Source organism: Triticum urartu, chromosome 3A (assembly GCF_056163025.1).
Source record: "Triticum urartu cultivar PI428250 chromosome 3A, HENAU_Tu73, whole genome shotgun sequence".
NCBI classification, from domain to species: Eukaryota; Viridiplantae; Streptophyta; class Magnoliopsida; order Poales; family Poaceae; genus Triticum; species Triticum urartu.
This window is the reverse complement of record NC_141875.1, coordinates 218,480,533-218,552,621: the sequence shown is the minus strand read 5'-3', so window position 1 is coordinate 218,552,621 and position 72,089 is coordinate 218,480,533. Positions and strand designations below refer to the sequence as shown.

The following is a 72,089-nucleotide window of genomic DNA, read 5'->3' as shown; positions in this document are numbered from 1 at the left end:
AGCAACCTCCATTACAAAGGAAGTTGTGTTACGCGATCCAACCCGGCGCGCGCCGCTCAGTCGCTGACGTCACAAAGGCTTCGGCTGATACCACAACGTCGAGTGCCCATAACTGTTCCCACGTAGTTGGTTAGTGCGTATAGGCCAGTAGCCAGACTCAGATCAAATACCCAGATCTCGTTAAGCGTGTTATTTTGAAGTAACCGTGAACGCCGACCAGGACCAGGCCCACCTCTCTCCTAGGTGGTCTCTGCCTGCCCTATCGCTCCGCCTCAAAGTAACAGTCGGGGACCATCGGGAACCTAGGCCCATCACTACCTGGGTGGAACCACCTGCCCCTCCAACCCCCAACATTGGAATCACTTGCGGGTACTCAACGAGCCGACCCGACTTTAGTCACCACCTGTATCATGTATAAGATATATAATATATACCCGTGATCAACACCCGACGTGATCACGGCCCGATAGTAAAGCATGGCAGACTGACAAGAATGTAGGGCCACTGATGATAAACTAGCATCCTATACTAAGCATTTAGGATTACAGGTAAGGTATCAATAGTTGTAGCAACAATGACAGGCTATGCATCAGAATAGGATTAACAGAAAGCAGTAACATGCTACACTACTCTAATGCAAGTAGTAGAGAGAGATTAGGCGATATCTGGTGATCAAGGGGGGCTTGCCTGGTTGCTCTGGCAAAAGAGAGGGGTCATCAACATCGTAGTCGTACTGGGTAGCAGCGGCGTCGATCTCGGTGTCTAGCGAGAGAAGAGGGGGAAGAAACAATAAATATTAATCAAACAGATGCATAGCGATGCATGACATGACAAGTAGCGGTGCTAGGGGTGCCCTAACGCGGTATGAGGTGGTACCGGTGAAGGGGGGAAACATCCGGGAAAATATCCCCGGTGTTTCGTGTTTTCGGACAGATGAACCAAAGGGGGAAAGTTGCATGTTCGCTATGCTAGAGATGTGTGGCAGACGAACGGGTTGCGTATCCAGAATCGTCTCGTCGTTCTGAGCAACTTTCATGTACAAAGTTTTTTCATCAGAGTTATGGTTAATTTTCTATGATTTTCCAAAGTTTTAAGTATTTTCTGAAATTTCTGGATTTATTATATTTAGTTTAATCCGAATTGACCAAGTCAATTTGACTAGTCAAAAGGGCATGTCTGGCCCACATGTCATAGACTATTTTCCTAAACAAATAAATAAACCTAACTTATCTAAATGAGGACCCACATGTCATCTACTACTAAAGTAACTTAGCACTAATTAAATACCGGTACTAGCTAAACAGCAAAAGTAATCCTAAAACTAATCTATCTAATTAAATTAGACCTAAACTAATTTGGGGCAGCCCCACACACACACATTGTACACACATCACACACACCTACAGAACACACACAGCGCACACACTCACGCACACACATCACACACCACACTTGCACGGGCGCTCGGCCATGGCAAACACGAACACACACAGCACGCACACACCACACACGGCCATGTACTTGGACAACCGTAGTAGTGAGCGACCGCAGCAGAGCAGCTAGGAGCGGCCGTGAGCAGCGGCTAGACAAGCAGCAGCGCAGAGTAGCAGGAGAGCAAGAGCAGCAAGTAGCGGCATGAGCAGAAGAGCAGCAGCAACAACAAGCGGATGCAGCAGCAGCAGCAGCGCACGGGAGCAGGCGAGCGGGTGCCGCGGGGCAGCAGCAGCGCGAACGGGCGCGGCAAGGGAGTGCCCCCGGGCGGGCCTGTTTGTAGGTGGCGGGTATGGGTGAGATGGTAGGCGAGGCAAGAATGGCGGCGAGAGCAGTGGGGGGGAAGATATTTTTTGGTTGGAGGGAACCAGCTTTGCCCCGGGTTTGCACGGCGTGATCATTGCGGCATGGGGTAATGGGCACGGCGCGCGGTGGGAGGGGTCGGCCAGGTGGCGAGGTGGGAGGGGATGGCTCCGGGTCGCTGCGGGAAGTGGCCGACCAGGTGGATTCGGTCGAGCTGGGATTGGTGGAGAGGGTAGGGCCAGGGTGGGACCGAGCGGATGGTGGAGTGGTGTGCGCGGGATCCACGGGTGCGAGATCCGAGGTGGGGTCAGGCCATTGGGTGGGTTGGGGAGCAGCCGTGGGAGGCGCGTGGTCAGGCGGCGATCCCGAGGTAGGTGCGACTGGATAGTATGAGGTAGGTAGGATTTGCATGGGATTTTCTGTGGCACGTGAAGGGGGTGTGGCCAGTGTGTAGGGAAACTGGTTTTCGTCGAAGACTACATGTCTGGACGTGATGACCCGACGAGTTCCCAAGTCAAGGCAACGGTAGCCCTTGTGTTCACGAGGGAGAACGAGAGGACGCAGCGGCGCGATCGGGCGGCTAGTTTGTTGGGGGAGGTGGCGTAGAGGTTAGGGTAGCATAGACATCCGAACGTGCGGAGGTGGTCGTAGGTGGGGGCGACGCTGTGGAGCATGAAGTAGGGCGTGTTGTGGGCAATGGCGCGAGAAGGACGAAGGTTTAAGAGGTGCGTGGCGATGTTCAGGCTCTCCACCCAAAATTCGAGTGGCATCTGTGCTTGGAGGAGGAGAGTGCGCATGATATCGTTGGTGCTGCGGATGGCGCGCTCGGCCTTGCCGTTCTGTGGCGAAGTATGAGGGCAAGAGAGGCGCAAGGTGATGCCGTTGGCAGAGAGAAAAGAGCGTAGGCGGTGTTGAGGAATTCTCCTCCGTTATCACACTGGATGCACTGTAAATAGAGATGAAATTGGGTGAGGGCGTAGGCATAAAAGCGTATGAGAATATCGGCAGCGTCGGATTTGTGACGCAAAGGGAAAGTCCAGGAGTAATGACTGAAGTCATCCATTATTATTAAATAGTAAGCATATCCAGAATAGCTAGAGACAGGTGATGTCCACAAATCACAATGTACAAGCTGAAAAGGAGAAGTGGTAAAGGAACTAGAGGAGGGGAAGGGAAGCCTGGGCTGTCGGCCGAACTGGCACGCCTCACAAATGGCAAAGGGGGGTAGGGGTTTATTACATGAAGAAAGAAAATGAGATAATTTGGCTAGATAAGCACAACTAGGGTGCCCTAAACGCCTGTGCCACAAGTTGCCGATGTCGATGGAGAGAGCCGTGGGTGATTCACTGAAGAAAGGATAAAGCCCAGTGGAACTATTTGACCTCATGAGAGGGGTCCTGCTCGCCAGATCCTTCACAAGAAAGCCATGTGGGTCAAACTCAACTGAGACAGAATTGTCACTAGTAAATTGTCGTACAGAAAGCAAGTTTTTGACAACAGAAGGAGCGAAGAGAACATGATTAAGGGAGAAAGGGCGAGGTGGGATAGAGGCGGTGCCCGTGGCAAGGACGAGCATGTAGGAGCCGTCACCAACTAAGATAGAGGGATACTTTGCAGAAAAACAAGACGTGTTCAAGTTACCCACATTGTTGGTGATGTGGCTGGATGCGCCGGTGTCCAGGTACCACTCGCCGCCGCCGCCTGGAGCCTGGATGGACATGTTGGACATGGCGGCGTTGAGCATGTGGCCGGTGTCCCATGAAGTAGGCGGAGGTGTGTAGGCGTGCGGGGCGCCGTAGGTTGGTGGTGCGGCGCCGTACATTGGTGGCGAGTTGACGTTGTAGATCATGGGGTAGGCGTGGTGTGGAACCCCGGGCCGTGGACCGAGCACGTCGGCGGCGTTCGGTGGAACCCACGGTGCGCGGCCGGTAGGTGGGAAAAGGGTGCCCCACGAGGCGAAATAGCCCATCCAGGGCTGCTGGGATGGAGATGCCGGAGCCGCCGCCACCGCCGCTGGAGCCGCCGCCGTGGGTGGCGAGGAGGGCGGTGGCCCCCTCCGCCCGGGCGCGCGCATCCAAGCTGATTTCTTCTAACATCAAGCTGGAGCGGGCCTGGACGAAGGTGGGGAAGGGCACCTACATCGGTAACAGGGACGCCATGACACCGAACCGAGGAGCGAGGCCACGGATGAGCTGGAGAGTGAGGGTCTTGCCGGTGACGTGCTCGTCAAGGTCGTCGAGGGAGTCCGCGAGCGCCTTGAGGCGCCTGCAGTACTCGGTAATCTTCATACCACCTTGAACGGTGGCGCGAAACTCGGCGCCGACGTGGATGGCCCGGCCCGCGAGGTTATCGCGGAAGAAGGCATCGAGGAGAAACCAGGCATGATAGGCAGTGGAATCTTGGGCAGAAATGACATTGTAAAGTTCATCCGTGATCATACCGTAGATCATGAGGAGGATCTGGAGATCGTCGTGGCACCACTGCTTAGTCTGAGTGTGCGGGTCGAGGTTGACGAGGACGTGGCTCTCCACGCCGGACTTGCGGAGAATGAAGGACATGATGTGCCTCCACTTGGAGTAGTTGCCACAGACGACGTCCAGCTTGAAGTCGATGTGGGCATCGACGTTGACGGCATGGATCGAAGGTGGCGGCGCCGTGGAGGACGACGCAGCATCGGAGGTCACCGCCCTGAGCAGTGCAACGGTGAGGTGCAGCGGAGCGGTGGCCGGAGGATCGCTCTAGACGGGGAGTGGTGCGGAAGCAGTGGGGAGCAGAGCGGTAGCACTGGGGAGGGGTGGGCTGCCAGAATTGACGCCGGCGTCGGTCTGCTCGCCAGCATCGGAACCCTCGTCAGAGGCATGGGAACCGGCCATGGGGTACAGGGAGGAAAGATGGCTCTGGTGCCAAGAAGAAGGATGAGAATCTCTGTGTATCCATTACAAAGGAAGGCATAGCCTTATATACACGGGAGAGCACGCACATGTGTTGGGTTGGTTACAACAAAAGAGAGCTAGTCTCCCGGAGGGACATGCGCTAGCTACGCGGGGAGCGGGGAGAGGCCACGATCACCGCGTGGTGAGCGGGTGGCACGGTGCGGGCCGAGTTAGAGTTAGCCGTTTTCCAACACCAGGAAGCGCGTGAGCGCGACCACAACGGTGAGCGCGAGTTCTGGCGCGGCGATGTACAGGTTCTACGGCGACGAATTCGACGAGAAAAGGAGGGGAATCGGTGGAGGTGCTCACCCCGGAGTTAATGGCGAGCTCGAGGAGGCCAGGGCGGACCGGAGGGGCGGCACGACGACGAGAGGCATGCGGTGGCCGACGGGGAAGAAGGCTCGATCCCGACGATTGACGGCGCCCCGGCTCGAACTGGTGGCTTCATCCAACGAAGACGAGCGTGGCGGAGCTTTTAGACGTCTCCGTGTGGCTCGGGAGACATGGCGGCCGCGGGATCGACGAGCGCGCATCGACGTTGAGCTCGGGGTGGTAGGAGGGAGTGAGAGTATGGGGGGTAGGGTTTCGCCAAGGGGGTCGAGGGGTGGTCACCTTGTACGCGCCCAGGGGGTGGCGGATGGTTTCCACGCCGACAGCCATGGCCAGGGCACCTCGGATGGCTGCCACGCCCCTGTTAAGTGAACAGGGGTAGGGGAAGACCTCCACATTGGCTTGGGCTGCACCGTTTTGCTTAATGGGCCGAAGTGCCCATTAGTTTAGGTCCCTCCTTTTGTTTGTTTAACTATTTCTTTACAGTTTTACAAATAGTTGGACCACCAAATGAATTTTGTTGTAGATGAAATTTGTCACATAAATACTAGGCATTATTTTGAGCATACCCACAAAGTTGGGAGGCAACTCGAGTTAAATAAGTAATTGTTTATTCTGAGAAGGTCATTTTATTTGCTGCTAGTTAATTTACTTGGAATTTATTTGTGAGTCAAATGGAGTTAGTTTAGACATGAAAACTGATCAGAGGGAATCATTGAATAATTTGAACATTTTTGTTTTGTTGTTGGAATAAATATTATTTTTACTTTATATTAAAATTTGAATTTGAATTCGGTTTGGATCAAAGTGAGGTTAAGAAAATTAATTGCGATGACATGGCACCATTAGTGTGTGTTTATTGTAGCTTGACTACCGAGGTGTTACAAGTGGGAACCTACTATTAAAATAAATATTAAAGATCATGAATGCTTTGCTTTATGTGATTTGGGTGCTAGTGTTTCCACGATTCCAAAAACTTTGTGTGATGTGCTAGGTTTCCGTGAATTTGATGATTGTTCTTTAAATTTGCATCTTGCAGATTCTACTATTAAGAAACCTATGGAAAAGATTAATGATGTTCTTATTGTTGCAAATAGGAATTATGTGCCCGTAGATTTCATTGTTCTTGATATAGATTGCAATCCTACATGTCCTATTATTCTTGGTAGACCTTTCCTTAGAACGATTGGTGCAATTATTGATACGAAAGAAGGGAATATTAGATTCCAATTTTCGTCAAGGAAGGGCATGGAACACTTTCCTAGAAAGAAAATTAAATTACCTTATGAATCTATTATGAGAGCCACTTATGGATTTCATACCAAAGATGACAATATCCACATCTATTCTTGTTTTTATGCCTAGCTAGGGGCTTAAACGATAGCGCTTGTTGGGAGGCAACCCAAATTTATTTTTGTTTCTTGCCTTTTGGTTATGTTTAGTAATAAATAATTCATCTAGCTTCTGATTATATGTGGTTTTATACTTTTAATTAGTGCTTGTGCCAAGTAGAACCTTTGGGAAGACTTGGGGGAGGTTTATGTGATCTTGCTGTAAAACAAACAGAAACTTTAGCGCTCACAAGATTTGCTGCCATTTTTTACTGAAGAGTGAAATTAGGTTGTTTCTTTTTGCAGATGATTAATAGACAAATTCCTCACGTCTACCAATTTATTTCAGAATTTTTGGGGTTACAGAAGTATTCTAAACCTACATATTACTAAAGACTGTTCTGTTTTTGACAGATTCTGTTTTTCGTGTGTTGTTTGCTTATTTTGATAAATCTATGGCTAGTATCGGGGGGTATGAACCATAGAGAAGTTGTAATACAGTAGTTTTAACACCAATATAAATAAATAATGAGTTAATTACAGTACCTTGAAGTGGTGGTTTGTTTCATTATACTAACGGAGCTCATGAGATTTTCTGTTGAGTTTTGTGTTGTGAAGTTTTCAAGTTTTGGGTAAAGATTTGATGGATTTTAGAATAAGGAGTGGCAAGAGCCTAAGCTTGGGGATGCCCAAGGAACCCCAAGGTAAAATTCAAGGACAACCAAAAGCCTAAGCTTGGGGATGCCCCGGAAGGCATCCCCTCTTTCGTCTTCGTCTATCGGTAACTTTACTTGAGGCTATATTTTTATTCACCACATGATATGTGTTTTGCTTGAAGCGTCTTGTATGATTTGATTCTTTGCTTTTTAGTTTACCATAATCATCCTTGCTGTACACACCTTTTGGGAGAGACACACATGAATCGGAATTTATTAGAATACTCTATGTGCTTCACTTATATCTTTTGAGCTAGAAAATTTTTCTCTAGTGCTTCACTTATATCTTTTTAGAGCACGGTGGTGGTTTTATTGTATAGAAATTATTGACCTCTCACGCTTAACTTATATTATTTTGAGAGTCTTATAAAACAGCATGGTAATTTGCTTTGGCTATAAAATTAGTCTTAATATGATAGGCATCCAAGATGGGTATAATAAAAACTATCATAAAAAGTGCATTGAATATTATGAGAAGTTTGATACTTGATGATTGTTTCGAGATATAGAGATGGTGATATTAGAGTTATGCTAGTTGAGTAGTTGTGAATTTGAGAAATACTTGTGTTAAAGTTTGTGATTCACGTAGCATGCACGTATGATGAACCATTATGTGATGAAGTCAGAGCATGATTTATTTATTGATTCTCTTCCTTATGAGTGGCGGTCGGGGACGAGCGATGGTATTTTCCTACCAATCTATCCCCCTAGGAGCATGCGCGTAGTACTTTGTTTCGATAACTAATATATTTTTGCAATAAGTATGGGCGTGCGGGGCGCCGTAGGTTGGTGGTGCGGCGCCGTACATTGGTGGCGAGTTGACGTTGTAGATCATGGGGTAGGCGTGGTGTGGAACCCCGGGCCGTGGACCGAGCACGTCGGCGGCGTTCGGTGGAACCCACGGTGCGCGGCCGGTAGGTGGGAAAAGGGTGCCCCACGAGGCGAAATAGCCCATCCAGGGCTGCTGGGATGGAGATGCCGGAGCCGCCGCCACCGCCGCTGGAGCCGCCGCCGTGGGTGGCGAGGAGGGCGGTGGCCCCCTCCGCCCGGGCGCGCGCATCCAAGCTGATTTCTTCTAACATCAAGCTGGAGCGGGCCTGGACGAAGGTGGGGAAGGGCACCTACATCGGTAACAGGGACGCCATGACACCGAACCGAGGAGCGAGGCCACGGATGAGCTGGAGAGTGAGGGTCTTGCCGGTGACGTGCTCGTCAAGGTCGTCGAGGGAGTCCGCGAGCGCCTTGAGGCGCCTGCAGTACTCGGTAATCTTCATACCACCTTGAACGGTGGCGCGAAACTCGGCGCCGACGTGGATGGCCCGGCCCGCGAGGTTATCGCGGAAGAAGGCATCGAGGAGAAACCAGGCATGATAGGCAGTGGAATCTTGGGCAGAAATGACATTGTAAAGTTCATCCGTGATCGTACCGTAGATCATGAGGAGGATCTGGAGATCGTCGTGGCACCACTGCTTAGTCTGAGTGTGCGGGTCGAGGTTGACGAGGACGTGGCTCTCCACGCCGGACTTGCGGAGAATGAAGGACATGATGTGCCTCCACTTGGAGTAGTTGCCACAGACGACGTCCAGCTTGAAGTCGATGTGGGCATCGACGTTGACGGCATGGATCGAAGGTGGCGGCGCCATGGAGGACGACGCAGCATCGGAGGTCACCGCCCTGAGCAGTGCAACGGTGAGGTGCAGCGGAGCGGTGGCCGGAGGATCGCTCTAGACGGGGAGTGGTGCGGAAGCAGTGGGGAGCAGAGCGGTAGCACTGGGGAGGGGTGGGCTGCCAGAATTGACGCCGGTGTCGGTCTGCTCGCCAGCATCGGAACCCTCGTCAGAGGCATGGGAACCGGCCATGGGGTACAGGGAGGAAAGATGGCTCTGGTGCCAAGAAGAAGGATGAGAATCTCTGTGTATCCATTACAAAGGAAGGCATAGCCTTATATACACGGGAGAGCACGCACATGTGTTGGGTTGGTTACAACAAAAGAGAGCTAGTCTCCCGGAGGGACATGCGCTAGCTACGCGGGGAGCGGGGAGAGGCCACGATCACCGCGTGGTGAGCGGGTGGCACGGTGCGGGCCGAGTTAGAGTTAGCCGTTTTCCAACACCAGGAAGCGCGTGAGCGCGACCACAACGGTGAGCGCGAGTTCTGGCGCGGCGATGTACAGGTTCTACGGCGACGAATTCGACGAGAAAAGGAGGGGAATCGGTGGAGGTGCTCACCCCGGAGTTAATGGCGAGCTCGAGGAGGCCAGGGCGGACCGGAGGGGCGGCACGACGACGAGAGGCATGCGGTGGCCGACGGGGAAGAAGGCTCGATCCCGACGATTGACGGCGCCCCGGCTCGAACTGGTGGCTTCATCCAACGAAGACGAGCGTGGCGGAGCTTTTAGACGTCTCCGTGTGGCTCGGGAGACATGGCGGCCGCGGGATCGACGAGCGCGCATCGACGTTGAGCTCGGGGTGGTAGGAGGGAGTGAGAGTATGGGGGGTAGGGTTTCGCCAAGGGGGTCGAGGGGTGGTCACCTTGTACGCGCCCAGGGGGTGGCGGATGGTTTCCACGCCGACAGCCATGGCCAGGGCACCTCGGATGGCTGCCACGCCCCTGTTAAGTGAACAGGGGTAGGGGAAGACCTCCACATTGGCTTGGGCTGCACCGTTTTGCTTAATGGGCCGAAGTGCCCATTAGTTTAGGTCCCTCCTTTTGTTTGTTTAACTATTTCTTTACAGTTTTACAAATAGTTGGACCACCAAATGAATTTTGTTGTAGATGAAATTTGTCACATAAATACTAGGCATTATTTTGAGCATACCCACAAAGTTGGGAGGCAACTCGAGTTAAATAAGTAATTGTTTATTCTGAGAAGGTCATTTTATTTGCTGCTAGTTAATTTACTTGGAATTTATTTGTGAGTCAAATGGAGTTAGTTTAGACATGAAAACTGATCAGAGGGAATCATTGAATAATTTGAACATTTTTGTTTTGTTGTTGGAATAAATATTATTTTTACTTTATATTAAAATTTGAATTTGAATTCGGTTTGGATCAAAGTGAGGTTAAGAAAATTAATTGCGATGACATGGCACCATTAGTGTGTGTTTATTGTAGCTTGACTACCGAGGTGTTACAAGTGGGAACCTACTATTAAAATAAATATTAAAGATCATGAATGCTTTGCTTTATGTGATTTGGGTGCTAGTGTTTCCACGATTCCAAAAACTTTGTGTGATGTGCTAGGTTTCCGTGAATTTGATGATTGTTCTTTAAATTTGCATCTTGCGGATTCTACTATTAAGAAACCTATGGAAAAGATTAATGATGTTCTTATTGTTGCAAATAGGAATTATGTGCCCGTAGATTTCATTGTTCTTGATATAGATTGCAATCCTACATGTCCTATTATTCTTGGTAGACCTTTCCTTAGAACGATTGGTGCAATTATTGATACGAAAGAAGGGAATATTAGATTCCAATTTTCGTCAAGGAAGGGCATGGAACACTTTCCTAGAAAGAAAATTAAATTACCTTATGAATCTATTATGAGAGCCACTTATGGATTTCATACCAAAGATGACAATATCCACATCTATTCTTGTTTTTATGCCTAGCTAGGGGCTTAAACGATAGCGCTTGTTGGGAGGCAACCCAAATTTATTTTTGTTTCTTGCCTTTTGGTTATGTTTAGTAATAAATAATTCATCTAGCTTCTGATTATATGTGGTTTTATACTTTTAATTAGTGCTTGTGCCAAGTAGAACCTTTGGGAAGACTTGGGGGAGGTTTATGTGATCTTGCTGTAAAACAAACAGAAACTTTAGCGCTCACAAGATTTGCTGCCATTTTTTACTGAAGAGTGCAATTAGGTTGTTTCTTTTTGCAGATGATTAATAGACAAATTCCTCACGTCTACCAATTTATTTCAGAATTTTTGGGGTTACAGAAGTATTCTAAACCTACATATTACTAAAGACTGTTCTGTTTTTGACAGATTCTGTTTTTCGTGTGTTGTTTGCTTATTTTGATAAATCTATGGCTAGTATCGTGGGGTATGAACCATAGAGAAGTTGTAATACAGTAGTTTTAACACCAATATAAATAAATAATGAGTTAATTACAGTACCTTGAAGTGGTGGTTTGTTTCATTATACTAACGGAGCTCATGAGATTTTCTGTTGAGTTTTGTGTTGTGAAGTTTTCAAGTTTTGGGTAAAGATTTGATGGATTTTAGAATAAGGAGTGGCAAGAGCCTAAGCTTGGGGATGCCCCAAGGAACCCCAAGGTAAAATTCAAGGACAACCAAAAGCCTAAGCTTGGGGATGCCCCGGAAGGCATCCCCTCTTTCGTCTTCGTCTATCGGTAACTTTACTTGAGGCTATATTTTTATTCACCACATGATATGTGTTTTGCTTGAAGCGTCTTGTATGATTTGATTCTTTGCTTTTTAGTTTACCATAATCATCCTTGCTGTACACACCTTTTGGGAGAGACACACATGAATCGGAATTTATTAGAATACTCTATGTGCTTCACTTATATCTTTTGAGCTAGAAAATTTTTCTCTAGTGCTTCACTTATATCTTTTTAGAGCACGGTGGTGGTTTTATTGTATAGAAATTATTGACCTCTCACGCTTAACTTATATTATTTTGAGAGTCTTATAAAACAGCATGGTAATTTGCTTTGGCTATAAAATTAGTCTTAATATGATAGGCATCCAAGATGGGTATAATAAAAACTATCATAAAAAGTGCATTGAATATTATGAGAAGTTTGATACTTGATGATTGTTTCGAGATATAGAGATGGTGATATTAGAATTATGCTAGTTGAGTAGTTGTGAATTTGAGAAATACTTGTGTTAAAGTTTGTGATTCACGTAGCATGCACGTATGATGAACCGTTATGTGATGAAGTCAGAGCATGATTTATTTATTGATTCTCTTCCTTATGAGTGGCGGTCGGGGACGAGCGATGGTATTTTCCTACCAATCTATCCCCCTAGGAGCATGCGCGTAGTACTTTGTTTCGATAACTAATATATTTTTGCAATAAGTATGTGAGTTCTTTATGACTAATGTTGAGTCCATGGATTATACGCACTCTCACCCTTCCACCATTGCTAGCCTCTCTAGTACCGCGCAACTTTCGCCAGTACCATAAACACACAAATTACCTTCCTCAAAACATCCACCATACCTACCTATTATGGCATTTCCATAGCCATCTGAGATATATTGCCGTGCAACTTACCACCATTTTGTTTGTTATGACACGCTTCATCATTGTCATATTGCTTTGCATGATCATGTAGTTGACATCGTATTTGTGGCAAAGCCACCGTTCATAATTTTTCATACATGTCACTCATGAGTCATTGCACATCCCGGTACACCGCCAGAGGTATTCACATAGAGTCATATTTTGTTCTAAGTATCGAGTTGTAATTTTTCGAGTTGTAAGTAAATAAAAGTGTGATGATCATCATTATTAGAGCATTGTCCCAAGTGAGGAAAGGATGATGGATACTATGATTCCCCCACAAGTCGGGATGAGACTCCGGATGAAAATAAATAAAAAAGGGGCCATAAAAAAAGAAAAGACCCAAAAAATGAGAGAAAAAGAGAGAAGGGACAATGTTACTATTCTTTTACCACACTTGTGCTTCAAAGTAGCACCATGATATTCATGATAGAGAGTCTCTTATGTTGTCACTTTCATGTACTAGTGGTAATTTTACATTATAGAACTTGGCTTGTATATTCCAATGATGGGCTTCCTCAAAGTGCCCTAGGTCTTCGTGAGCAAGCAAGTTGGATGCACACCCACTTAGTTTCTTTTTGAGCTTTCATACACTTATAGCTCTAGTGCATCCGTTGCATGGCAATCCCTACTCACTCACATTGATATCTATTGATGGGCATCTCCATAGCCCGTTGATACGCCTAGTTGATGTGAGACTATCTTCTCCTTTTTGTCTTCTCCATAACCACCATTCTATTCCATCTATAATGCTATGTCCATGACTCACGCTCATATACTGCGTGAAGATTGAAAAAGTTTGAGAACACCAAAAGTATGAAACAATTGCTTGGCTTGTCATCGGGGGTGTGTATGATTTAAATATTTTGTGTGGTGAAGATAGAGCATAGCCAGACTATATGATTTTGTAGGGATAACTTTCTTTGGCCATGTTATTTTGAGAAGACATGATTGCTTTGTTAGTATGCTTGAAGTATTATTATTTTTATGTCAATATTAAACTTTTGTCTTGAATCTTTTGGATCTGAACATTCATGCCACAATAAATAAAATTACATTGAGAACTATGCTAGGTAGCATTCCACATCAAAAATTCTGTTTTTATCATTTACCTACTCGAGGGCGAGCATGAATTATGCCTGGGGACGGTTGATACGTCTCCGGCGTATCTATAATTTTTTATTGTTCCATGCTATTATATTATCTGTTTTGGATGTTTAATGGGCTTTAATTTGCCTTTTTATATTATTTTTGGGACTAACCTACTAACCAAAGGCCCGGTGCAAATTGTTGTTTTTTTTGCCTATTTCAGTGTTTCGCAGAAAAGGAATATCAAACGGAATCCAAATGGAATGAAACCTTTGGGAGAGTTATTTTTGGAACTAATGTGATCCACGAGACTTGGATTCTATGTCAAGAAAGAAGTGAGGAGGCCACGAGGCAGGGAGGCGCGCCCCCACCCTCATGGGCCCCTCGCAGCTCCACCGACGTACTTCTTCCTCCTATATATACCCATATACCCCAAAAACATCCAGGAGCACCACGAAACCCTAGTTCCACTGTCGCAACCTTCTGTACCTGTGAGATACCATCTAGGGGCCTTTTCCGGCGCTCTGCCGGAGGGGGAATCGATCCCGGAGGGCTTCTATATCAACACCATAGCCTCTTCGATGATGTGTGAGTAGTTTACCGCAGACCTTTGGGTCCATAGTTATTAGCTAGATGGCTTCTTCTCTCTCTTTGGATCTCAATACAAAGTTCTCCTCGCGATTCTCTTGGAGATCTATTCTATGTAATTCTTTTTGCGGTGTGTTTGTCGAGATCCAATGAATTGTGGGGTTATGATCAAGATTATCTATGAACAGTATTTGATTCTTCTTTGAAATCTTTTATGCATGATTTAAATATCTTTGCAAGTCTCTTCGAATTATCAGTTTGGTTTGGCCTACTAGATTGATCATTTTGCAATGGGATAAATGCTTAGCTTTGGGTTCAATCTTGCGGTGTCCTTTCCAAGTGACAACAGGGGCAGCAAGGCACGTATTGTATTGTTGCCATCGAGGATAAAAAGATGGGGTTTATATCATATATCTTGAGTTTATCCCTCTACATCAAGTCATCTTGCTTAATGCGTTGCTCTGTTTTTATGAACTTAATACTCTAGATGCATGCTGGATAGTGGTCGATGTGTGGAGTAATAGTAGTAGATGCAGAATCGTTTCGGTCTACTTGTCACGGACTTGATGCCTATATACATGATCATGCCTAGATATTCTCATAACTATGCGCTTTTCTATCAATTGCTCGACAGTAATTTGTTCACCCACCGTATAATTTGCTATCTTGAGAGAAGCCACTAGTGAAACCTATGGCCCCCGGGTCTATATTCCATCATATTATTTTCCTATCAACTTGCTATTTCTATTATCGTTTATTTTGCAATCTTTATTTTCCAATCTATATAACAAAAATACCAAAAATATTTATCTTATTATCTCTATCAGATCTCACTCTCGTAAGTGACCGTGAAGGCATTGACAACCCCTTTATCGCGTTGGTTGCGAGGTTCTTGTTTGTTTGTGCAGGTACTAGGTGACTTGTGTGTTATCTCCTACTGGATTGATACTTTGGTTCTCAAAAACCGAGGGAAATATTTACGCTACTGTGCTGCATCACCCTTTCCTCTTCAAGGGAAAACCAACGCATACTCAAGAGGTAGCAAAAATCACTGTAAATTTTCAGCCCATTTCGAGAACTTTTATTTCTACACAAAAAACGACACCATGATAGCTCCGCTGAAAACAACTTCAGTCCGGTTTCTAATCAAAACACACCAAAGCCATATGAAATTGTTGCAAACATGGCATCAATACTTCATAAATTATAGATACATCGGAGACGTATCAGCCGACTCGTTAACTTTTAACCAAGTTAAGCGGGCCGGCCTTTTTAACCTCAATGGGCCACTGTTGGGCTGTGGCACGTGTTGAGTTTCATGGGCGCCTCTTGTCCATTGGACGGTTGACATTTGTTCCAATGCGGAGCTGACACGTGGTTCCTTCGGCCAATGAGAATTTTACATGTGGAAAATCGCGATTGGTCATAGCTGTTAATGGGTTATCAGATCCAAAACCGGACCCCATAGCTTAACGGCGACCCCTTACGATGGATGTCACGTGTCGGTTACCCTTGACGAAAGCACTTCCATGACGCGCCATTTATCATCATGAAAGTGGACACTTTTCGTGATGATAATTTGAGTATTGGCATGGAACACTTCTACCATAGCACAAATATGACTATCTTGATTCTATCATAAAATCATCATGGATGTACACGCATGACAAACATGACCTACTGTGACAAATACGTATCATCATGGAAGTGTTTTTTGTAGTGCTAGCCACCATGGGCTTCTTCGCCGGCAAGAACAAGGGCAAGGCCCTCGCCGGTCCTTCGCGCGCGCTCCCCTGCCTTCGCCGATGTCTTCCCACCCGCCTAGGCAGCGAATAAGCATCCCAGTGCACTAGGCGAGGTGGCACTGGGAGCATCGCATCCCCCTCCCGTACCCCGACATCACGCTGCCATATGACTGGCATTTGGATCCAGAGAGGATCCCAGTGCCGGCGGTGTCGCAGTCGGCGCGGGCGCACGTGGAGGAGGTGCGGCGCCGGCGGTAGCAGCTAACGTCGGAGTAGCGTCTCAACCCCGCCTACGTAGAAGACTCTCCCGATTGGGAGGTCTGGTTCGTGTTCGAGCACAAGGAGCAGCGCCGACGCGGCTCCAACACGTGCGGGCTGGCACCCCGCCATCCCTCGTCGTGCGCGACAAGGACCAGGAGGAGGAGGCCGCCTACCAAGCGGCGCTGGCAGTTGCCCTCCATGAAAGCGAGGAGGAAGAGCAGCGAAAGGCGGAGGAGGTGGCGTACTAGGCGCGCCTGTCGGAGGCCATCACGCTCTCCGCTACCGGCGACTGCGTCGTGCCGTCGCTGATGTCGCCCTCCCCCGCCAAGGCTGAGCCGACGCTGACCCTCGTCAAGCCCGAGCGCTACACATGGGACGGGTGCGTGCGCGAGTGGGTCAGTGCGCCGCCCGTCTGGCTTGGGGCGACGCTGGTGTAGGAGCAAATCTACCTCGAGCAATGGCGGCAACGCTGGCTGGAGGAGGGCGCCGCGAGGGCGAGCGGCTCGAGTACTTGGAGCGCGACGCGACGGAGGAGCGCCGTGCCCGCGGTGGGGCAGCCCAACCGGCGGCGATATAGCCAACGGCGGAGGACGTCGCCATAGCCTAGGAGACGGCGTTCCCCTGGGCTGGCCCGGCACCAACGCTCATCGACCTCACCAGCCCCGACGAGGACGACGAGGATGCCTAGGGCAGCATGCCTCCTCCTAGTTTTTAGTTTTATTAAGTGTTTTTATTTAGTGCAAAGTGGACTCGTGAACTCTCGTCGCCCTTTGTGTCCGGCATTAATGTTTAATTAACATTTTTTATTTTCAAAATATTTAAGCTATTTTTTCCGCATGACCTCAAAAATGGGTCAGGCTAGCGTTGGACGCAAGTGCCAACCCAACACGAAAGCGGACATGGCTGTCCGCCAGGCCGACCCAAACGAATAAAGAACGAACAAAATCGCCGTCCGTCGCGAACCTACCTGTGGTAGGGCTGGTTAGGTGAACACTGATACCCCTAGCCCATCAGGATTCAAATCCTGATGTGCGTGCGTGCGTTCATAGATACGAGTGTATTCGCGTTTACACGAGCGCTTGCGTCTGTACTTAAAAAAATCGCCGTACATTTAGATCGGCCGGTTGGAATTGCTCTTATGTTTCAGTTGCGCGCTTTGAATAAATTTTATGTTTAAACATGTGTGATTGACTTGATGTTTTAAAAATTGGGGTTATAGTTATAAAGGAGGACACGCCTGGACCGCGTTTGTGTACGTTAGAGGCTTCAAATTTGTCTAAGATTGTAGGGGCTGTTTGAGTTTTAGTCACATTTTACCATACTTTGCCACATCTCACCTTAGATAAGTTTGATTAAATTAGGTTAGTGTTTGGTTTTAAGCCACACATAAGGCAATAATTTTTTTATAAGAAGTGAATCTCACATGTCATAAACACAAAAAATGTGATAAGATTCTCTCAGACAAGCCAAAGTGTGGCTAACAGGGGCTGTTTGGATTGTGACTATGTTTGCCAGATATTGCTACATTATTTTTGTCACACTTACCACACTTGCCTAAGTTGAGTTGCTCAAATTGTTAACCACATTTTGACTTGCCTAAGAGAATCTTGTCATACTTTTTGTGTCTATGACATGTGGGGTTTATTTCTCATAAAAAATTCTTGTCTTAGGTGTGGCTAGAGCCAAACACTCCACATAATTTGGTCAAATTTATCCAAGATAAGGTGTGACAAAGTGTGGCAAAAAACTAAACAGCCTTATAATTTAAGCAACTCAACTTAGACAAGTATTGTAAATATGGCAGTACATGACAAACATAGTCACAGTCGAAACAGCCTCGTAGATTCCTCAATGCCACGCTGCTCGCTGCCCCGCTGGGTCCACATGGCAGCGGCTGCCTTGCCGGGCTCGCGAGCCGCTCGGGCTGCTGCCGAGTCGAGTCGAGCCGATCCTCATATGTTGGCTCCCAGCCGGCCAGCCCTGGCTCTGACCCACCCGTCCCCAGTCCAACCCGACCCGATGCGGCTATAACAAATCTCTTCTGGTCTACCGCGGTGCCCTAGTACCTATAGCCGCCGGCCGCCGTCACCACCTCCGCCTCCTCCTGACCCCTCCGCGTTGTCACGCGGCTCGCCGCCGCCATTGCCGTCCCTGCTGTCTCCACCCGGTCCGCCATCTTGGACATCGGATTTTCAGGTATAAGCTTTACAGTCACCCAATAATTGCTTAAACCCAAACCGGTGTACACCCGGCACGCCATCTAGATCCGCCCCTTCTCCATGCCCCAGCTTCGGTCTCAGACCTTGATCTGATGCCGTGTCATCTCAAAATATAAGTCTAAGAGAAACTTTATCTCTTAAGAACTCGGGACAGTCTGCTTGCCGCAAAGTGCGTTTTCTTCTTGTTTTTATCTCTATAGAAATTAGTAACGACTGTTGCTCATGCGATGATCCGTGAGAGTTGCGTCACGGCCTGAAGTGTGGTCATTGTCAGTCAAAGGCTTGCAATTTGTTTAAAGCAATTTATAGTCGAAAGGTTTAATCGCTGTAACTGCTAATTCGGTTCATTTTACCATTTATGGGTCTTCTGAAATCTGCTTGACCTAACTAACGTTCCAACGATCAAGTTTCACTTTTGCATCTTTGCTAACTCATGGGGTTAATGCATCTTTTCTGCTTGTGAAAATCAAAAGATAAACATGTGTGCGAATCATGACTTATTCATTGATCCCCGACATTTATCTGCCATTGGCAGGTTTCCGCTCTTTGGCTTGCAAGGGACTGAATGGAGCTCAAACTAGCTTTCCCCCAGGACAGCCCACCACTTTCCATCATTTCGGCTGCTAAGATTGCAGGTGTTCCCCTAATCATTGATCCAACCCTTGCCTCAGGTTCAGTGCCCACACTACACTTCAGTTCTGGGTAAGTGTTCAATGTTCAAGTATAATTCTCTCCGTCTCTCTCTGATTAACTGCTTACATTCCTTATGTTACAATTACTGTGGACACTTTACTACCATGATGAATGTTTGAATAGTTTCTGTAGTCGACTCAAGATTAGCTCTTATTTTAATCTCCTCGTCTTAATATTCTTGGTTCAAGGAAATTATTGTGATGGAACTGATGACTGTTAGAACATGATGTGTCAATCAAAACAGTTTTATTGGTGAAATATCGCAGTATTTTTGTTTGGTACTTTGTAGTGTCTCAATGAATCTATCATGATTCTGTACAGGGATTTTATACATGGTGTCAACACAATTCTCCGGTACATTGCACGTGCTGCATCTCTTTCCAGCTTCTATGGCCAAGACGATATTCAGGCAGCACATGTATGTTCTGCTTTTATGGTGTTTGTAATTGATTTTCAAGATCATCTCACTATTTCCTGAGTTGCTATTGTTTTCACATCTGTAGGTTGACCAATGGCTCGAGTATGCACCACTCATTCTGTCAGGCTCTGAATTTGAAGCTGCTTGCTCATTTCTTGATGGATACTTGGCATCTCGAACCTTTTTGGTTGGTTATGGTCTATCAATTGCTGACATTGTTGTGTGGTCAAATCTCACAGGTAATTTTCTTTCTTTCATTGTTGAGTAATTTATTGGTCTCTCTCTGTCTCTCTCTCTCTCTATGTTTTGCCTTGGAAGTAACAACTCTTTTCCTCAGGAACTGGTCAACGATGGGAAAGTCTAAGGAGGTCAAAGAAATATCAGAGCCTTGTCCGCTGGTTCAACAGCGTAGCTGCAGACTATGCAGACGCGCTAGATGAAGTTACATCAGCTTATGTTGGAAAGCGTGGAATTGGCAAATCTCCTGCGCCAAGCTTGAAAGAGAAGGTGCCTGGTTTGAAGGAGAACACGTCAGGTCATGAAATAGATCTCCCAGGTGCCAAAGTTGGGGAGGTTTGCGTTCGTTTTGCCCCAGAGCCTAGTGGGTATCTCCACATTGGTCATGCAAAGGCTGCACTGTTGAACAAGTATTTTGCAGAAAGATATAAAGGGCGTTTAATAGTTCGATTTGATGACACAAATCCTTCTAAAGAAAGCAATGAATTTGTTGAGAATGTCCTGAAAGATATTGAGACACTTGGGGTTAAATACGATGTAGTTACATACACATCAGATCATTTTCCAAAGCTAATGGAAATGGCTGAAAGTTTGATTAAGCAGGGAAAGGCATATGTTGATGATACACCCAAGGAGCAAATGAGGAGTGAAAGGATGGATGGTGTGGAATCTAAGCGTAGAAACAGTACTGTTGAGGAGAACTTGTCGCTGTGGAAAGAGATGGTTAATGGCACCAAAAGGGGTACCGAGTGCTGTGTACGCGGTAAACTTGACATGCAGGACCCAAACAAATCACTTCGAGATCCTGTTTACTACCGTTGCAACCCTGATCCCCATCATCGCGTTGGCTCAAAATACAAGGTCTATCCAACTTATGACTTCGCTTGCCCATTTGTTGATGCACTAGAAGGTGTGACTCATGCTCTTCGTTCAAGCGAATACCATGATCGGAATGCACAGTACTATCGTATCCTTCAAGACATGGGCCTGCGGAGGGTAGAAATCTACGAGTTCAGCAGGCTGAATATGGTTTATACCGTTCTTAGCAAGCGCAAGCTTCTGTGGTTCGTCCAAAACAATATGGTGGAGGACTGGACTGACGCACGCTTTCCCACTGTACAAGGCATTGTACGCCGTGGCTTGAAGATTGAAGCATTGATCCAATTTATACTGGAGCAGGTAATTTTCTAACAAGTTGTTCTTCATGATCTTGCAACTATATGTATATCTGAGTAACCGAGTTATTAACTCCCTTTTTCTTTTTTTCTGTACTTCCTATTTGTGAAGGGTGCTTCAAAAAATCTCAATCTTATGGAGTGGGATAAACTCTGGACAATCAACAAGAAGATAGTTGATCCTGTGTGTGGAAGGCATACTGCTGTGCTGAAAGACAAACGCGTGCTTTTTACCCTTACTAATGGTCCAGAGGAACCATTTGTTCGAATCTTACCAAGGCACAAGAAACACGAGGGTGCTGGAAAGAAGGCTACGACGTTTGCAAACAGAATTTGGCTAGAGTATGCTGATGCATCAGTCGTTAGCGTGGGCGAGGAAGTTACTTTGATGGACTGGGGAAATGCTATCATTAGAGAAATCAAGACAGATAATGGAACAGTTACTCAACTAGTTGGTGAACTCCATCTTGAAGGGTCAGTGAAGATGACAAAGCTGAAACTAACATGGCTATCAGATATTGAAGATCTTGTGTCTCTCTCTTTGGTAGATTTTGACTACCTAATTAATAAGAAGAAGGTAAAAACTCATGTTCTAAGTTCATGTTGGTAGGCATGCAACCACTTGGTTACCAGAACCATATTCTTATACTACATGTGCTATCGTTCTAGTAGTATGCATGCTTTTTCACTTAGACTAGTTAGGTACTTCTGTGGCACAGTTACTATGTTTTCAACTACGCGCGTTTTGTGTTATCGTTGTAGTAGTATGCATGCTTTTTCACTTAGACTAGTTAGGCTTTTTCACTTGGACTGGTTAGATAGTACTAAAGTAGCACAGTTATTGTGTTTTTAACTATGCGTGGTTTGGCCAACTTATATTACCTCAACAGTCAACAGCTTGAGACTTTTGATGAATTGGTTGGTCCTTGGGAACTCAACATGGCAACCTATCCATATTCTGTCCTACTAGTGTTGAAATCTGATGTTGATGATATTTAGTTTTCTTCTTTTTATATGTATGTCATGATGTTTCTTGGATGAGTTGTCTCTTCCATCATTGTGTCCATGTCTCATTCCATCATTGAGTGGTATCTTCGTGTACTTTAGATCCTAATATCTAGCACATTTTGCAGCTGGAAGAAGATGAGGACTTCCTTGACAATCTCAACCCTTGCACTCGGCGAGAAGCTTTAGCTCTTGGAGACCCGAACATGCGGAACGTGAAGAAAGGAGAAGTTATACAGCTTGAAAGGAAAGGCTATTACAGGTGTGATGTTCCATTTATCCGGTCGTCCAAACCAATTATGCTTTTTGCCATTCCAGATGGCCGACAGAAGTCCACGTCGATTGGAGCCTAGCTTCTACAACGATGTTAGTTAAATTATGGTACTTTTTTGGGCATTAAGTTGCAGCCTTATTGGTATCGAAACTGGTGTTGTAATGGCTGAAACTTGGAACTTCAGATTTTGGTTCTTTAGTGTCTCGGAGTTGGTTATCCAGTATCAGTTATGTAATTTCCTTTTACATGTTTGAGTATATGCCAACTGATACCGGGATATGTGGATTGTGAAACAAATATCAAGATGAGAATTGGCTTATCATATCCAGATCCATGGTAAAATGTCTTGTCTGACCATTAGAGAATGTTCCTGTGGAAATACTGCGAGTTTCAAACTCAGTTGCTCTTAAATTTCATATGCACTGCAGTCCTTTTTGGGAATGGGGCTGCACTTCAGTCCTTGACCCTGCGGTGTGTCGGATGAAACACCGGTTGATCTGTCGTGTTCATGCGGCATAACGGTGTGTCTTGTGTAAGGGGGTGTTTGGTTCGGCTTACTTTGCCTTTTGAAGTTTGGCTTAAAGACAAAAAGCACACCTGTTTTTTGATCTTTTGGCTGAGCCAAAGTTAAGCCTAACCATATATTCCCTATATCTGCTAAGGTTTTGACGTGGGCTATGTCCGATGCCCATGAAGGCTGACTGATTTGTCCAAATTTTAGCGACTGTTTTATCTCCCCCAGCTTTACAGGACAATTCATGTGCAAGAAAATTGGTGACAAAATTATGCCAAGGCAAAATTTAGCATACATGGGCATCAAACCAAACAAACATAGTTTGTGATGGATCACCGATACAAACTTTCCAAGAAAATAAGAGATGGCACCATCCTTCCGAGGTATTGTCAAGCTGACGAGAAGTCATGAATACTATCCCCAATGCTGATCATATAGAGGTCATAATGGCACAAACACCCAAACAGGTACCTTAACTAGAAATATCCCAGCTCCAGCAAGTAAGAGTGTTTGTATCCAAATTTATCTTCATACAAGAGAGTTTCCCTTGCTGCCATTACCACTATAAAAAGTAACCACATTCCTATGAAAAGTACATGAACAAAACAAAAGCGAAATAGCTGTGGGTGTTGACAACAGATCCTTGGCTCCTCTCATGGGTACAAACTGTTACTTCCTCAGGCTGTTCTCTAGTCTGTCTATCGCGGCCCCCACACGACTTTGATTGCCTTGTAAATCTGACGGCGATTTTGAATTTTCAATCTCAAGATTGGCCTTCTCTGCCAACTTCAACTGTACCCAACCTGTAGAAGAATTTCCAAGGTGAGATTCTTGAGCATATAACCACAACAAGTTACCAGCAGACTTAACTAGTTCACATGGTGTATAATAACCATTGTATAAGAATGACATGACGCTGCTAACTTGGTAATGCGGATGATTATGTCAAGATGGTTGTATATAAATGGATTATGTGCATGTGCTTCCTAATAATAATAACACTTGTTAACGCATACCCCCACATGAACAAGGAACCTAGGCGACTGGGATTTGGGCACAAAGAAGTACATGACGAGAAGGTAGCATCAAACTTCCACATTTCAAGGTAAGCTGAAGATGTGAAAAGGTGAAATTATAGGCTATCCATAATGAGACAAGTTCAAACATTCTTATAAGAATGAAACACGAGGGCTACAATCAGATGGAAGAAAGCATTTCACGAAGATGCTAAACAATTCATTTACTTTGCACTAAATTCTATACTACCACAGAGGATATTAGATATCTATTAATAGTTGCATCATCAGGTCCATAACTAACAGCCCACAGACAAAGGTCCATAACTAAACAGCCCACAAACAAAGGTCCATAACTCAAAAGCCCACACACAAAGGTCCATAAAAACAAAAAGAATGATCTGTACATTCGAGAAAGCTAGTATGATAACCAGTAAAAGTATACAGAGGTGAGAATACCAAGGGGAAAGCAAATTCCGGCACCAAGAGCAGATCCGACCAATACATTCCTTGCACGCCACATTGGTGAACCAGGCACTGAAGGTATAGACATCAGTTGAGATGAATCCAGTATACTGAGCGATATCAGTTATCAATAGTAAATACAAAAGATAATATTATTTACAGGTTTCTGAAGATATATGCTGATTATAGATATCAAGAATCATCAAGATATTTAGGCAAACATTGTTATATGAATTCTTCCTCCACTAAGTAATTGAAAAAAATCAAGTATCTTGATTGATGTAAAACTCCTATTAGATGCATCTTGGCAGGCCAATTCCATCAAACCATATATCCGATATTGCAATCATCAAATGTTAGGGGCTACATAGCCATAGAAGGCCCCTAGAGGCAGCCAACTTTACAGTTAACTAAATAGCCTGTGATAACTGACAATTTCATCATGGCCCACAACAAAGTATTAAACATAGAATACTAGTTACAAACCAGGATTAGCCATAGCACACTGAGGGTATATCTGGTTAACTTCTAACAATGAATGCGGTGCTGCTTAATATTCTACTTTAATCACTTTTGCAGTATACTCTTCTGTATGTAATTCATACTGTAGCAAACATATTTCATAAGCTTTTCAAGTTATAAACTATCATAATAGGTAAATGTTTTTTGGTGACCAATGCGATGTTTTAACCAAGTGCAACTAAAACCCAAGATTTAATATGGTGAAATACATACATATAAGCCCAAAAGCAGCTGCGGTAGCCGAGCCAGCTCCAGCAATATTGAATACATCATGTACCCCACGGTTCTCAATAAGAAGGTTCTGTATGCCAAAGAAAGTTGCAGTGAACATCCCAAGGCGAGCACCACCAACTAGTGAGCCTTTGGCAACCCGGATGAACCTTTTCTCCATGGCATCTCTCATCAACCTATACTGTTCGCGCTTGTCAGTGGTGCTTCCCATTTTCAACATCACTTCAGCATCTTTGCTCTGTAAAATAGGATATGAATGTAGTTTTCACAGAAGTCATTCTTTTGGCCTAAAGCATGCTACTCCCTCCGTCTCATAATAATATAAGACGTTTTTGCAAGCTGTGTTAGCTTGCAAAAACGTCTTATATTGTGAGACAGAGGGAGTAATATTTAGAGGGAAAGGAGTGAAATATCATCCTCAAAAAAAGAAAGAAAGAAAGGGGTAAGCATCTAATCAAAATTTTGGGATACCAAATCCTAAGTAGGAGAGGAGTAATTTCCTATAGATGTGTTCTGATTCAATACTGGCGCAGAAGGCAGTCCGTATTTTGTACAACAACAACAACAACAACAAAGCCTTTAGTCCCAAACAAGTTGGGATAGGCTAGAGCTGAAACCCAAACAAGTCGGGGCAGTCTATATTTTGTAATTTTAAAAAATTCTACTAGAACTCTAGTTCCTGTATATGTGTTCTCATTATTATCACTAATCAGCTCCATTTTTACATCCACAAATGTTACATACGAGGCAGTAACAGAAAGGAGGATGTTATAATGGAGTGGGGCGGCAACTTACGACGTTGGCGTTGGCCTCCTTGGCCCCGCCGTAGAGAAGCCCGGTGAATACGCCGACGATGGTCCCGGTTCCCCAGCTTACTGTCCCCACCGGCCCGGCCCTCGACGGCGTGCCTCCCGCATCCGCCTCAGCCTCCTCCTGGGTCATCCGCACCAAAAACACGTCAGAAAAATAAATAAGGACATAGCTCTAAACCATAAGCAGCAGGGGACAGGTCGCGAACCGTGGGGGAGGTAGAATCTGGCGAATTTGGCAGCGGCTCGGCGGGAGGAGGCGTCGGGGCGGCGGGAGGAGGCATCGGGGCCGCGGGATCTGCTGCAGGGCGGTAGCCCGCTGAGCACGGAGGAGACGCTCCAAATAAAAGAAAAAAACAGGAGGCACTTCGAGCAGGCGGATGTTGGGCACGGCAGGTCAGCGCCGGCGGTGGTGCGTCCCGGCGGCGAGATCACCGGGTGGAAATGGGAAGGGGAGAAGGTCCAAGTGTATGGGCTTTTTTCTAGGGTGGGCTCGTACTGTTGTTGTTTACGTGCTCTCACAGAGCCCACCAAAGAAAAGGCAAGCTATACACACGTATTCCTCTCGAGTTTGCTAAAAAAAAACGTGTTCCTCTCGAAAAAACCCCGTATATATGCTAAAAAAACCCTATACAGAGTGTTGGCTTTTTGGACAAAGCGGATTTTTTTCGACTCAATATGAAGTATCAAGTGAATACAAACACAATAAGGATATACCCAACCTCTGCGTAGTTAGGAAGCATAGAGCTAATATGAATACACGCACAAAAAAACATTGCAAATGCAAAGTCATGTTAACGAGGATAGGCATGTAAACGGCCCGTTTAATGATGTTTAATGTCCATTTATAGTCTAATAGTGCAAAAAACTTTTTTTCTAGGCGAAAATGAACTATCGAGCTAGCGAAAACTAAGTAGATTTGCGCCCGCTGTCTATTCGTCATTTACATCCCTAAGCGAGGAAAAAAACCCAAAATGATCAAATCGGCAATCGACAAACTACAACAACGATCATATCCACACCAACCATCTCATGGCACCATAAGGACAACACACTTCTTTAATAGCAACACCTCAAGGGAGCGACGCTCAAGCGTCGTCTTCACCAGATCCAACCATCAAAGGAAAGAATCTAGGTTTTCACCCTGAAGAACTGGTCCGAACATATCGAGTAATGGCTTCATCAAGGTGACGACACAAAAGCATCGCATTGCCAGGTATAACCAACTCGAGCCAGGCCTAGTTTTTCACCCCGAAGCTCGAAACCGGGTACTACAGAAGCACCACCATCGAAGTCAATCATGTGCTATCGCCACCACTTTTCCGCATTCCTAGCAGCTGCATGCGTTGAGTTAGAAAATCGATCATCGTTGCTGCACAACCATACCCTTTGCGTCAAGTAGTCGTTCCTAGATTCCCATCGCCGAGGCAACCATCGGATCTGGAGAGAGGAAATTCTCGCGAAGACCTTTTGGTAGCCCCACAATCTGCGGCGAGGCTGCCGCTGCAGGCCAGAGTGGCCATCACACGAACCAACACTGATGACAGAGCACATCACCACCGACTGCCATGTCAGTGGAGATAGCCTTGCCCAGACCCGTTGGCCAAGGGGCCGACATGACCTGATCTAAAGTAAGGCAGACCAGTCCGTGGCACCATGGCCCGACTTGCTGTAGCACCCATGCCGGATCCATACGGGGCCTCCCCATTGGAGACGAAGAGTGCGAACAACCGTCGAGGGGTCAACACACGACCGAAGAGCAGATGGCGACTCCAGGACCATGGATATGAGGGATGGATTGGAGGCGCCAAAGAAGGCAGTGCACGTCCTCGCCACCGCCGTCCATTGCAGGGCTTAGACTGGCGGGCTCCTTCGACTATGACGAGGGAGGGAGTAGTGGTATCGAAGGCCTCTAGGACCGGTGGTGGCCTCCGAAGTCGCCCGCGAGCGACCCAATAGGCAGTTCCATTTCTGTTTGGGCTTGTCCAATTATAACATATTCTCCTGCATACAGAGTGTTAACTTGGACGGGGTGAGGGAGTCCTGGATTAGGGGGTCTCCGGACAGCCGGACTATATCCTTTGGCCGGACTGTTGGACTATGAAGATACAAGATTGAAGACTTCGTCCCGTGTCCGATGGGACTCTCCTTGGCGTGGAAGGCAAGCTAGGCAATACGGATATGTAGATCTCCTCCCTTGTAACCGACTCTGTGTAACCCTAGCCCCCTCCGGTGTCTATATAAACCGGAGGGTTTAGTCCGTAGGACAACATACAGTCATACCATAGGCTAGCTTCTAGGGTTTAGCCTCTACGATCTCGTGGTAGATCAACTCTTGTAATACTCATATCATCAAGAACAATCAAGGAAGACGTAGGGTATTAGCTCCATCAAGAGGGCCCGAACCTGGGTAAACATCGTGTCCCCTGCCTCCTGTTACCATCCGCCTTAGACACACAGTTCGGGACCCCCTACCCGAGATTCGCCGGTTTTGACACCGACATTGGTGCTTTCATTGAGAGTTCCACTATGTCGTCATCATAAGGGGGGATGGCTCGTCTCGTTGTCAAGGACAACATCACTTCTGGGGGAGCCCTGGCTGTAGGCCAAACTCTCCGACTAGGCGGCTTCGTCATGACCGCCCGCTCGGCCGCTGCGCCGACGATGATTTCTCAGGTCATCGAAAATAGCCTCCACATCGGCTCAAAATTCGCCGAGAAGATGGATCCAATGGAGCTCTCCTCTTTGAACGAGTTCTTGGATTGCATCGCCGCTCTGGGAGTCGCTACGGACTATGACCGGATCGGGCTTAAACCCGACTAAAGGGAGATTAACACTCCGCCGGTCACCCATCAAATAGCGGTGGTGGAGGAGCAATGTGGCGGTTCTCCCTCTATCCCGAGGACGAACTATGTCCGGATCACTGAGCTCTCCGAGCTGGATACCCGCTCACGGGAGGACATCGCCCTAACCCTGAACCTAGAATCAGGTCGCATACCGAACCCGCGGAGCAACATCCCGGAGCCCGAACTTCCAAGACCGGAAACTCCCCTGCCCCGGGATCACAGATTGGGTCAAGGTCTGGACTTAAATCCACCCACCCACCCAGATACAAATGATCTTTCCCACATTAGGCAAGCGCCCCAAGAGACAGTACATCACTATTAGGCCAGATTCCTCCTTGTGATGAACAAGGTCAAGGACCGTCGCGAGGAAGACGCAATTTCGTTCTTTTGCAACAATTGCACGGACAAGGGAATCCTCAACGCCATAAGTCACTGTGACATAGCACACTTCGCCGACTTGGCGGCCATAGTACGGAAATATTGTGCGATGGAAAGCGCCTGGAAAACCCAAACACAATTTTGGGATAATCCGACTCTGACAAAACCCCCAGTCCGAACTAAAAGGGTGCACTCTCATAAGTCGCCCGACTCAATTATAAAGAAGCAAAAGCCCACCACAGGGCGTGGAACCGTATTGGAGGGATGGCTTAACGGGCCCTGCAAAATTCATAGTACAACGGATACCATACCAACACATAGCCTTAGAGCATGTTGGGTACTCTGGCAGGTGGCCAAGAGTGGTGAGGATCTCCTCATCCAAAACACCCCAGAGCACCTTCCCGTGGATAACAATACAATATTGACAGTCTTCGAGACCTTCGCCTCAAATAATAGGCGTAAGCAAACGCTCCGCAGCCTGGCCGAAGTCTGCCACGTAGCAGCAATAAATCCATGGAGCGACACGGCTATCACTTCCAATGCCAGTGACGAACCTAAATTCCGAACAGCTCGAGTAGCAGCCGCTTTGGTCCTCAGTCCAATTGTGGACGGCTTTCGGCTCACTAAAGTACTCATGGACGACGGCAGCGGATTAAACCTCATTTACGAAGAGACTCTTCAAAAAATGCAAATAGACAGAAATAGTCAAATTCCAAGTCCATCCAACGGACCCCACAAAAACAACATTCATTGGGGCACAACTAAACCCCGTCGTAGACTCCGCACTACGGGAGTTCCTGTGCGAGAATTGGGACATATTCGCCTAGCATCCTTCAGACATGCCAGGAATCCCACGCAGGCTGGCCGAGCATAGCCTCAACATTCTAAAAGGATTCAAGCCGGTCAAGCAGACTCTCCGGCGTTTCTCCGAACCTAAGCGACAAGCCATGGGAGAGGAGCTAGCCAAATTACTGTAGGCCGGATTCATTAGAGAGATAAAGCATCCGGACTGGCTAGCAAACCTGGCGATGGTGCCAAAGAAGGATAAATCCTAGCCCCTATGCGTCGACTTCAAGGACCTTAATAAGGCTTGCCCAAAGGATCCCTTCCCCCTCCCTCGCATCGATCAAATTATCGACGCTACCGCAGGACACGACTCATTGTGCTTCCTCGACGCATACTCCGGTTACCACCAAATTAAGATGGAGGAATCCGACCAAGCCGCAACGGCATTTATCACTCCATACGGCCCCTTCTGTTTTAATACAATGCCCTTTGGGCTCAAAAACGCCGGCGCAACGTATCAGCGCATGATTCAGACATGTCTAGAAAAGCAGATCAGCAAAACAGTGGAGGCATACATCGACGATGTGGTCGTTAAAACCAGACACATCGACTCCTTAATAGACGACTTGAGGCTCACGTTCAAGAATCTCCGAACATACGACATTAAGCTCAATCCGGAAAAATGCGTTTTCGGCGTACCCGCCGGAAAGCTCCTAGGCTTTATCGTCTCCAGCAGAGGAATTGAAGCAAATCTGGCCAAAATCCGGGCTCTGTCGCAGTTGGCCATCCCAACTGACCTCAAGAAAATCCAGAAGTTAACTGGATGTGTCGTGGCTTTAAGCCGCTTTATCTCCCGACTAGGAGAAAGGGCACTCCCCCTTTATCGCCTTCTTCGGTGCACCGAACATTTCGAGTGGACGGACGCAGCCACGGCCGGACTGGAAGAAATAAAAGCCATCCTGGCCACCAACCCAATCTTGGCCGCGCCAAATGTTGGCGAACCAATGCTATTATATATAGCGGCAACTCACCAAGTTGTAAGCGCAGTGCTCGTCGTCGAACGAGAGATGGACGGACATAAATTTCCACTTCAAAAGATGGTATATTATGTGTCCACCGTCCTCACTCCATGCAAATCACGGTACCCACATTATCAAAAGATAGCATACACGGTATTCATGGCATCCCAAAAATTACGACACTACTTTCAAGAGTGTTCAATTATGGTGGCCTCTAAAGTACCACTCAACGACATAATAAACAACCGCGATGCCACAGGCTGGATTGCCAAATGGGCTATCGAGCTCCTCCCGTTCGACATAACATATAAACCACAGCGAGCCATTAAGTCGCAAGTACTGACCGATTTCGTAGCCGAATGGACATAAGCCGAACTCCCTAAAGAGTATGGCGCATACTCCAATTGGATCATGCACTTCGATGGCTCTAAAATGTTGGCTGGTCTGGGGGCTGGCGTCGTCCTGACGTCCCCCACCGGAGATACAGTGCAATACGTACTCCAAATACTATATACAGACTCCAACAACGCAGCCGAATACGAGGCCCTGTTACACGGTCTCCGGATGGCAGTTTCCATGGGCATTCAACGCCTGGAGGTGCATGAGGACTCGAACCTCGCAATATCCCAAATAAATGGAGACTTCGATGCCAAGGATCCGAAAATGGCGGCATATCGCAACGCTGTCCTCAAAATGTCAGCTCGGTTCGAGGGGCTTGAATTCCACCACGTGGCTCGGGAAAACAACCAGGCGGCGGACATCCTCGCCCGTATTGGCGCTAAACGCGACCCTGTCCCACCTAACATCTTCCTGGAAAAACTGTTTAAACCATCCGTGGTATGGGAAGGGGACACTGGCAACAATAGTCCGGACCCGGCCACAACCCCAGATACCGAACACTCTGACACAATCGGAGGCTCTGCCATCGAAATAACACCTCTAGCCCACGTAATAATGGCCGTCATCGCCCCGTGGACAGAACCATTCCTGGCCTACCTAACCAGACAGGAACTACCCGAGGACCAAAATGAGGCACGCTGCATAGTGTGGTGATCTAAAGCCTACAAGGTCCACGAGGAAGAGATTTATAAGAAAAGCACTACCGGAGTCCTTCAAAGGTGCATCTCCGAAGAGGAAGGGCGGAAGCTTTTGGCAGAAATCCATGCCGGACTCGGCGGCCATCACACCGCAGCCCGGGCCCTTGTAAGCAAGGCCTTCTGTACAGGTTTCTATTGGCCGACGGCCCGGGCAGATGCGCAACATCTGGTCCAACATTGCGTCGGTTGCCAGCTCTTTGCAAACCAAAGCCATATGCCGCCTACCGCTCTCCAAACAATCCCCATTACTTGGCCCTTTGTGGTCTGGGGGATTGATATGGTCGGACCCCTTAAAGGGGGAACCCATAAGAAAAAATACTTACTGGTCATGGTGGATAAATTCACCAAATGGATAGAAGCCAAACCTGTCAAAACGGCTGAATCCGGACTAGTGACAGACTTCATATCCAGGGTCGTACACCGTTATGGCGTCCCCCACAGCATCATCACTGACAACGGCACGAACTTTACAGCCGATGAAGTGAAACTTTGGTGCAGCAACATGGGCATCAAGCTCGATTATGCTCCTGTCTATCACCCGCAAACTAACGGTCAAGTCGAGCGAGCGAATGGTCTTATCATGAGCGGCATTAAACCCAGATTAGTGCGGTCCTTAAAGGAATCAAACACGCACTGGGTAGAGGAGCTCGACTCCGTACTATGGGGGCTGCGAACCACGCCAAATTGCACCACCGGATACACACCGTTTTTATGGTGTACGGCGCTGAGGCGGTTCTGCCCTGTGACATAATTCATGACTCACCTCGAGTGTGCATGTACGAAGAAAAAGAGGCCGATCTTGATCGGCAGGACAATTTGGACGCCCTAGCGGAGGAGCGCGACATGGCAAAAGCCCGTTCCGCATTCTATCAACAACAGACTCGAAGGTATCAAAGCAGAGAAGTACGGGCCAAAACCTATAACGTTGGCGAACTAGTTCTACACCTGCCGGAGAAGAAAAAGAACAAGCTCATGCCCAAATGGGAAGGTCCCTTCATTATTGACCAGGTTCTGACCAGCGGAGCGTACCATCTGCGGGATGCATCGGATAATCGACTCGAGCCAAACCCATGGAATGCAGCCAGACTCCGAAGATTCTATGCCTAGCGCCGGATTCTATGTTCGTCTCCTCACCTCCGTCCATTTTTTGCATATCTGTCTTTTCTCTCTTTCTCTCTTTTTTCCTTCTCTTGGCCCTAAAGGGCTAAACTTGTGTCTTGGTTACACAATCTTGACGCGCTAGCCGCGCTCATTATACATGGGGGCTTCTTATACAGAAGCTTAATCTAATTATTTTTTTGGGCTTTATGCCCCGCACATGTGTTATTCTTCCGCATGTACCTTTTTTCGCCATTATATGCATCGATATGACTTAAGTTTTGGCCAAGCTGGGTTGCCTGGCTCTTGTATTTATGCCCTACGTTCTCGTTAATTCGGCTAGGGCATAAGGGGAGCACCTCTGCGATTGTTACTGCCGGGTCAGCCGGATGTGTACCTCAGACTGGGTGAAGCCGAAAGCTAGAGTTCTTAAGAGAATATTCGGTCGGTGAATAAAAGATGCCTTTTATTTAAATTTGACACATTCCCTCAGAGGTTTATAGCCTGCATCTGTTCTCGCAGTCCGGACATGCACATTAGGGCATGCGTACCCAGGGAAAGGAACCCTTAACGGAACTATTCTCCCTGGAAGATGTTTCTTACTACCCATGTAATATAACATAGCTAGTTGGGTACTTGTCTGTTCAAGCACTTATGACCCCTACGCCTGGTTTCCATGCATACCCTGGTTTTTACATAACCGAGCGGGTATTCGGATACACTCCGGACTATCGGGTCCAGAGGTCGAAGCGAAAAGGTCTGCCATGACAAATGATTTACAATCCGGCTAGGGACATTACATATGTCACTTGAAGTACACAGTCACTAAGACTGATTAAATTCTTCTTCTATACCATCCAACAGGCTGTCTAGCCTACAATCCTGTTGGGAATACTTTGCGGCTAACTCTACTTGATCATACACTAAACTGACGGGGATCTCTTTCCCATCGGGCCCCACAGGTCCGACCTCGGCCATGTGGTTTGGGTCTGCTTTGGTATATCGCGTCTTCACCATAGCCCAGGCTTCCCTTGCACCTTGTCGGCAGGCTGATATCTTCCATAATCGGAAGCGCCGCCGCGCTCCCTTTAGCTTCTCTATAAGCTCCCCCATGCCTCCTGGCGGGGACGCGGATGGCCACAAGGCTTGGGCAATACCCTGCATCACCTGCCGAACTTGCTCGTGCAGTTGTGAGAGCTCTGGTAGAAGATCACCCGAAGACCCGGACATCTCTTCCGCGGGACGACCCGTCAGCATACCTGCAGATATAACTCTGTTAGCCGGCTTCTTCGCCGAACTCCTTTAAAAGTTCGTTCAAGCACTTACTAAAAATGCTGCGCCGAAGCCGTTTATTCTCCTTCACGGAGTTCGCAAGTTGGGCTCGGACATCTTCAGTTCCACGCCCAGCCGGATATTGGCGTCTTGGAGATTATTTTTCTCCTGCCTGACTCGCGTAAGCACGCGCTCGCCAGCATTTTGCTGTCGATCATCACGTGCCGCATTCACCACCACGACCTCTGGATTCACTCCGGGGCCACCTGCAACATCTACTGTTAGATTTGCATACATGCCGCATACTACTTGGTACCTGTATTCTTTGCAATGGAAACAAGTGTTACCAGAGGGACCCTTCTCGAACTCCTTCAACGTGGCAACAGCGGCCCCTAGCTGGGCCTTGCACTCTTCCAGCTCTTGAGACAATTGGGAATTCTTCTCTGTAAGAACCTGCACAAATAATGATCCTTAAATCAGTTGCGTCAACTGTTTCAAGTCTCAGGGGCTACTGATACATATAATCGTCAGATTTGCTTACCTGTATATCCCTTACATACTAGTCCGTGGCTCTGGCTAGACCATTTTGATCAGCATGGATCTACACGTCTCCGGAATTGAAGGCATCAAATGCCTCTGGTGAGAAACAAGCGTGACAGAGTACGGCCCGGCGACGCCTGTGATTCATGGCGCTCTCCACTTCGGAATTTGTAGCGGATAGTCTGTTCGCATCCTCTGTAGGAGGAACATCCGGCGTCTGCCCCGCGTTAGCTTCCGCCTCTATGTCTGGCCCTGGACCCCGACTGGTCGAGGCATGATATACTGCCTCTCCGGATATAGTCCGGCGAGCGTTTTTTCTGCTAGGAAACATGGACGTCATTATATTTTAAGAAAGACGACTACCACGGAGTGAGGTTTTGTGTCATACCTCTGTGCCGGCGTCTCCGCCCTGACCGCCTTCCTTTTTGGCCTACCCGGCTTTGGTGCCTCTTGTTGGCGAGTTGCTGCGGGTTCGGCACGGCGTCCTGAATGCCTTCCTTGTAAAACACCATATGTGTACGGTAGGTGAAGTGCATAAAAGGGGATCCTTTTTGGGAGTTGGGACTTTGGTTTTTCGTACGTGCGACGCGGGGAGTAATCCAGGATAGTCGGCCGTTATGGCCACCATGGCGTCATCACAACTCAATCGATAGAATTGCCTGTCTATCAGCTCCACGAATATGTCCGGATCCTCTTTGAGTCTGGGATCGAGGGCCCGGACAGGGTCCTCTAGTTGTGGAGGTGGGCTGTTGACCTCCCTTACAGCTTTTCGCAGTTCCTGCCGTGAAATGGCAAGGTGAGTATCTACGACGAAGAATGCGGGAAGGTTGGGAGTAAAGAGGTACAACTCACCCAGCTTGGAGGGTTGTACATGGAGAATCCATCCCGTGGCTTGATACGGATGAACTCCTCTTCCTCTCCCTTGAATAGCTCAGACAATTTTTTGCTAAAGCAGTAGCGGAGTCTGGTCCCTTACGCCCGCAACGGGTGGCATCATCTTCCCCGTTAAAACACCACATGGGGTGCCCTCGATATTGAAATGGCTGCACCCCCCGCATTATGCATATTGACATAACCTCGATTATTGTCAATCCTGATTGAGCCAGCGCTTTAATCCGGTTCATCAGGCAAAGGACCTCTATGTTGTCTTCCTCCTGGGGGCTCCGTGGGCGCCAACTTCGGCGTTTCTTTAGAGGAGCATTGTTGAACTCAAGAAGACCCCGCCGAACAGGGTCTGGAAGGGGGACGTCCTCCATGTAAAACCACTCCGAAGGCCAGTCTTCGGACATCTTCTTCGGAGTACCGGACAGGTATCCGGTCTCGGTGATGCGCCATATTTCGGCTCCGCCCACTTGATAAAGTGACCCCTTCTGTGTGTGGGGCACAACGCAGAATAGCCTTTCCACAGCTCGAAATGAGCTTCGCAGCCCAGAAATAGCTCACAAAGGGCAACATAACCGGCGATGTGTAATATGGAAGCAGGGTTGAAATTATGCAACTGGAGGCTGTAAAACTCCAGGAGCCCGCGGAGGAACGGATGGATTGGAAATCCGAGTCCACTTAGTAAGTAAGGGACAAGGCATACCCGCTCCCCCTTGGAGGGATTGGGGAAGCTCTCCGCTTGCTCCCCACCATTATCAGTGGCGAGCCCGGCTCGGACGGGGACCATATACGATGGAGGGAGAAATCCCTGGGTCTGCAACTCTACTAGTTGGCCGTGCGGGACGGAACACTTCTCCCAATCACCGGGCTTAGGGCTACAGGAGCGAGAGGAGGAGCTGCGGTGGCCGGCCATGATGGAATGGATTTTTTCCGAGCGCGCTTCGATGGATTATCGCCGTGGGAGGATGGTGTGGATTGGATCTAAGAATCCCCATCCCTTTAATAGACGATTTATTTACCTGGCTAGGGGGGCGAATGTAAAAACGCCCTGGCTCCACGCATTCTCTCGACGCGTGGAAGATGGCCCTTATTGGGTGCAGAAGCCAAGAAGTCCAACATTTATGGGAGTCGGACACTACTTAGCAGATATTCAGGATTTGGAGAAGAACCCGCCTTGCAATGCCGAAGACAATACTGCGCACCGGACTCATCGTCATTGAAGCCCGGTTCAGGGGCTACTGAGGGAGTCCTGGATTAGGGGGTCTCTGGACAGCCGGACTATATCCTTTGGCCGGACTATTGGACTATGAAGACACAAGATTGAAGACTTCGCCCTGTGTCCGGATGGGACTCTCCTTGGCGTGGAAGGCAAGCTAGGCAACACAGATATGTAGATCTCCTCCCTTGTAACCGACTCTGTGTAACCCTAGCCCCCTCCGATGTCTATATAAACTAGGGGGTTTAGTCCGTAGGACAACATACAATCATACCATAGGCTAGCTTCTAGGGTTTAGCCTCTACGATCTCATGGTAGATCAACTCTTGTAATACTCATATCATCAAGAACAATCAAGAAAGACGTAGGGTATTGCCTCCATCAAGAGGGCCCGAACCTGGGTAAACATCGTGTCCCCTGCCTCTTGTTACCATCCGCCTTAGACGCATAGTTCGGGACCCCCTACCTGAGATCCGCCGGTTTTAACACCGACACGGGGCGTTGGTGTGTGTGGGAACACGCCATCACGGGATTGGCTAGGGTCACCGTTGTCATTATCTAGGGGAGACGCTGAGGCCGCGTGGTCAGGAGGCATGGGGGTGTGTGTGGCAGCAGAAAGAGCCGACAATGAGGAAATGACGCTGTAATGAGCAGATGATGAGGAGAGAAAGTTCGATTGGTGATGACGGCGACGGCGTGTGAGCGGGCGTGGGATTGGGGGAGGGGGGTCATTGGCTCACTTGGCATTTTCTTCGTGTAATTTTATCAATTTGCCGGGGGGGGGGGGGGGGTAGATTGCACATTCCATCCATGTACTCTCTCCGGTACTTTTTACTCCATATATAAGATTTGTTAAAAGTCAAACTTCAAAAAGTTTGACCAATTTTATAGAAATATATATCAACAATTACAATACGAAACAATATCATTAGATGCATTCTGAATTTAATTATCATATTGTATGACTTTTGTATTGTATATGATGATATTTTATAATATAATATAAATATGATCAGACTTTATGAAGTTTGACTTCAGACAAATCTTATATTGTGCGAAGTAAAAAGGATCAGAGTACTAGCTAGCTTGTATATTTTCATGGCAATATGTGCCTCATCATACTAATAAAGAGAGTTGATATTCTTGGTTGTCACACACTTATGCAAAAAAATTAACCCTGGCTTTTCATAGAATCAACAAGCAGTCCACTCAATCGTTAACGAATGTATACCGTATACGTCGCTCCCGCTCGGATTTTTCACATCTTCATCAATCTGTATTCTTCGTTTCGTAAATCGCACACACGCACACTAAAATTTTGTACTAGGCCACGTAGTGTTGCATTGTCGGGCCTTTTCTTATGCGAGAGGGATTTTTCCTAGAAGCTGCATGTAGGAATCGAACTCAGGACCTCCCCACCACGCTACCAACTGAGCTAGCATTTTACATCATTCTAAAAAAGCTAGCAATTTACATGTGAAATTGTCTCACCTCACTCTTTTAAACTGATTCCCACCGATTAATATACTAGCCACCTCAAAGTCAACAATCACACGATGAGAACACAGGAAAGCAGTGAGATAATTAAATCAAGGATTGATTGTGTGTGGATTTTAAATAGAGGGTATATAAATGTTGCATGTGTGGGCTTTGAATAGTTGAATCGAATTTCATGGGGGGTCTTCTTCCTGTTATCATCGTGTGCCACTGTCTACATGCTGTTGAATTTTTTGGTGAATGGTCTTTTTTATACTGAATCCGATGATATTGTACCTGCAAATAACATCAATTTTTTCTCCCATTGCAATAGAGGAGCATATGTGCTGGTATGTAATGAAAATCAAAGTACAAACTACTTAGACATCGACCTGACAAAACTAAAAGGCAGCATAACGGTAGCCTTTACACAAGGAGCAAAACCACTTAGACATCGACCTTACGAAACATTCTTTTTTAGTGTTTCTTGCCAGAATGATGTGGAATTTAGAAAGAGAAAAGGAGACCGAAAGAAAAATAAATCATGATTGTCATGATGGCACTTGTAGTGTTGTAGGTGTATCAATATTAGCCAATCCGCATTGCATGTGTTTGTTTCTCATTGGAATGTTTCATGGCCAACTTATATTGTAGCGAATCGGAGCAGCCGTCTCCATGACTATTTAGTTGGCATGCATTATAAGGTAAGTCATTTACATAATTTTACACTCCTTATGCTGTGTTTTCCATGGAGACCCAGAGAGTGCTTGGACTCATGTGGACTTGGAGTAATCCCTCTGAAGATAAAGTCATTCCTAGAGTTCTAGATTGCCCTGAAGTTAGGACGATGATATCCATGAAGAAAGGCAGTTGCATCATATCTTTGAGGGAGCCAAGATGATCCTAAATGTTCCAAGTTAAAAAAGACCAATTATGGTAGATATATCTCCAACAAAGTTTAGCAAAATCACAATCAAAGAAAAGATGATCCCTGGTTTTCAATGTTGGGAACGCAGTAATTTCAAAAAAAAATCTGCGCACACGCAAGATCATGGTGATGCAGAGCAACGAGAGGGGAGAGTGTCGTCCACGTACCCTCGTAGACCGTAAGCGGAAGCGTTATGACAACGCGGTTGATTAGTCGTATGTCTTCACGATCGACCGATCCTAGTACCAAACGTACGACACCTCCGCGTGAAGGAAATATGCCCTAGAGGCAATGATAAAGTTATTATTTATTTCCTTATATCATGGTAAATGTTTATTATTCATGCTAGAATTGTATTAACCGGAAACATGATACATGTGTGAATACATAGACAAACAGAGTGTCACTAGTATGCCTCTACTTGACTAGCTCATTGATCAAAGATTGTTATGTTTCCTAACCATAGACATGAGTTGTCATTTGATAAATGGGATCACTTCATTAGGAGAATGATGTGATTGACTTGACCCATTCCGTTAGCTTAGCACAATGATCATTTAGTTTGTTGCCATTGCTTTCTTCATGACTTATACATGTTCCTATGACTATGAGATTATGCAACTCCCGATTAGCGGAGGAACACTTTGTGTGCTACCAAACATCACAAGGTAACTGGGTGATTATAAAGGTGCTCTACAGGTGTCTCCGAAGGTACTTGTTGAGTTTGCATATTTCGAGATTAGGATTTGTCACTCCAATTGTCGGAGAGGTATCTCTGGGCCCACTCAGTAATACACATCACTATAAGCCTTGCAAGCATTGTAACTAATGAGTTAGTTGCGGGATGATGTATTATAGAACGAGTAAAGAGACTTGCCGGTAACGAGATTGAACTAGGTATTGAGATATCGATGATCGAATCTCGGGCAAGTAACATACCGATGACAAAGGGAACAACGTATGTTGTTATGCGGTTTGACCGATAAAGATCTTCGTAGAATATGTGGGAGCCAATATGAGCATCCAGTTTCCGCTATTGGTTATTTACCGGAGACGTGTCTCGGTCATGTCTACATAGTTCTCGAACCCGTAGGGTCCGCACGCTTAAAGTTCGGTGACGATCGGTATTATGCCTTTTTGTGTTTTGATGTACTGAAGGTAGTTCGGAGTCCCGGATGTGATCACGGACACGATGAGGAGTCTCGAAATGCTCGAGACGTAAAGATCGATATATTGGACGACTATGTTCGGACATCAGAAAGGTTCCGTAAGGTTTCGGACATATACCGGAGTACCGGGGGTTACCGGAACCCCCAGGGGCTTAATGGGCCTACATGGGCCTTAGTGGAAATAGAGGGCAGCAAGGGGAGTGTGGGGCGCACCCCCCAAGGCCCAAACCGAATTGGTTTAGGGTAAGGGGGGCCGGCCCCCTCTTTCCTTCTCCTCCTCTCCCTTTCCTTCCCCCTCTCCTACTCCTAATAGGAAAAAGGAGGAGTCCTACTCCTTGTGGGAGTAGGACTGCCTCCCTTGGCACGCCCTCCTTGGCCGACCGCCTCTCCTCCCTTGCTCCTTTATATATGGGGGCAGGGGGCACCGCATAGACACAACAATTGATCATTGATCTCTTAGCTGTGTTCGGTGCCCCCCTCCACCATAATCCACCTCGATCATATCGTAGCGGTGCTTAGGCGAAGCCCTGCATCGGTAGCATCATCATCACCGCCACCACGCCGTCATGCTGACGAGACTCTCCTGTGAAGCTATGCTGGATCGGAGCTCGCGGGACGTCATCGAGTTGAACGTGTGCAGAACTCGGAGGTGCTGTGCGTTCGGTACTTGGATCGGTTGGATCATGTAGACGTACGACTACATCAGCCACGTTGTGATAACGCTTCCGCTTTCGGTCTACGAGGGTACGTGGACACACTCTCCCCTCTCGTTGCTATGCATCACCATGATCCTGTGTGCGTAGGATTTTTTTTGAAATTACTATGTTCCCCAATAGTGGCATCAGAGCCAGGTTTATGCGTTGATGTTATATGCACGATTAGAACACAAGTGAGTTGTGGGCAATACAAGTCATACTGCTTACTAGCATGTCATTCTTTGGTTCAGCGGTATTGTTGGATGAAGCGGCCCGGACCGACATTATGCGTACGCTTATGCGAGACTGGTTCTACCGACGTGCTTTGCACACAGGTGGCTGGCGGGTGTCAGTTTCTCCAACTTTAGTTGAACCAAGTGTGGCTACGCCTGGCCCTTGCGAAGGTTAAAACAACACTAACTTGACGAACTATCGTTTTGGTTTTGATGCATAGGTAAGAACGGTTCTTGCTCAGCCCGTAGCAGCCACGTAAAACTTGCAACAACAAAGTAGAGGACGTCTAACTTGTTTTTGCAGGGCTTTTTGTGATGTGATATGGTCAAGACGTGATTTTATTAGATATAAGTTGTTGTATGAGATGATCATGTTTTGTTGAAGTTATCGGCAACTGGCAGAAGCCTTATGGTTGTCTCTTTATTGCATAAGATGCAAGTTCCATGTAATTGCTTTACTTTATCGCTATGCGATAGCAATAGTTGCAAAAGCAATAGCTGGTGAGACGACCATGTGACGACACATTGATAAAATATCAAGATGATGGAGATCATGGTGTCATGCCGGTAACAATGGAGATCATGACAGTACTTTGGAGATGGAGATCAAAAGCACAAGATGATGATGGCCATATCATGTCACATAATTTTGCATGTGATGTTTATCCTTTATGCATCTTATTTTGCTTAGTTCGGCGGTAGCATTATAAGATGATCTCTCACTAAATTTCAAGATAAAAGTGTTCTCCCTGAGTATACACCATTGCCAAAGTTTTCGTTGTGCCGAGACACCACGTGATGATCGGGAGTGATAAGCTCTACGTTTATCTACAACGGGTGCAAGCCAGTATTGCACACGTAGAATACTCGGGTTAAACTTGACGAGGCTAGCATATGCAGATATGGCCTAGGAACACTGGAGACCAAAAGGTCGAGCGTGAATCATATATTAGATATGATCAACATAGTGATGTTCACCATTAAAAACTACTCCATCTCACGTGATGATCAGACATGGTTTAGTTGATATGGATCATGTGATCATTTAGATGACTAGAGGGATGTCTATCTAAGTGGGAGTTCTTAAGTAATATGATTAATTGAACTTTAAATTTATCATGAACTTAGTCCTGATATTATTTGCATATCTATGTTGTAGATCAATTGCTCGCGCATAGCTTCCGTGTTTATTTTTGATATGTTCCTAGAGAAAAATAAATTGAAAGATGTTAGTAGCAATGATGCGGATTGGATCCGTGATCTGAGGATTATCCTCATTGCTGCACAGAAGAATTATGTCCTTGATGCACCGCTAGGTGATAGACCTATTGCAGGAGCAGATGCGCACGTTATGAACGTTCGGCAAAGCTCGGTATGATGACTACTTGATAGTTTAGTGCACCATGCTTTACGGCTTAGAACTGGGACTTCAAAAATGTTTTGAACGCCACCGAGCATATAATATGTTCCAAGAGTTGAAATTAGTATTTCATACTCATGCCCGTGTCGAGAGGTAGGAGACCTCTGACAGTACTTTGCCTACAAGATGGAGGAGAATAGCTCAACCAGTGAGTATGTGCTCAGATTGTCTGGGTACTACAATCACTTGAATAAAGTGGGACTTAATCTTCCAGATAAGATAGTGATTGACAGAGTTCTCTAGTCACTATCACCAAGTTACTAGAACTTCGTGATGAACTATAATATGCAAGGGATAACATAAATGAGTCCTAAGCTTTTCGTGATGCAGAAATTGACGAAGGTAGAAATCAATAAAAGAATCAAGTGTTGATGGTTGACAAAACCACTAGTTTCAAGAAAAGGGCAAAGGGAAGAAGGGGAACTTCAAGAAGAACGGCAAGCAAGTTGCTGCTCAAGTGAAGAAGCCCAAGTCTAGACCAAAGCCTGAGACTAAGTGCTTCTACTGCAAAAGGGACTGGTCATTGGAAGCAGAACCGCCCCAAGTATTTGGCGGATAAGAAGGATGGCAAAGTGAACAAAGGTATATTTGATATACATGTTATTGATGTGTACTTTACTAGTGTTTATAGCAACCCCTCAGTATTTGATACTAGTTCAGTTGCTAAGATTAGTAACTCTAAACGGGAGTTGCAGAATGAACAGAGACTAGTTAAGGGTGAAGTGACGATGTGTGTTGGAAGTAGTTCCAAAATTGATATGATCATCATCGCACACTCCCTATATTTTCGGGATCAGTGTTGAACCTAAAATAAATGTTATTTGGTGTTTGCGTTAAGCATGAATATGATTGGATCATGTTTATTGCAATACGGTTATTCATTTAAGTCAAAGAATAATTGTTGTTCTATTTACATGAATAAAACCTTCTATGGTCATACATTCAATATAAATGGTTTATTGAATCTCGATCGTAGTGATACACATATTCATAATATTGAAGCCAAAAGATGCAAAGTTAATAATGATAGTGCAACTTATTTGTGGCACTGCCGTTTAGGTCATATTGGTGTAAAGCGCATGAAGAAAATCCATGCTGATGGGCTTTTGGAATCACTTGATTATGAATCACTTGATGCTTGCAAACCATGCCTCATGGGCAAGATGACTAAGACTCCATTCTCCGGAACAATGGAGCAAGCAACAGACTTGTTGGAAATAATACATACTGATGTATGCAGTCCGATGAGTGTTGAGGCTCGCGGCAGGTATCATTATTTTCGGACCTTCACAGATGATTTGAGTAAGATATGGGTATATCTTCTTGATGAAACATAAATCTGAAACATTTGAAAAGTTCAAACAATTTCCGAGTGAAGTAGAAAATCATCGTAACAAGAAAATAAAGTTTCTACAATCTGATCATGGAAGAGAATATTTGAGTTACGAGTTTGGTTTTCATTTGAAACAATGCGGAATAGTTTCACAACTCACGCCACCTGGAACACCACAGCATAATGGTGTGTTCGAACATCGTAACCATACTATATTAGATATGGTGCAATCTATGATGTCTCTTACCGATTTACCACTATCGTTTTGGGGTTATGCATTAGAGACAGCTGCATTCACGTTAAATAGGGCACCATCTAAATCTGTTGAGACGACGCCATATGAATTGTGGTTTGGCAAGAAACCAAAGTTGTCATTTCTTAAAGTTTGGGGTTGCGATGCTTATGTGAAAAAGTTTCATCCTGATAAGCTCAAACCCATATCGGAGAAATGTGTCTTCATAGGTGATACGTCTCCGTCGTATCTATAATTTTTGATTGTTCCATGCCAATATTATTCAACTTTCATATACTTTTTGGCAACTTTTTATATTATTTTTGGGACTAACATATTGATCCAGTGCCCAGTGCCAATTCCTGTCTGTTGCACGTTTTTGGTTTCGCAGAATATCCATATCAAACGGAGTCCAAACGGGATAAAAACGGATGGAGCTTATTTTTGGAAAATATGGAAAATTCGGAAGGAAAATCAACGCGAACCAGTGCCCGAGGTGGTCACGAGGCAGGGGGCGCCCCCCCTAGGGCGCGCCCCTACCCTCGTGAGCCCACCGTAAGGCGGTTGACGCTCTTCTTTTGCCGCAAGAAAGCTAATATTCGGAAAAAATCATGGCAAAGGTTTCAGGCCAATCGGAGTTACGGATCTCCATATATATGAAATGGTGAAACAGAGCCAGAATAGAACGCAGAACCAGAGAGAAACAGAGAGATAGATCCAATCTCGGAGGGGCTCTCACCCCTCCCATGCCATGGAGGCCAAGGACCAGAGGGGAAACCCTTCTCCCATCTAGAGAGGAGGTCAAGGAAGAAGAGGAAGAAGGGGGCCCCTCTCCCCCTCTCCTCCGGTGGCGCCGGAACGCCGCCGTGGCCATCATCATCATCACCGCGATCTTCACCAACACCTCCGCCATCTTCACCAACATCTCCATCACCTTCCCCCCTCTATCTACAACGGTCCAATCTCCCTCAACCCGCTATACCCTCTACTTGAACATGGTGCTTTATGCTTCATATTATTATCCAATGATGTGTTGCCATCCTATGATGTCTGAGTAGATTCTCGTTGTCCTATCGGTGGTTGATGAATTGCTATGATTGATTTAATTTGCTTGTGTTTATGTTGCTGTCCTTTGGTGCCCATCATATGATTGTGCGCGTGGATCACACCCTAGGGTTAGTTGTATGTTGATAGGACTATGTATTGGAGGGCAAGAGTGACAGAAGCTTCAACCTAGCATAGAAATTGATGCATACGGGATTGAAGGGGGACCAATATATCTTAATGCTATGGTTGGGTTTTACCTTAATGAACATTAGTAGTTGCGGATCCTTGCTAATAGTTCCAATCATAAGTGCATAGAATTCCAAGTCAGGGATGACATGCTAGCAGTGGCCTCTCCCACATAATACTTGCTATCGGTCTAGTAAAGTAGTCAATTGCTTAGGGGCAATTTCGCAACTCCTACCACCACTTTTCCACACTCGCTATATTTAATTTATTGTTTCTTTATCTAAACAGCCCCTACCTTTTATTTACATACTCTTTATTATCTTGCAAACCTATCCAACAACACCTACAAAGTACTTCTAGTTTCATACTTGTTCTAGGTAAAGCGAACGTCAAGCGTGCATAGAGTTGTATCGGTGGTCGATAGAACTTGAGGGAATATTTGTTCTACCTTTAGCTCCTCGTTGGGTTCGACACTCTTACTTATCGAAAACTGTTGCGATCCCCTATACTTGTGGGTTATCAAGACCTTTTTCTGGCGCCGTTGCCGGGGAGCAATAGCGTGGGGTGAATATTCTCGTGTGTGCTTGTTTGCTTTATCACTAAGTAATTTTTATTTGCTGTTCTTAGTTGTTCTTTATCTTTAGTTATGGATATGGAACACGAAATACCAAAAAAATAGGTGTACTTGCTGCTCATGGAGATGGGGAACCTCCTAAAACCCTCGATGCTGGTTATGTGAAAGATATTATGTACTACTTCAATAATCCTGAGAAAACCCCATTCAATTTGGTAATGGGAGTAACGTTGGATCAACATGAATACTTTAGGGATTATCGCTTGACACAAAAGGGAAATTATTATGGGATCAAATTTATATATTGAAGTGGTATGCTAGACAACTATGCTCGGAATATGATTATACTTGTTGCTCTAGGATGAATTCTCCACACCTCCCCTTTTCATGAAAATTTAATGATAATGAAACCTTGGCTTCTTATGCTAGAGGTATATATGATTACTATGATGTGGAACAAATAGAAGAATTTGTTGCTTTTATGGGTGCTTATGAAATTGAATCTATGTTTAAAGAGTTTGATGATATTGATGATGCTTGTTATAGATCTGAAAATTTATCTATCCTCAAATATTGCTATGAGAATTATGAATACAATTATGAAATTAATGCACTTATTAAGAAAGTCTCCGCTGTCCAAGAAGAGACTAATATTTTGCAGGAATCTATGGAAGAAGAAGTTGATGACATTGTGAGCTCATTGGATGAAAAAGATGAGGAGGAGTGCGAAGAACAAACGGAGGAAGAGAGGATTGATCACCCGTGCCCACCTTCTAATGAGAGTAACTCTTCAACTCATACATTGTTTAATTCCCCTTCGTGCCTACCGAAGGATGATTGCTATGATGACTATTATGATCCCTATGATTCTTTTGAAATATCCCTTTTTGATGATGCTTGCTATGCTTATGGCCAAGACGCCAATATGAATTATGCTTGTGGATATGAACTTGCTATAGTTCCTTATGTTAAACATGAAATTGTTGCTATTGCACCCACGCATGATAGTCCTATTATCTTTTTGAATTCTCTCGATTATACTATATCGGAGAAGTTTGCACTTATTAAGGATTATATTGATGGGTTGCCTTTTACCGTTGCGCATGATGATTTTGATAAATATAATATGCATGTGCTTGCTGCTCCTACTTGCAGTTATTATGAGAGAGGAACTATATCTCCACCTCTCTATGTTTCCAACAAGATAAAATTGCAAGAAACTGTTTATACTATGCATTGGCCTTTACTAGGTGTGCATGAATTGTTCTTTTATGACATGCCGATGCATAGGAAGAGAGTTAGACTTCGTCATTGCTTGATATATGTTGCTTTGTGCTCACTACTAAATTAAAAATCATTGTTAATTAAAATTGGCTTTGATATACCTTAGGATCCGGGTGGATTCACTACTTGAGCACTATATGCCTAGCTTAATGGCTTTAAAGAAAGCGCTGCCAGGGAGACAACCCGGAAGTTTTAGAGAGTCATTTATTTCTGTTGAGTGCTTTCATATAGTTTAAAAACAACAAAAATAAATAGGGGAACCCACAACTTTTCAAAAAGGAAAGTGAAAGTGAGAAAGACAAGCACTGTTGAAGTGGGAGAGCTCCTTGAACTTTGTTCATGCTCACGGCAAATTTTTGAATCTTGATTTCAGAAACTTTTCAATAAAAATAATTATCCCCTTGTACAATTCCATTGTATTATAAAAATAATGTGCCAAGGTTTGCCTTTAGGATGTTTACATTTGCTTGATGGTTTGTACGGTGCAGGACAGAAACTTTGGCTGTAGAGCGCGATTTTACATTTTTAGCTGGGACGTCAAATGGTTCTGATTCTTTTTGCACTGTCTTCCTATACAAATTGTTTATTTTTCATAATTTTGGTAGAATTTTTCAAGTACCATAAGTATGGTGAATGTTCAGATTGCTACAGACTGTTCTGTTTTAGACAGATTCTGTTTTTGATGCATAGTTTGCTTGTTTTGATGAAACTATCAACTTATATCAGTGGATTGAGCCATGAAAAAGTTATATTACAGTAGACACAATGCAAAAACAAAATATTAATTGGTTTTCAATAGTACTTAGAGTAGTGATTTGCTTTATTATACTAACGGATCTTACCGAGTTTTCTGTTGAAGTTTTGTGTGGATGAAGTGTTCGATGATCGAGAAGGTCTCGATGTGAGAAGAAGAAAGAGAGGCAAGAGCTCAAGCTTGGGGATGCCCGAGGAACCCCAAGTAAATATTCAAGGATACTCAAGCGTCTAAGCTTGGGGATGCTGGGGAGGCATCCCCTGTTTCTTCAATAAGTATCGGTATGTTTTCGGATTCGTTTCGTTCATGCGATATGTGCAATCTTGGAGCGTCTTTGCTTTAGTTTTCATGTTTATTTTTTGCACCATGCTGGTATGAGATAGTCCTTGGTTGATTTATAGAATGCTATTTGCACTTCACTTATATTCTTTGAGTATGGCTTTATAGAATGCTTCATGTGCTTCACTTATATCATTCGAAGTTTGGATTGCCTGTTTCTCTTCACTTAGACAACCGCCATTTGTAGAATGCTCTTTTTCTTCACTTATACTTGTTAGAGCGTGGGCATATCTTTTGTAAAAAGAATTAAACTCTCTTGCTTCACTTATATCTATTTAGAGAGAGGACAAGAACTGGTCATTCACATGGTTAGTCATAAAATCCTACATAAAACTTGTAGATCACTGAATATGATATGTTTGATTCCTTGCAATAGTTTTGCGATATAAAGATGGTGATAATAGAGTCATGTTAGTGGGTAGTTGTGGATTAGTAGAAATACTTGTGTTGAGGTCTGTGATTCCCGTAGCATGCACGTATGGTGAACCGTTATGTGATGAAGTCGGAGCATGAGGTATTTATTGATTGTCTTCCTTATGAGTGGCGGTCGGGGACGAGCGATGGTCTTTTCCTACCAATCTATCCCCCTAGGAGCATGCGCGTAGTAATTTGTTTTGATGACTAATAGATTTTTGCAATAAGTATGTGAGTTCTTTATGACTAATGTTGAGTCCATGGATTATACGCACTCTCACCCTTCCACCATTGCTAGCCTCTCTAGTACCGTGCAACTTTCGTCGGTACCTTAAACCCACCATATATCTTCCTCAAAACAGCCACCATACCTACCTATCATGGCATTTCCATAGCCATTCCGAGATATATTGCCATGCAACTTCCATCATCATCATATACATGACTTGAGCATTCATTGTCATATTGCTTTGCATGATCGTAAGATAGCTAGCATGATGTTTTCATGGGTTGTTCGTTTTTTGATGTCATTGCTACGCCAGATCATTGCACATCCCGGTACACCGCCGGAGGCATTCATATAGAGTCATATCTTTGTTCTAGATATCGAGTTGTATTGTAAGTAAATAAAAGTGTGATGATCATCATTATTAGAGCATTGCCCCAGTGAGGAAAGGATGATGGAGACTATGATTCCCCCATAATTCGGGATGAGACTCCGGACTTTACAAAAAAATAAAAGAGGCCAAAGAAGCCCAAATAAAAAAGGAGGCCAAAGAAGCCCACCGAAAAAAACAAAAAAACAAAAAAAATGAGAGAAAAAGAGAGAAGGGGCAGTGCTACTATCCTTTTTTCCACACTTGTGCTTCAAAGTAGCACCATGTTCTTCATATAGAGAGTCTCTTGAGTTATCACTTTCATATACTAGTGGGAATTTTCATTATAGAACTTGGCTTGTATATTTCGATAATGGGCTTCCTCAAATGCCCGAGGTCTTCATGAGCAAGCAAGTTGGATGCACACCCACTTAGTTTCAGTTAGAGCTTTCATACACTTATAGCTCTTAGTGCATCCGTTGCATGGCAATCCCTACTCACTCACATTGATATCTATTGATGGACATCTCCATAGCCCGTTGATACGCCTAGTTGATGTGAGACTATCTTCTCCTTTTTGTCTCCTCCACCATCATATTCTATTCCACCTATAGCGCTATGTCCATGGCTCACGCTCATGTATTGCGTGAAAGTTGAAAAGACTTGAGAACGTCAAAAGTATGAAACAATTGCTTGCTTGTCATCGGGGTTGTGCATGATTTGAATATTTTGTGTGGTGAAGATGGAGCATAGCTAGACTATATGATTTTGTAGGGATAACTTTCTTTGGCCATGTTATTTTGAAAATACATGATTGCTCTATTAGTATGCTTGAAGTATTATTGTCTTAATGCCAAAGGATAGACTATTGCTTTGAATCACTCGTGTCTTAATATTCATGCCATGATTAGACACATGATCAAGATTATGCTAGGTAGCATTCCACATCAAAAATTATCTTTTTTATCATTTAACTACTCGAGGACGAGCAGGAATTAAGCTTGGGGATGCTGATACGTCTCCGTCGTATCTATAATTTTTGATTGTTCCATGCCAATATTATTCAACTTTCATATACTTTTTGGCAACTTTTTATATTATTTTTGGGACTAACATACTGATCCAGTGCCCAGTGCCAGTTCCTGTCTGTTGCATGTTTTTGGTTTCGCAGAATATCCATATCAAATAGGATAAAAACGGACGGAGCTTATTTTTGGAAAATATGGAAAATTCGGAAGGAAAATCAACGCGAACCAGTGCCCGAGGTGGTCACGAGGCAGGGGGCGCGCCCCCTACCCTCGTGAGCCCACCGTAAGGCAGTTGACGCTCTTCTTTTGCCGCAAGAAAGCTAATATTCGGAAAAAATCACGGCGAAGGTTTCAGGCCAATCGGAGTTACGGATCTCCATATATATACGAAACGATGAAACAGAGCCAGAACAGAACGCAGAACCAGAGAGAAACAGGGAGATAGATCCAATCTCGGAGGGGCTCTCGCCCCTCCCATGCCATGGAGGCCAAGGACCAGAGGGGAAACCCTTCTCCCATCTAGGGAGGAGGTCAAGGAAGAAGAGGAAGAAGGGGGGCCCTCTCCCCCTCTCCTCCGGTGGCGCCAGAACGCCGCCGTGGCCATCATCATCACCGCGATCTTCACCAACACCTCCGCCATCTTCACCAACATCTCCATCACCTTCCCCCCTCTATCTACAGCGGTCCACTCTCCCGCAACCTGCTCTACCCTCTACTTAAACATGGTGCTTTATGCTTCATATTATTATCCAATGATGTGTTGCCATCCTATGATGTCTGAGTAGATTTTCGTTGTCCTATCGGTGGTTGATGAATTGCTATGATTGATTTTATTTGCTTGTGGTTATGTTGCTGTTCTTTGGTGCCCATCATATTATTGCACGCGTGGATCACACCCTAGGGTTAGTTGTATGTTGATAGGACTATGTATTGGAAGGCAAGAGTGACAGAAGCTTCAACCTAGCATAGAAATTGATGCATATGAGATTGAAGGGGGACCAATATATCTTAATGCTATGGTTGGGTTTTACCTTAATGAACATTAGTAGTGGCGGATGCTTGCTAATAGTTCCAATCATAAGTGCATAGAATTCCAAGTCAGGGATGACATGCTAGCAGTGGCCTCTCCCACATAATACTTTCTATCGGTCTAGTAAAGTAGTCAATTGCTTAGGGGCAATTTCACAACTCCTACCACCACTTTTCCACACTCGCTATATTTACTTTATTGTTTCTTTATCTAAACAGCCCCTACTTTTTATTTACGTACTCTTTATTATCTTGCAAACCTATCCAACAACACCTACAAAGTACTTCTAGTTTCATACTTGTTCTAGGTAAAGCGAACATCAAGCGTGCGTAGAGTTGTGTCGGTGGTCGATAGAACTTGAGGGAATATTTGTTCTACCTTTAGCTCCTCGTTGGGTTTGACACTCTTACTTATCGAAAACTGTTGCGATCCCCTATACTTGTGGGTTATCAATAGGATACCCAAAGGAGACAGTTGGGTACACCTTCTATCACAGATCTGAAGGCAAGACATTCGTTGATAAGAATGGATCCTTTCTAGAGAAGGAGTTTATCTCGAAAGAAGTGAGTGGGAGGAAAGTAGAACTTGATGAGGCAACTGTACCTGCCCCCTTATTGGAAAGTAGTTCATCACAGAAATCTGTTCCTGTGACTCCTACACCAATTAGTGAGGAAGCTGATGATGATGATCATGTAACTTTAGATCAAGTTACTACCGAACCTCGTAGGTAAACCAGAGTGAGATCCGCACCAGAGTGGTACGATAATCTTGTTCTGGATGTCATGTTACTTGACCATGACAAACCTACGAACTATGAGGAAGCGATGATGAGCCCAGATTCCGCGAAATGGTTTGAGACCATGAAATCTGAGATGGGATCCATGTATGAGAACAAAGTATGGACTTTGATTGACTTGTCCGATGATCGGTGAGTCATTAGGAATAAATGGATCTTCAAGAGGAAGACGGACGATGATAGTAGTGTTACTATCTACAAAGCTCGAATTGTCGCAAAAATGTTTTTGACAAGTTCAAGGTGTTGACTACGATGAGATTTTCTCACTCGTATCGATGCTTAAAAGTCTGTCCGAATCATGTTAGCAGTTGCCGCATTTTATGAAATCTGGCAAATGGATGTCAAAAATATATTCCTTCATGGATTTCTTAAAAGAAGAGTTGTATATGATGCAACCAGAAGGTTTTGTCGATCCTAAAGGTGCTAACAAAGTGAGCAAGCTCCAGCGATCCATCTATGGACTGGTGCAAGCATCTCGGAGTTGGAATATACACTTTGATGAGTTGATCAAAGCATATGGTTTTATACAGACTTACGGTGAAGCCTGTATTTACAAGAAAGTGAGTGGGAGTAGTACGGCATTTCTGATAAGTATATGTGAATGATATATTGTTGATTGGAAATAATGTAGAATTTTTTGGAACGCATAAAGGAGTGTTTGAAAAGAGCTTTTCAAAGAAAGACCTCGATGAAGCTGCTTACACATTGAGCATCAAGATCTATAGAGATAGATCAAGACGCTTGATAAGTTTTTTCAATGAGTACATACCTTGATAAGATTTTGAAGTAGTTCAAAATGGAACAGTCAAAGAAGGAGTTCTTACCTGTGTTGCAAGGTGTGAAGTTGAGTAAAGACTCAAAACCCGATCACAACAGAAAATAGAAAGAGAATGAAAGGTTTTTTGAGAGTACGCCAAAAGCGTACCTTAACTTTATAGAAGAAGAGAGCAATGGTCACACAAGAAATACAAGAATGGAAGCAAAGCTTCCAGAGAAAGACGCACACCCTAGCACACCCAACTAACTAGCCTGTGCCTACACTCTCACAAAACGATCCGAATCCTCCTCCACCCAAACTGGCCAGTCTCCAATCTTTGAGCTCTGCAATAATGGCAAGCGCCAACTCAGACGCAGTCTTCTGTTGGTTTAACCGGTGAAAACTCTGGCGTTGCGCTGCTTCCAGAGAGACCAAGTGGTCGCTATGATCACCTTGTCAAAACCGCGCTTGTGACCTTTCCTGAAGTTAGTCCTCGTGGTCAGCCACCACTCAAGTAAATTGTCTACCGGTCTAGGGGTGGAGCCCCTCAAGCTTAATGCCTCGAACATGTAGTGCCACACTTCCCTAGCATAGACACACTGAATGAGAATGTGCTCCGCATTGTCTTCGTCTTGAAGACATGTGAAAGAAGGGGACGAAGCATTCTGGAGACCATGCCTAGCTCTTTTGTCAGATGTCCAGATCTGGTGTTGCACTGCCAGCCACACGAAGATTTTACACTTAAGGATAGCCCAGCTTCTCCAGATGCAAGTAGCGTAGGGGGCCCTCTCGGCGCCCTGACAAAGCCGAATATAAGTGGATTTCGCCGTATAAGATCCGAAAGGGTCAGCCGGCCAAGAGAAACGGTCGTCACTGGCGAGATCACGATTGATCATGCTTATCGCAAGGTTGAGATGCAAGAGTTGAAGGTGACCAACAAAGTTTACATCTCCGCTGATATCGAGTAACCATCTCCCCTCCAATAAACCTTCCTCAACCGTGCGTCGATTAATCGTACGCGTGTCCACTTGAGCATGAATGAGCGGCGCGATGTCCTTAACCGCAAAGTCGTGAATCCATCTGTCTCTCCAAAACAAGACCTTGCTGCCCCTTCCCACAAAAATATGCACCATGCTATCAAACACCTCCCGAGCTTCTCTGTCCACCGCCATTGGCAAACCTTGCCAAGGCCTGTCAGGATTTATCCTTCAAAGCCACTCCCACCGAACTCTCAGGGCTAGCCCTTGTAGCTGGAGATTACAAACACCCAGCCTACCAAGCCAAGTAGGTTTACACACCAAGTTCCAGGCCACAGGGCATTGGCCTCCGTTCACTTTATCTTTGCCAGCCCAAAAGAAAGATCGCATCCATTGGTCTCTCTCTTCAAAAACCCAGACCGGAGCCTCAGTGACCATGAAATGATGAATAGGTATGGCCGCGATCACGGACTTGACTAGCACCAATCGACTTGGCCGGTGTATCAGACCCCTTTGCCAAGCCGGGGCGAAACTCTTGGCTTGGTCAAGCATGGGCTGCCAATCGGTCCTCGAAAGCTGCTTAATGGCCAATTGGAGACCGAGGTATTTGCACGGGAAGTTGCCCAAACGACAATGCAATATGGAATCCACCCGAGCTCTGTCACTATTGTCCCTGTGGATCATGATGCTGTAACGCCCTCGATGCAGCTATATCTCCTACGTGTCGAAGCACGACTTAGAGGCATAACCGCATTGAAAGCAATGTCGCAAGTGAGGTAATCTTCACACAACCCATGTAATACATAAGGGAAAGAGATACATAGTTGGCTTACAATCGCCACTTCACACAATTACATGAATAAAGCATTACAACATCCAAATACAACCAAGGTCCGACTACGAAACCAAAATAAAAGAAGAACCCCAAATGCGACAAGGTCCCCGATCGACCCCAACTGGGATCCACTACTGATCGACTGAAACGAAACAACACAAAGGACAAGATCTTCATCGAGCTCCTCCTGAGCTCAGTTGCGTCATCAGCACAGTTCAACGGCACCTGCAAGCTGGTTTTGGAAGTATCTGTGAGTCACGGGGACTCAACAATCTCACACCCTCGCGATCAAGACTATTTAAGCTTATAGGTAAGGGAAAGGTATGATGTGGAGCTGCAGCAAGCGGCTAGCATATATGGTGGCTAACATACGCAAATGAGAGCGAGAAGAGAAGGCAAAGCACGGTCGATAAAAGTATGATCAAGAAGTGATCCTAGAACAACCTACGTCAAGCATTACTCCAACACCGTGTTCACTTCCCGGACTCCGCCGGAAAGAGACCATCACGGTTACACACGCGGTTGATGCATTTTAATTAAGATAAACTTTAAGTTTTCTACAATCGGACATTAACAAATTCCCATCTGCCCATAACCGCAGGCACGGCTTTCGAAAGTTCAAATCCCTGCAGGGGTGTCCCAACTTAGCCCATGACAAGCTCTCACGGTCAACGAAGGAATAGACCTCCTCCCGAGACATTCCGATCAGACTCGGTATCCCGGTTCTACAAGACATCCTCGACAATGGTAAAACAAGTCCAGCAAGACCGCTCGATGCACCGACATCCTGATAGGAGCTGCACATATCTCGTTCTCAGGGCAACACCGGATGAACACTACGTACAGCTAAAACCAGTCCTCAAGTTTCCCCGAGGTGGCGCCGCAAGTGGCTCTAGTTTGGACCAACACTTAGACAAGCACTGGCCCGGGGGGTTTAAAATAAAGATGACCCTCAGGATGCGTGACTCCCAAGGGAAAAAGGCTAGGTGGCGAATGGTAAAACCAAGGTTGGGCCTTGCTGGAGGAGTTTTATTGAAAGCGAACTGTCAAGGGGTTCCCATTATTACCCAACCGCGTAAGGAACGCAAAATCCGGGAACATAACACCGATATGACGGAAACTAGGGCGGCAAGAGTGGAACAAAACACCAGGCATAAGGCCGAGCCTTCCACCCTTTACCAAGTATATAGATGCATTAATTAAATAAGGGATATTGTGATATACCAACAAATATATCCATGTTGCAACACGGAACAAGCTCCAATCTTCACCTGCAACTAACAACGCTATAAGAGGGGCTGAGCAAAGCGGTAACATAGCCAAACAACGGTTTGCTAGGACAAGGTGGGTTAGAGGCTTGGCTCAACAATATAGGAGGCATGATAAGCAAGTGGTAGGTATCGCGGCATAGGCATAGCAAAAGAGCGAGCAACTAAGCAAGCAAAGATAGAAGTGATTTTGAGGGTATGGTCATCTTGCCTGAAATCCCGCAAGGAAGAAGAACGAGTCCATGAAGAAGACAAACAGACGTAGTCGAATGGGTCCTCACAAACGCGATGTTATCGGAACCAACCCGAAGAAGCACACACCGGAAAGAAGCACACAACATAGTAAACAACCATCACATAATCATGGCATGATGCACAATCAAGTATGATGCATGTCTGGTTTAAATATGCATGGCATGGCAAAGTGCACAAACAATCCTACAAATTAAGTGGAGATCAATATGGAACGAGTTGCATATTGACGAAACACCACATGACTTATTTAGTTCTCTCTCGGTTATGTACCCAAAAATATTAAATGTTGTTAAGCATGGCAAGAGGTGAGGCATAACAAAACTACACCATCTAAACAATTTAAATGGGGCCAGATATAACAAATAACGAATCCGGTAAATCCCCATATGCATTTAGCAATTTGGTGCAACAACAATTTTTAAACATTTAAATGTTATTATCATGATGCGAATGACATGTGCAAGTTTTATGCAATTTTTTTATTAAGACTTGATAAGAGCATTATGAAGCATTTTTGTCATCGTGGCGGAAACAAAAGGGGTGCCCCGGCGACGATAATGAAACGGTGCCACGACAATGTTCCGGTTCCGGTAACTCGATTGAGATACCGATGCAAAGGAGAAGTGTGCGGATGCGTGCAAAAGATGGTGGGGCGCTCCCGGATTCCGGGTGTCCCACGAGTTGGCGACAAGGAAACGAGTGACAATTTGGACATGGCGCAACACGAGCCTCTCAAACATCGCAAGCATTCATTCACGGACGTCATCTCGAGGTTATACCTTCGAAGCGTGCGTTATCGGAGGGGTTCGAGTACGATGCGGTGTAGGGGAAGTAGGCATTCTCGGATGCCGAGGGAAGTAGTAGTTCATGTCCGTAGATGTTCGGGGTCACGGCATGGAACTTGACATCCACGGGGTCTTCGAGTGTCGACGGTAGTTGTTCTATGCATCAGGCGTCAAGGTACTTGTCGTTCTTAGCGAATCCGAAGACGGCGGTAGTTGTACACACGTTGTCGGGGAACTTGTTAGTCCGGTCTTGGCGACGGTAGTTGTGCACAGATCATAGACGTTCTCGGGTCATCGTTAGAGGAGCTTGGTAGATTTGAATCCCTTCGAGGTTGTCGTGGTACTTGGGGTCTTCGGACTTGCCGGTCTCGACGAAACGAAGGGGTACTTGGCGATCAACGGACGTCGTGGTACTTGGGGGTAGTGGTACTTGACGCATCGTCATGGTACTTGGCAAAATTCTTCGAGAAGATACTTGACTTTCCGGGTATGGTTCTTCGTGTATCGTCCTTGCTGATCCAAAACCAAGCGAGACAAAAGGGCCCCGGGTGGGCAGCAGCAAGGTAGGGCGGTGCGCGAGCAGTGGCAGAAGATGCCGGAAAAACAAACACAGGTATGGGCATGGCCCTAAGCAGAAGAGGCTGCGATGGTTATGCTCAGAGTAGGAGCATCTCGATGCCGGCAGCTCGATGCAGAGCAGGCGAAGCAGAGTCGCTGCTGCCGAGCAGTTGCTGATAGCCAAGCAGCGGTCTGGAGGCGGGGAAGCAGGAGCAAGGTGGCTTGTCGGCGCGAGGTAAGGCAGCGACGCAGGCGAGGAGTCCCAGCGGCGGAGCTCCATGGGAGGCGCAGTCATGCACTGCTGCTGGAGCTTCTCATGCAGAGGGGAAGCCGGCGGTGTCTAGGCACCGGGGAACCACAGCGAGGAGGAGAAAAGAGCAGGGGCGCGCGACTGGGGAAGGCAGGCAGTGGCGGCTTGCTTCGACGCGGGGAAGGTAAGGAAGAAGGGCGCGACGCTCGAGCACTGCGGGCGCGCGACGACAACAACAACGCCATTGCCGGTGATGTCCCATGGTCCCACGTAGGGGAGGCGGAGCAGAGGAACGGAGTGGCCGGCCGCTCGAGTTGCACGCTCCTTCTCTCTCTCTGGCGGCGGAACGAGGAAGAGAGGGATCGGGACGAGGGAGAGATCGAGAGGAGTGTGTCGAGGGGATCAGGATCGAGGAGATGGTGGAGTCGGGCTGCGGGTTTCCCTCTGGCGGTGCGAGGGGAGAGATGGAGTGAAAGGGAAATGGGCTAGGGTTAGCGCTAGGGTTGGTGGGCCGATGGGCCTAAGTGGCCGGCTAGGCTGGGCCTAGGAAGGCCAGCCCAAAGGAAAGGAGAACAGCCAGGACCTGCTGGGCTGCCTCTCCTACTCTTCCCTCTTAACCAAAAAGAGAAAAATACAAATAGATAGAAGGGAAAAAAAAGAAAGAGAGGGTATGGATGGAATTTGGGCATGGAAGTTAAATTCCTGGACTCACAAGAATGATCTTGATCCAAGAAAAATATAAATGGGCATGTGTACAAAGTTTGGATTGGAACTCGTTTGAATTAAATTCAAATGAGTTCGAAAAAGAAGTGGGCGTTAGAAAGGTCCCAAAATGTTGAGATTTTTGGTAGACCTCCGGAAAAAGATAAAAGAATTTATGGGCGAAGTTTGAGGAGCAAACTCGAAGCAGAAAAGACATGTGATTATTTGCAAGTGTGTTCATGGGTGATTCCGAAAATGGAATATTCAATATAGCTCCCTAATATCGGGAGGATATGTTATAAAGAGAATCACCATGTGAATTCCCTCAATTTAAATGGATCAAAGATCCATGCCATTTATTTAGTTGAGTTAAGAAAAGAAATGACATGATGCAAAGATGAAAACGATGAACCAAACAAATCACAGACGAAACCCGGAAACCCTGGAAGGCATCTGCAGCTCCGGTCTTGGGGCGTCACAACACTCCACCACTACGAGAGGATCTCGTCCCGAGATCTAGGATGGCACCGGAGGGAAAAAGAAGAGGAAGAGAAGAGGTAAAACTAAGTTGCTTCTTTGACAAACGAGTGAGACCAAAGAACCTTGAAAATGTTAAGCCATTTCGAGAAAAGAATGCAACGGAGTTGAATGAAGTTGAAAACACTCCGTTAGAAAAGAGGAACAAGGGAGAACAACTTCGGGCAGCACTCCGATTGAAAAGAAAAGGAATTGAATAAGAACTTGGCAAGATGAGAAGATACTTGATGAAATCACAACACACTGCCTCTGGAACTATTGAATGAATGGAACAAGGGGTAAGAAGGTTCTCAGACAGCACCCTGGTTTAAAAGAGATGAAAAACTTGATAAAATGAAAGAGCTTGAGAAAAGGGACACAATACTTCGGTTAAAAGGATAAGCACGATCAAAACATGGTCCTGACAATCCGAGAAGATGGGTTGAGGAGAGCAACATCACAATGCCTCCGGACGGAAGAATAGAAGATAGATAATTGCCATAGGAGAATTGAGAAGAAAATGCCAACTTCTGCCACAAAAGAGCTTGAAGAGGCATCTTTAGGGGAAGGGTCGAACGGAATTGTTGGAAAAAAACCAACAACGAAAAGAATAAGCTTGAAGTGGGCTTATAGAAGGCATGTCAACATTATGAGGTGACAACTTGCCACTCACGGAAAAGATTGGATTGATAACAACGAGGAGACGAGAAACTTATTTCACCGGGAGAATAAATGAAGAACTTGGATCATTTATGAGCACCACAATTAGCAATGATCCTTAGGGAAAGCTTAAGGTGAAATATAGCTCAAGATAACTCCAATGAAGAGATTAATGAATTGGAAAGGATGTGTTGAGCGAAGAGAAAATGATGGATTTAGATATGTCACTCTTGAAAACCGTGTGATCCATGAAACACGAAGGGAAATTATCAACAATGACATAACACCACCTCAAAAGATATGCATGAAAGAATTGCACTCCGGATTGCAAGATGGAGAATGCTTGAGCTCCTCTGAAAATAATCTCAATGAAAACTTCGAGAAGGAATTAAATCCTTTATGAACCCTCATGTAGAGCCTCCATGAAGAACTCTGGTTAAAAGAATGATCACAAAGAAGTGAAGGATGAAAAGAATAAGGTTGAAGCCTTGCAATGATTAGATGAAGCTTGCGATGAGATAAATGAGAGATCTTGAAACTCCGGGAAAAGAAAAGGCTGAACACAATTGGAATCAAGAAGTTGATGCACCTCCGGAATAAGGAATTAATCACTTGGATGAACAAGAATAAGAATTACATTATGCTTATCCTTCACCAATTCAAATTGATGACAACCAATGGAATTGGCATACTACTTATTCTCGTAGAAAGGATTAAGATAGATAATGCGCAAACTTGAAGAGGCCTTCGATGATCCACCGGTAGGATTTGAAAGAACGGAAGTATGATAACGTAAGAAGAGGAATCTTGAACAAACCACCGTAAGAATTAAAATGAACGAAGAAAAGATAAAGAAACACCGGGAAGAATTATAAAATGAACAGAGATTGAGAGGATTTAGAAACATGAGAACGAAGAGATCACGAGCCGATTAAAGATCACTAGAATGAAGGACCGGTAAAATAGGAGAATGATAACTGACAACTGAGAATGAATAAACCTGAATTGATGGACTCCGGATAACAAACTGAGAAGACTCTTGAATTGCTTCGGATAGGTGAAAAGAATACTCACGATCAAAACAATTATGAGAGGATGGCAACAAGCTAGCATCACGAGTCTCTGAGAGAACGGATAAGATATGGAGGAAAAACTCTTCTTCGGTCTTCAAATGTTGAGAATGACGACGAGAAACACCACCAAGAATTATTTAGACACTCCGGAAGAATCAAAACGAAGAGGTTGAGCCAACGATGAAAAGAATTTGAAAGATCTTGGAGAAATACATTTGACTGATGATAATTCATTCTTACGTCAAACTTTGAAAAGAAATTTGAGGATATCTCCGGGAAATAAGAAGAGTCAGGTAAGATCCTGGGAATAGACCTGTGGGTTAGGGCCCACTGAAAAGAAAACACCGTTGAAAAGATTTAAAAGAGAGGTTGCACCGGTTGAATTAAAAGGCTTGAATGAGATAACAACCTCGAAATAGTTTGAACGGATGCAAAGTGAAAACACAAATCTTCGAAATATCTTCAGCACTCCGGAACAAATGGATAGTGAGAGGAGAATGAATATGAGGTGCACCGGCATGAGAAGGTATTTGAAACGATGAAAAAGGATATGATCAACACCAAAGCTTGATTTGAATCCACCGGAGAAGAAAACGAGTGAAGAGAGACGAACTTGAAGCTTCGTTAGCATCTTCTGAGAATCAACGGATAAGAACATTGACGAAAAAGAATGGAGAGATTTCCCATCAATAAAAGGATACTTGAATAAGAAATCTGAGTCGTTGACGAAAAAGGGTGGGAGGGAGGGAAAACAAAGGCAACTTGGAGACGGATGAAACAAACACCGTTGAGAAGAACTGATACTTGATCTTGCGGTTGTTGAAATGATCGGATCCACTTGAAGAGAAACACGCCGGTGAAAAGAAATTGAAATGACAAACTCGATGATCGAGAAGGATTAGTATTCACATCGAAGTATGAGAACACCGCTTAGGAAAGGTATGGGATCAACATTTGACTTTGAAGCAACTCGAATACCACAACTCAAAACACAACAAAGGATTGGCTTTCAAAATAAGCCGGAACAAACATATGATAGAGATTTCGTCCGAAGTTTTCGTGGTGGGGCCTACACGGGCTCGATCGTACGGCACCATCATGTACAAGGCAGTGCACATGACATACGAAGCATCCCCGAGTCGGCATAGCCAAAGACTCTTTAAGACACAACGAGACCACTGTAAAACCAACCGTGAATAGGTGGACCACTAGACGTCGAACCCCAATTTCATATCATACATCTGTCGGAAAGATATCCAAAGAGCTACTTGAATTCCCACTTATAAACTCCCGAAACTTTCCGGTTATGCAATCAGGTGTTGGGGATACAGGGGAAGCATAATATCTCACCCAAAACTAGCAAATCCTACATCCAGCTGTATCCATCCTTCAACACATAACCAAGAAACCTTCGGAAATCATCTACCTCAACCTTCGAAAAGCATCTGTTATACAAGTTATGGCAATACTCCCGCCCCAGTACTGGGTGGCGTCGAGGTTATCTCACCAACAACTGCATAAAAGAGATTTTCGATGTCGGCAAAACTAAACTCAGGTATTCCAGAACTGCAACGATAAAATTGTGACGACAACACCTCGGAGCTCAACTCCCCGGGACACTGCCACAACCCCTAAAGACAGGAGGCACCAAGAACAATGTTCTCGTCACAAAACCATCGGAACGATTCCAAGATACCCGCGTGATCCTAATTTTTTTTTGTGAAATTTGAGAAGAGAAGAGTCAAAACTCTACGTCAGGATGCCTTACCAGAGCGATGAGGAGACTGGGGAGTAAAAAGAATTCCTAAACTCTCCGATATATAATCCCTAAATGACTCAAAACATTTTTCTAGACTCAACAACGGCTGCTAATAACGATCAAGCAGTGGGGGCTCCTAAGGTCGGGGAAGGCTCTGATACCAACTTGTAATGCCCTCGATGCGGCTATATCTCCCATGTGTCGAAGCACGACTTAGAGGCATAACCGCATTGAAAGCAATGTCACAAGTGAGGTAATCTTCACACAACCCATGTAATACATAAGGGAAAGAGATACATAGTTGGCTTACAATCGCCACTTCACACAATTACATGAATAAAGCATTACAACATCCAAATACAACCAAGGTCCGACTACGAAACCAAAATAAAAGAAGAACCCCAAATGCGACAAGGTCCCCGATCGACCCCAACTGGGCTCCACTACTGATCGACTGAAACGAAACAACACAAAGGACAAGATCTTCATCGAGCTCCTCCTGAGCTCAGTTGTGTCATCGGCACGGTTCAACGGCACCTGCAAGCTGGTTTTGGAAGTATCTGTGAGTCACGGGGACTCAGCAATCTCACACCCTCGCGATCAAGACTATTTAAGCTTATAGGTAAGGCAAAGGTATGATGTGGAGCTGCAGTAAGCGACTAGCATATATGGTGGCTAACATACGCAAATGAGAGCGAGAAGAGAAGGCAAAGCACGATCGATAAAAGTATGATCAAGAAGTGATCCTAGAACAACCTACGTCAAGCATTACTCCAACACCGTGTTCACTTCCCGGACTCCGCCGGAAAGAGACCATCACGGTTACACACGCGGTTGATGCATTTTAATTAAGATAAACGTTAAGTTTTCTACAATCGGACATTAACAAATTCCCATCTGCCCATGACCGCGGGCACGGCTTTCGAAAGTTCAAATCCCTGCAGGGGTGTCCCAACTTAGCCCATGACAAGCTCTCACGGTCAACGAAGGAATAGACCTCCTCCCGAGACATTCCGGTCAGACTCGGTATCTCGGTTCTACAAGACATCTTCGACAATGGTAAAACAAGTCCAGCAAGACCGCCCGATGCGCCGACATCCTGATAGGAGCTGCACATATCTCGTTCTCAGGGAAACACCGGATGAACACTACGTACAGCTAAAACCAGCCCTCAAGTTTCCCCGAGGTGGCGCCACAAGTGGCTCTAGTTTGGACCAACACTTAGACAAGCACTGGCCCGGGGGGTTTAAAATAAAGATGACCCTCGGGATGTGCGACTCCCAAGGGAAAAAGGCTAGGTGGCGAATGGTAAAACCAAGGTTGGGCCTTGCTGGAGGAGTTTTATTCAAAGCGAACTGTCATGGGGTTCCCATTATTACCCAACCGCGTAAGGAACACAAAATCCGGGAACATAACACCGATATGACGGAAACTAGGGCGGTAAGAGTGGAACAAAACACCAGGCATAAGGCCGAGCCTTCCACCCTTTACCAAGTATATAGATGCATTAATTAAATAAGGGATATTGTGATATCCCAACAAAATATATCCATGTTCCAACACGGAACAAGCTCCAATCTTCACCTGCAACTAACAACGCTATAAGAGGGGCTGAGCATAGCGGTAACATAGCCAAACAACGGTTTGCTAGGACAAGGTGGGTTAGAGGCTTGGCTCAACAATATAGGAGGCATGATAAGCAAGTGGTAGGTATCGCGGCATAGGCATAGCAAAAGAGCGAGCAACTAAGCAAGCAAAGATAGAAGTGATTTCGAGGGTATGGTCATCTTGCCTGAAATCCCACAAGGAAGAAGAACGAGTCCATGAAGAAGACAAACGGACAAAGTCGAACGGGTCCTCACAAACGCGACGTTATCGGAACCAACCCGAACAAGCACACACCGGAAAGAAGCACACAACATAGTAAACAACCATCACATAATCATGGCATGATGCACAATCAAGTATGATGCATGTCCGGTTTAAATATGCATGGCATGGCAAAGTGCACAAACAATCCTACAAATTAAGTGGAGATCAATATGGAACGAGTTGCATATTGACGAAACACCACATGACTTATTTAGTTCTCTCTCGGTTATGTACCCAACAATATTAAATGTTGTTAACCATGGCAAGAGGTGATGCATAACAAAACTACACCATCTAAACAATTTAAATGGGGCCGGATATAACAAATAACAAATCCAGTAAATCCCCATATGCATTTAGCTATTTGGTGCAACAACAAGTTTTAAACATTTAAATGTTATTATCATGATGCGAATGACATGTGCAAGTTTTATGCAATTTTTTTATTAAGACTTGATAAGAGCATTATGAAGCATTTTTGTCATCATGGCGGAAACAAAAGGGGTGCCCCAGCGACGATAATGAAACGGTGCCACGGCAGTGTTCCGGTTCCGGTAACTCGATTGAGATACCGATGCAAAGGAGAAGTGTGCGGATGCGTGCAAAAGATGGTGGGGCGCTCCCAGATTCCGGGTGTCCCACGAGTTGGCGACAAGGAAACGAGTGATAATTTGGACACGGCGCAACACGAGCCTCTCAAACATCGCAAGCATTCATTCACGGACGTCGTCTCGAGGTTATACCTTCGAAGCATGCGTTATCGGAGGGGTTTGAGTACGATGCGGTGTAGGGGAAGTAGGCATTCTCGGGATGCCGAGGGAAGTAGTGGTTCGTGTCCGTAGATGTTCGGGGTCAAGGCATGGAACTTGACATCCACGGGGTCTTCGAGTGTCGACGGTAGTTGTTCTATGCATCAGGCGTCAAGGTACTTGTCGTTCTTAGAGAATCCGAAGACGGCGGTAGTTGTACACACGTTGTCGGGGAATTTGTCAGTCCGGTCTTGGAGACGGTAGTTGTGCACGGATCATAGACGTTCTCGGGTCATCGTTAGAGGAGCTTGGCAGATTTGAATCCCTTCGAGGTTGTCGTGGTACTTGGGGTCTTCGGACTTGCCGGTCTCGACGAAACGAAGGGGTACTTGGCGATCAACGGACGTCGTGGTACTTGGGGGTAGTGGTACTTGACACATCGTCATGGTACTTGGCAAAATTCTTCGAGAAGATACTTGACTTTCCGGGTATGGTTCTTCGCGTATCGTCCTTGATGATACAAAACCAAGCGAGACAAAAGGGCCCCGGGTGGGCAGTAGCAAGGTAGGGCGGTGCGCGAGCAGCGGCAGAAGATGCCGGAAAAACAAACACAGGTATGGGCATGGCCCTAAGCAGAAGAGGCTGCGATGGTTATGCTCGGAGTAGGAGCATCTCGATGCCGGCAGCTCGATGCAGAGCAGGCGAAGCAGGGTCGCTGCTGCCGAGCAGCTGCTGACAGCCAAGCAGCGGTCTGGAGGCGGGGAAGCAGGAGCAAGGCTCGGCGCGAGGTAAGGCAGCGATGCAGGCGAGGAGTCCCAGCGGCGGAGCTCCATGGGAGGCGCGGTCATGCACTACTACTGGAGCTTCTCATGCAGAGGGGAAGCCGGCGGTGTCTAGGCACTGGGGAACCACAGCGAGGAGGAGAAAAGAGCAGGGGCGCGCGACTGGGGAAGGCAGGCGGTGGCGGCTTGCTTCGACGCCGGGAAGGTAAGGAAGAAGGGCGTGACGCTCGAGCACTGCGGGCGCGCGACGACAACAACAACGCCATTGCCAGCGACGTCCCATGGTCCCACGCAGGGGAGGCTGAGCAGAGGAACGGAGTGGCCGGCCGCTCGAGTTGCACGCTCCTTCTCTCTCTCTGGCGGCGGAACGAGGAAGAGAGGGATCGGGACGAGGGAGAGATCGAGAGGAGTGGGTCGAGGGGATCAGGATCGAGGAGATGGTGGAGTCGGGCTGCGGGTCTCCTTCTGGCGGTGCGAGGGGAGAGATGGAGTGAAAGGTAAATGGGCTAGGGTTAGCGCTAGGGTTGGTGGGCCGATGGGCCTAAGTGGCCGGCTAGGCTGGGCCTAGGAAGGCCGGCCCAAAGGAAAGGAGAACAGCCATGACCTGCTGGGCTGCCTCTCCTACTCTTCCCTCTTAACCAAAAAGAGAAAAATACAAATAGATAGAAGGGAAAAAAAGAAAGAGAGGGTATGGATGGAATTTGGGCATGGAAGTTAAATTCCTGGACTCACAAGAATGATCTTGATCCAAGAAAAATATAAATGGGCATGTGTACAAAGTTTGGATTGGAACTCGTTTGAATTAAATTCAAATGAGTTCGAAAAAGAAGTGGGCGTTAGAAAGGTCCCAAAATGTTGAGATTTTTGGTAGACCTCCGGAAAAAGATAAAAGAATTTATGGGCGAAGTTTGAGGAGCAAACTCGAAGCAGAAAAGATGTGATTATTTGCAAGTGTGCTCATGGGTGATTCCGAAAATGGAATATTCAATATAGCTCCCTAATATCGGGAGGATATGTTATAAAGAGAATCACCATGTGAATTCCCTCGATTTGAATGGATCAAAGATCCATGCCATTTATTTAGTTGAGTTAAGAAAAGAAATGACATGATGCAAAGATGAAGACGATGAACCAAACAAATCATAGACGAAACCCGGAAACCCTGGAAGGCATCTGCAGCTCCGGTCTTGGGGCGTCACAGATGCCCATGGATTTTTGGTAGTTTATCCTCAGGCCTGAAGCCTCACCAAACACCTGTAACACCATCCTAACGAACGTGAGGTCCAGCGCCAGGGGCTTTATGAACATGACTACATCGTCTGCATAGATTGACACTGATTGGTGAGCAACGATGCCCGGAAACTTGCTGATGATGCCAAGGTTGGCAGCCTTGATCATGATGCACGATAACACATCCATGGCAATAACAAATAACAGGGGCGAGACCGGATCCCCCTGCCTGAGGCCCTTGGCGTGGGTGAAGCTTTTGCCGGGGACCCCGTTAACGATCACCTTAGTGGAGGCGGTCCGCATGAGAATAGCGATCCACCCACATCACTTCTGACCAAAACCTTTGCACCTCATAATATCCAACAGGAACAACCAGTTGAGGGAGTCAAAAGCCCTAGTAATATCCAACTTCAGGAAAACACTGGCCTCCTTGCGATAATGCAACTTCCTGGCCACTTGCCTCACAAGGAGGAAGTTGTCGCGTAAATGCCTCCCATAGATGAAAGCCGATTGATTGGCCGTGACGATTTCTTTCATTCTTCTTCTGGCTCTATTGGCAAGCAATTTGGCGAAGATCTTAGCCACGCTGTGCGGGAGGCTAATGGGCCGGAAGTCTCCTACCTCCTCTGCATCCGGCTTCTTCGGAATGAGGACAATGTGGGCTCGATTAAGCTTGCCGAAACCAAGCCCGTCACCAACATAAAGCTTATGGAACACCACCATGATCTCGTGCTTGATGATCGGCCACACCTTCTGATAAAAAGCGGCAGTGAACCCGTCCGGGCCTGGCGCCCGCTCCGGGTGCATCTCCTTGATCGTGCTCCAAACTTCCTCTTCAGTGAAGATATCATCCAGTTCCGAGAGATCGAGCTCGACCGGGTCTAGAAATCCAAGATCAATGTCGGCTTCTCGAGAAAAAGCATGACCCAACAGCTGCTCATAGGTCTCTATGAAGATCTCCTCCTTCCTCTCTTGTTGCGAGACCAACTCGCCGTTGTGCCTTATGTGGGGGATGAAGTTTTTGTTCTTCTGCCGTTAGCCACTGCTTGGAAAAGCTTGGTGTTCGCATCCCCCTCGTGGATCCATCTCAAGCAAGAGCGCTGCCTTTCAATGGTGCGCTGAAGAGAGGCTAGTCCCAAGAGTGCATGCTTAAGAGTTCTCCTCAGCCACCTCTCCCTCATATCCAAATGACGAGCATCCATTGCTTTGTCCAACCTCAGGATTACGTAATCGGCGATCGCCATATGAATTTTGATGTTGCCAGTCTTCCGTTGGCCCCAGGCTTGAAGGGCAGAAGCTGTGTTCCTAAGCAACACATTGAGTCTCTTGAATGGGTCAACGACATCATCCTCACAAACCCAGGCGTCTTTGACCGCTTGCTCGAATCCTTCCAACCGAGCCCAAAAAATCTCAAACCAGAACCTGCGCTTCAGGCAGAATGGGGCAGAGGTGGACAAGTGAAGCGGTGCATTATCCGAGATGTTCGAAGATAGGGCTTGGAGCAACACATCGGGAAAGTTGAGGTCCCAATCTACCGAGACAAGGACCCGGTCGATCTTCATCATCACTACCTGATCTCTTTCATTAGACCAAGTGAAACGCCTACCGTGCATGTATAACTCCTTAAGCTCATTGTTGTCCAAAAATGTCTTGAACTTTCTCATCATGCTCCTGTTGAGGTTTGGATTGCTCTTCTCGTTAGTGCGAAGGATCATGTTGAAGTCACCAAGCACCATCCATGGCCCCGGGGACACATCCCTACGATGTTGGAGCTCCACAAGAAACTGTGTCTTGAGCTCGTCCCCTTGGGGGCCGTAAACCACCGAAAGCCACCACTCCGAGCCATCTATGCTATGAACCAAGCCGGAGAGGAAATTGGTGTCGTGAGTGATGCTATTGATCACTAAATACGCGCTGCTCCATCCCAAGAGGATTCCACCCCTAGTCTCCAACGCAGGTAAATAGGAAAAACCATCAAACGATGTTCCAATGCATTGCATCACTAAATACGGGTCAAATACATCAATCTTCGTCTCTTGAAGACAAACAAGGTTCACCTTAGCCTCGACTACAAACTCCCGGACATCATTTCTCTTGGCGGGGTTGTTGAGCCCCCTCATGTTCCAGCACAACACCTGAGGGTTCCAATCCATGGAAGCGGAAGGAACACCCGAACCCCCTCCAAACGAGGAAGATCATGCCGCGCTCAACACCTCCACACCGCCAGAGCTCATATCCGGAGCCAGTGGCACCTCTTTGCCAAAGAGCGTAGCGATCACCCTCATGTGTTGCTCCCTCAGAGGGGAGTCAAAGATCTCGGCTAACTCGGAGATGGTATCTTCGTTGCCTTACAGATCCTCCGGAACCAAACCGAGAGCTCGCATGAGCACATTCTCGGCCTGCGTGGCCTTGGACTTGAAATCCTGTGCCCTCTTGGCGCTTCTCGTGGCCCTGCACAGGGTGAAAGGCTCGGCTTCAGACCTGAGAGATGACTGAACCTCCAATAGGAGAGGTGGCACAAGCTTCCTGGACAACGTTTTTCAAAACCATTTCAGTTTTCCATAAGCGATCACCTCCTGTGGTGTCATCCCCTCATCGTGACCTTGAATCCGTTGTTGCATGTCCTGCTGCACGTTAGAATTGCCCAGCACGAGCGCGCGGTCCTCAGGAGCCGCCATGTGTGGCCTCACATCCTCAAAGACCGGGGGATCATCGCCAATCATTTGTGGGCCCTCCATCTGCAACGGGATCTCCACAGTGCCATGCAACTCGTTGCAATGACCAACTAGCATTGCCGGATGTAATAGCTCGGCATCCGAGGCTTCCACACTCGGTCCCACCTCCACCAGCACAGGCGCACACCCCACCACCAAATCAAGCATCGGGCCCGCCACCACCTCAACCAGGGCCACAGGGGGCGCAAGCACCAAGGGAGTGGGGGTAGACGTCGGGTTTGTCTGTACGTGCGTCTCGGGCGGCACCAAAGAGCAATCCGACCGAGCGGTCTCCAACCGAGGAGCCACCCTCTTGGGGCCCACTAACAGCCGCGAAGGCGATCCGCGGTGATGCGACACAATTTGACCCACCAGACTGCCGATGCCCGAGCCAATCACGCAGGGCCCACCCGCCTGGTGCGATCCAATGGGCACCCGATCCTGAGCCGCGACCGGCACCAAGCTCCTCGAATCTTCCACCAACTCCCTCTAGATGAATGAATGGCCACCAGCTGGCAGCGCTGGAGAGGTCGTATCATTCTCAGGATCACTAACCACCACCCATGGAACCGGGGACGAGCCGTTGGCGCCCACCTGATTAGAAATCCCAGCACCTGGGCTAGCTGTCGCCACCACCCGTCCAGCCGTGCCTCCGAGGCGGTCAAAAGCAGACAGGCGTGAGGTCAGCCTATCCTAAACCAGAAGCGCTGGCCCACCTGCCGGGCCCGCGAGCTGCACCAGATCCAATGGGGGAAGCTGCCAAGGCACCGACGCCCGGTCGTCATTCCCTATGCCTCACTCATAGGTTCTATAAAGTATGCTACGCTGTTTACCAATCCTATTGTATACCTTAGCATGAATCTAGCAAGGGCGTACAATAGTGATCTAGGAGTAGATCACTGGACAACGGTCAAAATTATCCTTAGAGGACTAAGCAAATATTTCTCGGTTATGGAGGTGATAAAAAGAGTTCGTCGTAAAGAGTTACGTCGATGCAAGCTTTTTACATCGATCTAGATGACTCTAAGTCTCGATCTGGATACATATTGAAAGTGGGAGCAATTAGCTAGAATAGCTACGTGAGAGCATTATAGACATAGAAATTTGCAAAATACATACGGATCTGAATGTGGCAGACCCGTTGACTAAATTTCTCTCACAAGTAAAACATGATCACTCTTTGGGTGTTAATCACATAGCGATGTGAACTAGATTATTGAATGTAGTAAACCCTTTGGGTGTTAGTCACCTGGATATGTGAACTAATCACATAAATATGTGAATTATTGCTGTTAAATCACATGACGATGTGAACTAGATTATTGACTCTAGTGCAAGTGGGAGACTGAAGGAAATATGCCCTAGAGGCAATAATAATGTTATTATTTATTTCCTTATATCATGATAAATGTTTATTATTCATGCTAGAATTGTATTAACCGGAAACATGATACATGTGTGAATACATAGACAAACAGAGTGTCAATAGTATGCCTCTACTTGACTAGCTCGTCGATCAAAGATGGTTATGTTTCCCAACCATAGACATGAGTTGTCATTTGATAAACGGGATCACATCATTAGGAGAATGATGTGATTGACTTGACCCATTCCGTTAGCTTAGCACAATGATCATTTAGTTTGTTGCTATTGCTTTCTTCATGACTTATACATGTTCCTATGACTATGAGATTATGCAACTCCCAATTACCGAAGGAACACTTTGTGTGCTACCAAACATCACAACATAACTGGGTGATTATAAAGGTGCTCTATAGGTATCTCCGAAGGTACTTGTTGAGTTGGCGTATTTCGAGATTAGGATTTGTCACTCCAATTGTCGGAGAGGTATCTCTGGGCCCACTCGGTAATGCACATCACTATAAGCCTTGCAAGCATTGTAACTAATGAGTTAGTTGCGGGATGACGTATTATAGAACGAGTAAAGAGACTTGCCGGTAACGAGATTGAACTAGGTTTTGAGATACCGACGATCGAATCTCGGGCAAGTAACATACCAATGACAAAGGGAACAACGTATGTTGTTAT

At 46.0% G+C, this 72,089-nt stretch overlaps 4 protein-coding genes across 4 annotated transcripts; 1 reads left to right on the top strand and 3 right to left on the bottom strand.

Annotated features, from left to right (window-relative positions):
* Positions 1-8,225: 8,225 nt before the first annotated feature.
* On the bottom strand, positions 8,226-8,747 carry LOC147979269 (uncharacterized). Its single transcript, XM_087515122.1, has one exon. The coding sequence runs from the start codon at positions 8,745-8,747 to the stop codon at positions 8,226-8,228; it is 522 nt and encodes a 173-aa protein (XP_087371248.1).
* Positions 8,748-18,036: 9,289 nt separating this feature from the next.
* Positions 18,037-22,401, top strand: LOC125543745 (glutamate--tRNA ligase, cytoplasmic). The gene is made up of 7 exons (XM_048707207.2): positions 18,037-18,248; positions 18,807-18,973; positions 19,286-19,382; positions 19,468-19,621; positions 19,720-20,798; positions 20,907-21,371; positions 21,928-22,401. The coding sequence occupies exons 2-7, from the start codon at positions 18,837-18,839 to the stop codon at positions 22,150-22,152; spliced, it is 2,157 nt and encodes a 718-aa protein (XP_048563164.1). The 5' UTR covers positions 18,037-18,248; positions 18,807-18,836; the 3' UTR covers positions 22,153-22,401.
* Positions 22,402-22,834: 433 nt separating this feature from the next.
* LOC125543746 (Mitochondrial import inner membrane translocase subunit Tim17/Tim22/Tim23 family protein) lies at positions 22,835-26,127 on the bottom strand. The gene is made up of 5 exons (XM_048707208.2): positions 25,840-26,127; positions 25,617-25,754; positions 24,804-25,059; positions 24,063-24,140; positions 22,835-23,390 (listed from the first exon to the last, which is right to left on the bottom strand). Exons 1-5 carry the CDS (start codon positions 25,912-25,914, stop codon positions 23,257-23,259), a joined length of 681 nt encoding a protein of 226 aa, XP_048563165.1. The 5' UTR covers positions 25,915-26,127; the 3' UTR covers positions 22,835-23,256.
* A 41,523-nt stretch (positions 26,128-67,650) lies between these two features.
* LOC147979268 (uncharacterized) lies at positions 67,651-69,479 on the bottom strand. The gene is made up of 2 exons (XM_087515121.1): positions 68,553-69,479; positions 67,651-68,355 (listed from the first exon to the last, which is right to left on the bottom strand). Exons 1-2 carry the CDS (start codon positions 69,477-69,479, stop codon positions 67,651-67,653), a joined length of 1,632 nt encoding a protein of 543 aa, XP_087371247.1.
* Positions 69,480-72,089: the final 2,610 nt, after the last annotated feature.

Coding starts and splice junctions, on each gene's coding strand:
- LOC147979269 (XM_087515122.1), bottom strand. CDS start 8,747: ATGGCGCCGCCACCTTCGATCCATGCCGTCAACGTCGATGCCCACATC.
- LOC147979268 (XM_087515121.1), bottom strand. CDS start 69,479: ATGGATTGGAACCCTCAGGTGTTGTGCTGGAACATGAGGGGGCTCAAC. Junction 68,356..68,552: donor ATATGGCGATCGCCGATTAC/GTAATCCTGAGG, acceptor GGCTAACGGCAG/AAGAACAAAAACTTCATCCC.
- LOC125543745 (XM_048707207.2), top strand. CDS start 18,837: ATGGAGCTCAAACTAGCTTTCCCCCAGGACAGCCCACCACTTTCCATC. Junction 19,383..19,467: donor ACGATATTCAGGCAGCACAT/GTATGTTCTGCT, acceptor TCACATCTGTAG/GTTGACCAATGGCTCGAGTA. Junction 19,622..19,719: donor TGTGTGGTCAAATCTCACAG/GTAATTTTCTTT, acceptor TCTTTTCCTCAG/GAACTGGTCAACGATGGGAA.
- LOC125543746 (XM_048707208.2), bottom strand. CDS start 25,914: ATGCCTCCTCCCGCCGCCCCGACGCCTCCTCCCGCCGAGCCGCTGCCA. Junction 25,755..25,839: donor CAGATTCTACCTCCCCCACG/GTTCGCGACCTG, acceptor CGGATGACCCAG/GAGGAGGCTGAGGCGGATGC. Junction 24,141..24,803: donor AGCTGCTTTTGGGCTTATAT/GTATGTATTTCA, acceptor CTATACCTTCAG/TGCCTGGTTCACCAATGTGG.